The sequence below is a fragment of the Pteropus medius genome, unplaced genomic scaffold (genome assembly GCF_902729225.1).
Source record: "Pteropus medius unplaced genomic scaffold, Ma_sr-lr_union100, whole genome shotgun sequence".
NCBI lineage: Eukaryota > Metazoa > Chordata > Mammalia > Chiroptera > Pteropodidae > Pteropus > Pteropus medius.
The window spans coordinates 4,604,896-4,676,984 of NW_024351735.1; the positions used below are offsets into that span (position 1 = coordinate 4,604,896).

At 37.3% G+C, this 72,089-nt stretch overlaps 2 protein-coding genes and 1 pseudogene across 9 annotated transcripts; 2 read left to right on the forward strand and 1 right to left on the reverse strand.

The window, feature by feature from the left end:
* The first annotated feature begins 3,684 nt into the window (after nucleotides 1–3,684).
* Nucleotides 3,685–3,802, forward strand: LOC120589113 (uncharacterized; annotated as a pseudogene).
* A 17,438-nt stretch (nucleotides 3,803–21,240) lies between these two features.
* LOC120589081 (zinc finger protein 705A-like) lies at nucleotides 21,241–40,909 on the reverse strand. Of its 5 annotated transcripts, XM_039846509.1 has the most exons (9): nucleotides 40,685–40,906; nucleotides 38,406–38,564; nucleotides 33,069–33,137; nucleotides 32,094–32,164; nucleotides 26,525–26,611; nucleotides 24,744–24,870; nucleotides 23,923–24,006; nucleotides 23,339–23,421; nucleotides 21,241–22,868 (listed from the first exon to the last, which is right to left on the reverse strand). In XM_039846509.1, the coding sequence occupies exons 3-9, from the start codon at nucleotides 33,109–33,111 to the stop codon at nucleotides 22,221–22,223; spliced, it is 1,143 nt and encodes a 380-aa protein (XP_039702443.1). In that variant the 5' UTR covers nucleotides 33,112–33,137; nucleotides 38,406–38,564; nucleotides 40,685–40,906; the 3' UTR covers nucleotides 21,241–22,220. The 5 variants fall into 5 exon arrangements, with proteins under 5 accessions (XP_039702443.1, XP_039702445.1, XP_039702446.1 ...); XM_039846511.1 differs by lacking the exon at nucleotides 33,069–33,137; XM_039846512.1 differs by lacking the exons at nucleotides 33,069–33,137; nucleotides 38,406–38,564 and having other exon boundaries at nucleotides 40,685–40,909.
* DEFB108B (defensin beta 108B) lies at nucleotides 40,892–56,351 on the forward strand. Of its 4 annotated transcripts, none has more exons than XR_005649381.1 (3): nucleotides 40,892–41,228; nucleotides 41,335–41,468; nucleotides 56,053–56,351. XR_005649381.1 is itself a non-coding variant. In XM_039846515.1 (2 exons), the coding sequence occupies exons 1-2, from the start codon at nucleotides 51,390–51,392 to the stop codon at nucleotides 56,214–56,216; spliced, it is 252 nt and encodes an 83-aa protein (XP_039702449.1). In that variant the 5' UTR covers nucleotides 50,416–51,389; the 3' UTR covers nucleotides 56,217–56,351. The 4 variants fall into 4 exon arrangements, 1 of the variants encoding a protein (XP_039702449.1); XR_005649380.1 differs by having other exon boundaries at nucleotides 40,892–41,187; XR_005649382.1 differs by lacking the exon at nucleotides 56,053–56,351 and adding an exon at nucleotides 42,311–44,106 and having other exon boundaries at nucleotides 40,892–41,187.
* The last annotated feature ends 15,738 nt before the right edge of the window (nucleotides 56,352–72,089 follow it).

The following is a 72,089-nucleotide window of genomic DNA, read 5'->3' on the forward strand; positions in this document are numbered from 1 at the left end:
AAGTTTGTCTTAAAGCGTCATGGTTGCTATGGAACCAAATGGCAATTTGGTGTCTGTGTTTCTTTTCCTTCCTTAGGAATTTTGGTTCACTTCATTAATTGATAAAAAGTGGCAGCTCTTCATTTCAACATATTTCCCTTTTCAATTCCTAGTCTTGTGAATTACAGTCACAGACTCTCAAATCTTATGCTTAAAAATTGACTAACATAGTAAGTAGATCTTAAGATTTTCTGTTCCACACAAATGACAGCTATAGGAGATAATGCGATAGGACGGATATGTCGCAGACCTTGATCGTGGTGACCTTTTCCCAGTGGATATGGAGAGCGGGTCACCACATGGTGCATCTTAACCACGTACAGGTTTACTGGTCCATTGTAGTCTCAGTGAAGCTAGAGAACAGTTTCTCTCATGCAGGGACAATATTAAATGAGGCACTAAGGAAATCGATCAAGTGTTCTTTGATTCCTTAGAAATCGTATATATGAGTTTGAAATCCACCTTTGTTTTCAATCAGATGGATGATTTCATGACTTTGTTCCTACTTTCATTAATAAGTTTGGATGATCCATTTTCCTTGAGCTGCACCCAACGCTGCCAGACTTATTTTGGAGTTTCATCCCTCCTTTCCCAGAGAGGTAGTCCCGTGACAGAGGTGCATCCCCTGGGTAAAGGGTCTCAACTGTGGGAGTACTGTAATCTACACTTCCTTTTGAAACTCATATGTTTCAGTGACTTTTGGAAGGATGATGCTTTCTAAAGGAGGATATGGAAACTGGGTGTATTTTCTTGCAGTCGGATGAGCCTCTGTGATCCTCTTTCTGGAGCCCCAGGAGAGTCCTCAGTCTTAGGTCTCCCTGGAGGAAGGAGCAGGCAGCTGGGAAGCTTTGGAAGTCTGACTGGTTAGGGACTGCTCCCACGAAAGGCATGACTGAGGGGCCACAGGTTGGGGGCATTGAGGCCCTGCTGAAGGATCAGAAAGGAGGATGTGTATGGAAATTGAAGAGCCAAAGGCTGCCAGGGCAAGGTGGAATGGGGGAGTCACTGACTGAGATGAAGGGAATATACAGGTACCTGAGCTTGGGGCCAAAGCTTTGGCAAGGCAAAGCCATGGTCTGTGACCAGAAGCAGGGCGAGTGGGGTGAGCAAAGCGAGCAGGGCTCTGTGGCAGGGGATTGGGGACTTTGACCAGGGCTGACAAGGACAAGAGAAGACGGTCAGGGAAGGAAGGGGCAGTGTTGGGCTTTCAAGGAGAATTGGAGCCGGACCTGATGTGAAGGGTGGGGAGAGAAGTGGGAAGGTCACAGGGGACCTGAGCCCGGGTGTGGAAGAGGGAACCTGGCGGTTACCGTTGGGCAGGTGCCCATCCCAACTGACCAGGTGAGGTCACAGTTCAGCACTGGGCTGTGAGGATGGTTGTACAGAAGTGGGCTGAAGAAAAAGCACTGCAGTGGAAACAAGGAACCTGGTGGTGAAGAGGCCAAGAAAAAAGAGGGGATGAGAAGCTGAGCCTAAGAAGAGTGACCCACGGAATATGAGTGAAGTAAATCAGGGCCCCTGGAGACGGGCTCCCACTCTTCCAACCTACCAGACAGCACAGAAATAGCACGGATTCAGCCATGTGTGCATCTGATTGTAGGGACACCTTCACGTCCCTGTCAGAAAATCAGACACGTCTCTCCCAGAAGAAACCTGTTTTCAGTTTTATAACAGTCACAAAAATGATCCCTCACGACATTGTCATCTAAATAGTGACTAGGTACCAAAAGAATGATACGGTGTATGAAAGAAATCACTTTACTAGTGATATCATAAGTTAACAAAGTAGACAGATATCAGATGAAAACGCCCCCTGAATAGATTGCAATGACCCGGTAAGGTGCCTCCTGAGTGAGTTGGAAGCAGTTTCCTAGGATTGTATCAAACCCTGTGTTCTGTGATGGCAAAGAGAAGCAGCAGATGGCAGGAATCCAGGCCCTGGAGAACCTGGCTGCTGAGGGCCAGTCCTGTGCCAATTACTTCGACAGAAATCTAGTATGCGGAGGTGTGGTGTTCATCTTGTGCGGCCTTCCACAGGACCCTCTGCAGTCTCAGCATTCTATCCCAATGGATTTTTGTGGCGTGTTCCATATAGGAGGCAGGATCCTTCAGTCACATTGTGCCTCCCCCTTCTGGGGCCCCGGAGCTGTGATTGCTTGGTTCATGGTGCTCCAGCTCTTCATCAGCGCTCACAGCAGGGAGTGCTTTTTTCTTGGTCTCTTAGCTCATAATCTGAGGAAATGTTTGTTGACCTAAGTAATGCCTATCTTACTATCTAACAACTCATTCATCCATAGATACAGATATAGATATATTTCTGTAAGAAATAATCCTCATTTGTATTAAGGCTTAATAGTTTATGTCGATTTCTCCAAATCTAAGCTATTACCCCGTGAATCTTTCTAGCTGTGCCCCCTCACTTCCCTCTTCCCTCCACTCAGACTGTTAGAGGGCCTGTCCACCTGCCCACCAGGAAAGAGTGTGCTCTTAGTATCATGAATGGCACTCACATCACCAGCATAGGTCACCCCAACCTGCATCTTCCCACCAGGCACCGCAGACCCACGTGGAGCACATGTGTGTCCAGCCCTGGCCTCGAATACTCGTCTACAGTGAGGATAAGAACCTCATTTCCTCAGGATGGACCATGGAGTTCCTGTGCCTTGGGGACAACAGGGCCACATCTACGGTGAGTAAATACTTGTTGTGGCCAGATTGCTGAGGAGGGAGACTTGCCTGACTTCTTCCAGATATTTTTCTTAACTAGAGAGAAAGAAATTCTTTTTCTGGACTGTCTCCATATGTTTTATTCTTTACTATCTCGTGCAGTATTTTAACCAGACTTATTTTACAGAAGTAACCATTTATTGGGAGTCATTTTGGGTAGAATCATAGCACGTTGTAGTATTTTTTACGGATTCAAGATTGTTTCTAGGGAGATGTCCCAATGCAAACTCAGAGGAGGGGAATCAACAGTTATGAAAAGAATGCACAAAATGCCAGGCACAGTTCTATGCAAAGAACTGGGGACACAGGTACGACGTGGTCGGATGTATCCAATCTCCAGGCCAAGGGAGAATGTTTGCAACTCTATATGTGCTTTTTAAGGTTAAAGGGGAATTTTTCTGAGAAATTGAAAGTAGCTGCAAAAAATATTGAAAAGTCGAAGGGTAGGTGTATTAAAACTCACAACAATATTTTAAATGTCAATATTTTATTTAAATCCAAATTAGAATCTATTTTCATTTCACTTAGCTTTAAAGGAAGTTGCCTTATCTATAATACATTTGAAATAATGCTCCTCAGTTTATCTCATTTTCACATTGAAGCATTATCATGATTAATATTTTTCTCATGACCCAATGACAGTCTTAATTAATTTTAATTTTAAATTTCACCTTCTTGAAACTTCTTTTGCATGTCCTTGCTGTGAAAGGTATTATTAAAATAAATAAATCTAGGACACTTCCAAATATATAAAAATTGTTATAAAAAGATGAGGGAAAATGCTGATTTTGAAACAAAAGCTTATACTCAAAATGAAAATATATTAACATTTCTTCAGAATCATTTATTTTTCTTTATTGCAGAGATATCTTAAGGCATCTAAATTCTAAATTTTATTTTTTTAAAAATAGTTAAAAAGTCTACGGCCATGCCACCTGAACAAGCCCCATCCCACTTGATCTTGGAAGCTAAGCAGGGTCGAGCCTGGTTAGTACTTGGATGGGAGACCACCTAGGAAGACCAGGTGCTATAGGCATAAAAAATAAAAAATAAAAAATAAGGGATTGTAATCTGACAAGGTCCTTGCAATCTGTGAGGTCAACCAAGGGTTGCCTCACCAAAAATTAATAAATTAATTAAAATAAATAAAAAATAAATAGTTAAATAAATAGTTAAAACACATTCTACTTATACTCAAATCACTTGTAAATTGTAGTTCAATTATTCTGAGAGGTCCTAATATATTTAAACTTTGTAATAGTGATTTACAGTTCTTAGGACATAGCTAAATATCCTTCGACACAAGCTGAGTTGGCTTTCTCTTCCTTGGTATTAAAATATGCACACTCCAGAACCCTCAAAATGTTTTGCTTCTTGACTTCATCATGTATATGAGAATACACATCATATATACATATGTATAATCTATTTAATTTCAGAAGTGTCACCAAGATTTTTCTATCTAGTATATTTTTAAACATATTATTTTAAACAAATCCAAACCAGGCAACAAGAGACCAGCCAAAGGCTCAGGGGTGCTATGTAACCTCATGTGGTATGACACTCAGTGGGGGATTAAGGTAGGACGGTATTAGTCAAGGGAAGCTTATCGAATTAGCTTAGTTCTAACAATAGTATATATATCACCTATGCGCCCTCAAGAGCATAGAATATGGGGATGCCAGTGGCCAATGACAGTCAAGAAAGGTCTGCAGTATTGATTTTGAGGTGAAAAGGGGGCTTTTTGGTTTGCAAAAACAATGACCTGCTCTGACCTATAAGAGGAAAACCAGGATTCACTCTGGGTTTAAGAATTTAACTGATGCCCAAAGAACTCGTTAGAGATGAGTGAAAACTAGAACTCATTTTTTGCCTCCCTCTCAGACTTTCTTTTTTTGAAAAATTAATATAATAGATTAATTTTTATTGAGGTATAATTGACATATAACATTATATTAGTTTCAGGTATGCAACATAATGATTTGATATTTGTATATATTGCAAAATGATCCCCACAATAAGTGTAGTTAACATCCATCACCACACAGCTGCAAGTTGTTTCTTGTGAGAACTTTTAAGATCTATTCTCTTAGCAACTTTCAAATATATAATATTTATATCATTAGTATCATAGTCACCACACTGTCTGTATATTATATCCCCATGACTTATTTATTTTGTAACCGGAAATTTGTACCTTTTGACCATCTTGACACAATTCTCCGATCCCCCTTATTTCCCTTAAGATCTAGCCACGTTGTTGTAAATGGCAGAATTTCATTTTTTTTTTTTACAGCTAAATAATATTCTTTTATGGGTGTGTGTCCTCCACATTTTATTTATCCATTCATCCATCCATATTTTACATAGCCAAGATAAGGATTGTTTCCTTATCTTGGCTATGTAAAATATGCTGCAGTGAATATGGGGTACAGACAGCTCTTCTAGATAGTGATTTCATTTTTGGTGGTAGGGGAGAATAAATACCCCAAAGTGGAATTGCCACACTGAAGCCCACAGCCTGAGAATAGTTTGGTAGCATAAACCCAATTAAAAGTGAAGACTGATCATCTTGCTGCAAGTCCCCTGCTGTGCTTTCCAAAACGGGCTAATCTCCACAAAGTAATGAGGCATCTGGATGCTTTTCAGAACACTAGTGAGATTTAAGGAATCACTATTTTCCATAATTGTATCTAAATGATTTACCTAGAGGGAAAATTTTTTGTTAAACTAGTTTTTCCTTGACTAGATTTATCTTGATTGACATCCAAAGTAAACAGGGCCCATTGCATTTAAATTAATGAAGTTATCAACTATAACAAAGTGAGTCCAAAACCAAATGTATATCTATTCCTAGAGAAAATGAAGCTCTAAGCTTATGTGTGTGGTGACTGCACACGCAATAACATACAGTATCATGGGGTTTTAGCCTATTTAGTTTCTGGTGAGTAATAGAGAATTTCCCCAGTCAGATCCAACATCCAGATCCTTTAGGTAGTATTTTATCAGTAAACTTTAATTATAAAGATGATTGTTTAATCTAACTGTGGCCACTTGTAGTATATTATGTGAGGGCAGGTTAGGTAATTGTGCACATGGAATTTCTGTTTATTTATAATTCATAAATCATCATCAAATAGAAACTTATGATTCTGCTGGTGATTTTTCTGCAATTAGTCTTGCAATGAAGAAGGGAACAAACAAATGCATAGTGAGAAATTAGATGAGTAACCTGAAGGAAAAGTAGGGTTCTACTCAAGGCAACTAGGTGAAAAGGAAAGGCTTACACTTAGGGAGTAGTTTAAAGAAGGATCATTGAAGAAATGGCATTTAATCTCAGTCTGCAATCTAATGTGTTTAGAATGGTCATATGTGGAGTAGATATTGGGGTGAAAATAAAGGGTGATAATAGTACTCTGTGTAGAGATAAAAACAATCCTTTACTGTATACTTCTGAAAAGTTGTTTCAAAGGTTAATCCTTGGATATCTATTAATCCAGTGGAACCATTATCTGATTTTGAAGACTAGAAGAGAAGGAATTTTTATTTACAGAAGAGTTAATGGGTTCATTTTGAAATATATTTCATTTTACATACTTGTAATACATGCAGATGGAGAAAATAGCTCAGAAATTGAATCTAAATATGTGTTTTCAGATATGAATTTAGAGATAACACTGGAAGAAATTGAAGTAAGAGAAGGAATGTTTGAGAATTTCAAGATAGTAATTGTAAGAGGAGAGGAAAGGAGTAGGATTGATCCTTGAAATTGTCAACACTCTTGTTTGAAGAGGACCGTGCAAAAGACTCCTGAAAGGAGTGACTAGAATATTTTTAAAACAGTTAAGGATCTGAGCTGTCAGAGAAGCCTAGGTAAAATAAAATTCCCAAGAAGAAATTATGCACCCATACTGCTTTGGTTCCAAATAAAAAGCTCCATAGAAATGCTCACTGGATTTATATGGAGGAATAACTGGGATTTTATCAATATTTATTAGCATGGGGATCATTAGTGATTTTGTAAGTTGAAGAGTGAAGGAGTGTGAGGAAATTGTCATTAAATATGTACTGTTTTTTTCAGGTTCGTTTTGAAGGAAAAAAGGTCATGCAATAGGAATTAGATATAAATGGGTTTAGAGGGGAGTTTTGTTTCACAAATGAAGAGATGAAGAGGGTGTAAGTAGATAAATACAGAAGTGATGAAGAGGTTGCTGGTAAAGGAAATTTTATTATACTAATTATTATTGAATAGTTGAGGGAGTAAGAGAGAAATGGATGCAATTGGAGAAGCGGGATTTAGTTAGGAATAGAAATGACTTTTCAATTTTTATAAGAGAGGATACACTAATGGATTGGAATGCAGGATTAGTTGTAGATTTCATGCCAGTGAGCTGAAGTCGTTCTTAAAATTAACTAATTCATGGCTACAGTAGGAAGGGAAGCCATTTTTGAAAAGTGAGGAAAAAGAGAATTTGTGAGATTCAATTGGCATGGGGAATGTTGAAATATTTATGACAATGACAGAGTGATTCTATTATTAAGCCATTGTAGAACACCAGATATTTATAAAAAGTCTTTGGGGGATTTGTAACACCATAATTAGGTCAGATGCAGCTATAGATAGGGGGAATATCTGGAGTGGGTCTCTCCATCAACAGATGTGGGGAAAATCTAAGAGGCATGAGAATTGTTTATCTTGGTGTGTATTTATTTAAAAGAGTAAGTGTATGTTACTGATCAATACACAAAGGATAAGAAGTGGGGGCTGATTTCGGAAATTGGGATCAATTAACTGGAAGTTCCCATGTATGGTAGTAGGAGAACCTGGGCATAAAGAATAATTTTGCGAAGAGGCTGAAAGAAGGAGGCTTGTAGAGAAGGAGTCTCTGGTCATTGATTTGAGAGATGACATATATGTGTAAAATCTAGTTCAGGTGTCTACCTCTCAAGATGAGAATGTTTAGTTATTTGACATTCAGAGCTAGGCAGAGCTAAGTTTCAATTCTAGCTCTGTCAAATTCTAACCTTGAAATTTTGTCATATAAATAAAGCTGTCTGAACCTAGTGCCTATTACTTGTTAAATGTGTGACGATCCATAAAGGCAGGGTTATTTTGAGTATTAAATGCAATATATGTATGTAAGCATATATGTGTAAATTTTACTCACAGAGTCTCAATTAATACTAGTAGAATGAATTTTTCTCTTTCTATGTCCTCAGGGTCAAAGGGCTTTAATCACATTCTGCTCTAGACACATTTAAGAGTTTTTTGATGCCATACATGTGGTTATAAACATTGTTTTAGGTTATATTTTAGAGTTGACAAATTATTTCATATACTTAAATTATGAAATGCAGATATAATCGTGTTGATAAAAATAACTAAAACTCCAAACATTATTTCCCTGAGATAGCCTGAGTCAATGAATTTCCTCTAAAATCAAGCCCCTTTATTCTGTATTTTATGAGCCTGTCTGCCCTGCATGGATTTTGTAACACAACTGTAGCACTATGACATGCATCTTTCCCATGTAAGGGTTTGTGTGATGAGTCACTGAACACTTGAGCAAGGGATAGGTCTTTGAATTGCTCCAGCCCAACATTGAAGAGATTCCAAAGTTGCTCGGCCATATCTAAGGCCATGAGGTTTACAGGTAGGGTTGAGGCACTGATGTTGCCTGAATTTCACATGTGGAGGAGCCTAGATGACTCAGAGCAAGTGTATCTTGAGGGAGAGTATGGGGCACTAATTAGCAGAAGTGGGCATTGGAAAACAATGCTAGTGGACCTCACCAAGAATTATAAAACCAGAAATTCCAAAATGGTACCCAGGGCTATGGAAACAGGAATCTCCTTGTGAAAGGAGCTGGGTTCTCCTAGGGTTTGGAGCCTCTGAATACCAGATCTAATTAAACTAGAAAGCCCCATACATTTTTTAATCTTTGTAATGGGGATTGTAATATCTTCTTTACAAGCATCAGTAGCCAAAGACTTATTGTTAACCCTCGGAAAGGAGATCCCCTCCCCCAGAGGAAAGTCTGCCCCCTGCCATTTGTCTTTGTTTACTCTGAAGGTTAATGTGGGTTGGACTATGGGAAGGAGTCACTACCATGTGAAGGTTTGCAAAGTCAAGGTGGGCATTTCTAGGAATGTTGGAGTAGACTGGAATCTCACAGGTTCTTTCTGTTTCCTCCGCTTTGTCTGCTTACTGTGCTGTGACTCTGTTACTGTGCTGTCCCTTGGTGAGAATACACAGGAAGACAGTGGGCAACTGAGTACTAGACAATGCAACCACAGGTAAGTAGGCCTTGCTCTTTCTCATGAGTCGATACCTGTTTTTGCAGATGAACAGGTTTCTCTTCTTGGCCTGGGTCTTCTGTGTGCTGCCATGAAATATTAGTCTGAGTCATGTTTCATCAGAACTCTGGGAAACTTTTGGCAGGTCAGGGGCTGGTCAAGAAATAATCCTCTACCAACTATTTACACGATTTCATTCTGTTTCCCATACCTTAAGGATGTTCCTGAAGAAAAGGTGGAAAATTGTTTCTTCTCACTCATCTTGTGGCTTCGGTTGAGAAATAACTCACTCATTAACCATGTCAGTGTCTGCAGTAGGCTAGGAAGGGGGAGAGAGAAATGAGGAATCATTTATTTATTTACCCCAATTTTAAACTTATTAAAGTTTTTATGGAATACACTTGAACATTTTGATATTTTAAAAAACATTCTTTTTACCACTCTTATCCCCAGCAACCACTTTTTCTCTTTGTAATTAAACTTTATTTAAATTCAAAAACGGAAAGAAATGTCTGGTGAGTGTTGTTTTCTTAATTTGGGGTGTGCATTGAGAAGGATTGTAATGGAATAAAACCTAGGGTCCTATAGCAATTTTTGAAGGACTGGACAGATCAGGTTTAATCAAGAGGCTTCTTTTACCCATTAGCAAATAGATGGCATATTGATTATAGGAGGAATAATGATAACCAATGCTCAGAAGTGCCAGAGAAAATTTAAATGTGAAGCTTACCACAGGAGGTTCAGGTTAGGACATGCTTTATGTACAGCACTCTTAGGATCCCCTTGTTTTTGCTTCTGAATTGTATGTCTTATGCCTTATCATGAGCATGTGAGTCATAGAGACGAGAGGCTATACCTGCTTACCCAAGTTCTGGTGGAGGCCCATTCAGTCCTGCAGAATGAGGTGTATTGCTATATCCAGGTTATTTTCACCGCACCTCATGAGATGATTGTTTAAAATAGAGTTATGTTTTCAAAGTGTGTGTATATTTCAGTGAGTATGTGTGAACGGCTAGTGACATGTCAGCATAGAGAAACATTTGACTGTAACCTCAGACAGGGTTTGAGCTATCTGTGTATACAGCAGCCTGTCCTCACTACTGTCATGACCAGTACATTCCTATGGCCCTTGGTGGGGAAGGCCCTGTATGGATCAAAATGTCCATGATGTTTTAGGAATCAGTAACCTTCAAGAATATAGCTCTAGACTTCATCCAGGAAGAATGGGCCCTCCTGGCCATATCCCAGAGATGCAATGCTGGAGAACATCAGTCACTTGGTCTCTGTGGGTAAGTCTATCGACCTGGATATTATTTATTATACACATATCCAGAACAACTTGTACATATATCCCTCCACTCACAGTTCTCATTCAAATTCTTTCATGGTTCTTAAACTACTTAAAGGTTGATTGGTTATTTATTTATTTATTTATTTATTTATTTATTTATACCTATTGTGTCACCCCCCAAAGAATACAGTTTTCCTAACCACTTTTTCATGTCTCCCTTCTTGATCAGTAACAACCAACACTGTGCTGGGGATTCAGTGAATATTTTTAAATAAATGAAAGTATTAAATATTTATTAAATAACTATTCTGCTGTATAGACATACCTGGTAGTTAAAAATTTATTCATGAAAATTATACTAATTATCTATGTCCAAATAGATATTAGGTTATTCTGGTGGAGCTTCTGTGTATTATTTTATTTTATTTTTTTAAATAAAGTTCAGCCTACTGTGGGAACATTTAATTTCTCCTTTGTTGAAAACACTGAGGATTCTTCACTTTGATCTTGGACCTGCATATCAGCAACAAGAAAATCTCCTTGTGTTGGCACAGTGTCAAGATGTTCTTCCTGCCCTGGTGAAGGACCTTCAGTATTTTCAATGTTCAAGGTGCCTTTTCCTGGGCTCTGCTTCAGTGTTCACATTTTTCTTCCTTCTGTCCTGCCCTGACATTAAAGAATAGGCATGCTTCTCAATGCAGAATCAAAAATCCATGTACCGTTTTCCCCCCACAAATAGGGTATCAACTGTGCAAATCAGAAGTGGAGCTGTGGAGGGAAGGAAGAAGATTTCCTGAAAGCCTGAGTCCAGATGAGTTCCAGGCCCATGTGGGCTCAGTACCAAGAAGATCCTGAAACTAGGAGAGCAGGACCTCGGAAATGGCAACTGCAGATTTGCTTGAGTAAATTATGTTTTCAGAAAAATGCTAGTGGCCACTGGGGCCTGTGTCCTCTTTTGAATTTTCTTTTGGTCTCAGAAAAGGGATGTTCATCTCCTCTTGGAAATAGAGTTTTGCATAATGTCCTTGGTCTTGTGTCCTTCCCTTTGAGAATTTTCTTTCTCTTGACCTTACCATCATCCATTCTTGATTTTATTTTTTCTCTTATTTCAATCCCAAAAATACTTACTAATTTTTAATTTTCTGAAATGCATTTCAACTCACTGATGTATTTTTCCTTTTCACATTTTTACTCTGTGTAAGAGTATTTAAAGCAGTCACACAGGCCTTGCATGAGTTCAACATTTTCTTCCTCTAAAACCACACTAGCAATTTATTTTATTTTACATATTTTAGACAGAAAAAGTGGCCTTATAAGAAATAATATCCATGCAAGATATATGAAGAAAGGACCCATCTAATTGCATGTCAATGGTTTCAAGAAGGGGTACGAACACTTTCCTCTACATTAAAGATATGAGACTGAAAGATTTTATAAGGCAATACATGACTGTTATTGAGTTAGGCATAAATTCTGCCCAAGGAGAAAGTTTTGGGTAATTTGAATTTAGGGAAAAAACTAATGTGTGTTCAAAACCATACCTAAATTCTTATTAAAAGACAGTTACATAAACATGGCTCATATACCTGATCTTTGAAAGTAATGCCATTTTAAAAGTAAATCTGATAGCTCTGCAGTTGAGATGTTATAAAAGAAGACATCTCTTTGCATTGTAGAAAATAGCACACATTGCACATGTAAATAACACAGAGAATATTTTAACAGGAGATATTCACTACATGGTCAAACTAGAAGACATGTGTAAAGAAAAGAAATAATGAATGTGCAATATTTGAGAAATTCCTTAAGAACCTCTCATCTACAAATAGCAGAGACCTTATACTGGAGAGGATGCCTGTGAATATAATGAGTATGGGAAAGTTTTCACATACTAATCCACAGTGACTCAACATTTGTTAAATCACATGAGGAAAAAAAACCCTATAAGTGTAATGAATATGGGAAAGAGTTCTACCATCACACTCAGCTTTCTATACACAAAAAGGACACATACTGGAGCAAAACCCTATAAATGTAATGAGTGTGGAAAATTCTTCAGCCAAAGGACTAATTTTACTCACACCAAAGAATTCACATGAGAGAGAAACTTTATAAATGTAATAAATGTAGGAAAGAGTTCAGTTGAAGCACTCGGCTTTATACACACCAAAGAACTCACACTGGAGAGAAACCCTATAAATGTAATAAATGTGGGAAACACTTCAGCCAAAGCACTAACTTACTTACATTCACACCAAAGAACTTACACAGGAGAGAAACCGTTTAAATTTAAAGAATATGGGAAAGCTTTCTGTTATCCTTTATTCTTTAATCAACATAAGAGAATTCACACTGAAGAGAAACCATAGAAATCCTTTCGTCAAAACTCTGGCCTTATCATTAAAGAATTTACATGAAAGAGGAAACCTATACAGTTTACACTTGAACAATGCAGGAGTTAGGGGTGTCAACACCTCACACATTTAAAAATCTGTGTATAACTTTTGACTCCCCAAAATTTGGGCATCCCTCAGTGACTGCAGGGGGTTTGGTTTCCCCTGTGAACACCAAAATCCAAGGATGCTTAAGTCTCTTATATAAGATGGTGTAGAACAATGCATCCAGTTGGCCTTCTGCATCCACAGATTCCTAAATTTAGATCAAAAAGTGTTTTTTTGTTTGTTTGTTTGTTTGCTTGAATCCACAGATGCAAAACCTAGGCATATTTATTGAAAAAAAAAATTCACATAAAAAGTGGACTCATGCATTTCAAACTCATGTTGCTCAAGGGCCAGCTGTATATGAAATGGATATGGCCAAAATTCCAGGCATATGTCTTACCCTTTACTTAAAGAAAATAATCACATGGAATGGAAATCTTCAATGAGTCTTTGACCTTAGTTGATGTGAAGTAACACACATTGTAAACATAAAGAACTGTCTCCATACTCAGTTCTAACATATACACCAGAGCATTCACACAAGGTAGAAATTATATGTATATAATCAATATGACTTCACTGTGTGCCTTCATTTATCATTTATCTTTTAAACAACATGAGCAAACTCTACAGAAGAAACTGCAAAAAAAAAAAAATTCTATTGAGAATCTTTTAACCCACACTTCATCCAAGAAGTATTCAGAATTTTGTCAAATGACTTATTATAAACAATGTAAGATGAACATGTAGATTTGTGCTGTAATCCAGCAAAAGATTTCTTAGGCAGGAATGTTTAATGGAGAATTTTTAAGAAGTAATAAAAATTAGATTAAAAATTTTTAGTAGATTAGTACTTGTAATTATATATACAGTAAAAGTTGTTCCTCAAAATATCTAATATGTTGTTCAATGTATATGTATATTTTTGTGCATCTTTAAAAATAATTTTAGAGACCTGAATCAATCAAAATAACCTAAATAAACTGAAGAATTATAAATATAAAATAGTATAATTTAACTATTATGTCCATATTTTCAAAGGTATATACATAGTAAATATTAACACAAACATGGAAGAATAAACATATAGTTTGAATAAAGTTCAGTATTAAAATAATATTCCTCTTTTCAGAATGTCAAGCCTGTCCACATTTTTCTGTCTTCACTCCCACAATCATTCCTGTCTTGAACAGGTCACAGGGGAAGAGAGAGAAGGAATGAGAGACCAGGAGACCAAGTTGAAGTAAAAAAAAAACTAGCAGAGGGAGAAGGGAGTACAAGTGGGTGATGGGGCAGCTGTGCCTAGGTACATGGCTGGCATCTGAGGAACAAGACATTGCTAGAGAAGGGATAGATTGAAGGAAGCATTTGGTGACCTTAGGAGTTGACAAGAGGCATAAGGAGGCAAGTCAGTTAACAAGGGTGCAGAAGGGGGCATCTGAAGTAGGCTCAGGGTCATGGAGAGGCTAAGCCGCTGGAAGTGACATGAGCAAGGAAAGAGCAGGGCTTTGGGACAGGTACTGGTGATCCAGAATATGCACAGACCTTGGGAAAAAGGTCCAGTTAGGGAAGGCTAATATGGGTTAAAGGATCGGGGAAGACAGTGTACACTAAGGGGACCTAGGAGTCTGAGATGAAGGGTTGGGACAAGTACAGAGAGTCTGAGTTGAGTCTAAATCGCCTTCTCTCTCTGCTTTCTGTTAAATCCCAAGCAGTTCTTCTATATAAATTAGAGCCTCAGACTCTGAGTTGGAAAGGAACTGACATAATTTTGCTCAACAGTATTCTAAATTTTCCCCCCAAGATTCTTCCCCTGTGGTTAAGCCCTGTATAATCTCCCTTTATTTCTGTTCTGGCCTTCGAATGTGACAGAATATCATTCTCCTAATTAGGTTACATTATATGGAAATGGTAAAGGTGTTTTGCAAATGTCATTAAGATCCCTAATCATTGATTATGAAATATTACAAGGGAGTTTTTCCTGAATGAGCATAACCCAATCAGGTGATACCTTTCAAAAAGGTACTGCAAGTCAGAAACAGAGGATGTCAGAGAGATGTGACCCAGAGACAGTCTACTGCTGGCCTTGAAAAAACAAAAGATAACCAGTAACTAATAGAAAAAGTAACATATAGGATAGGGTAGAAGGGAATACTGAAGAAGTAGTATAAGGAGGAGTGACACTTCTGAGAATACCTGTCTGTATAGTTTTGGTCTTGGAACTTCTTATGTACTCAAAAATGCAATTTTATCAACAAGGAAGGGCAAAAAAGAAAAAAAGAAAAAAGAAAAAAAATGAGCTGAATTTTATATTAGGTTACTACCATAATCCCACAAAATAAACCAAGAAAAATTCAAGTAAATTTTGAACCCAGTGTTTTTATTGTATAATCTCAAGTGAAGTACAAAAATACCTACAAATTATTCTTACAGCTACTTGATTTTTTTCCCCCAATAGAGTGGATGTAGCAATTTTAGAAGGGTACTGTATGACTGAGTACATGATTGAACATATTTAGGTTTTTCAGCCTAGGTTACCGGGTAGTGGAAAACGGAGATAAAAATACTTAAGGAAGAAAATAGGTCTCAGGGTACTGTATTAGAATTAGAAATTAGGTTTATTAGCATGAATTCATAATGTGTGTTGTTTTGTGTATGGGTGTGCACACATGTGTGTATGTATAGGTATGTGTGTTTCCTTCCTAACCATGTGCACTGAAAGAGCCTAGAAGCCATGATACCTCAGCCATGATGGCAAATATCACACAAATCTTGGTTTCTAAATTTTATTCCTCAATAATAGTGACAAGGCTTCCATGAGGAAAGAGTTGATTGAGGCAAGCAAATATAAGATTAGTGCTGGGGGAGGGAAAGTACAAAGTGAGCCTAAGTTGTCTTTTGCTAAAAAGTAAGGAAGTACTCACACCAAAAAAGGGAATAGGTGAAAAGGAAACAAAAGGTGGTTTGAAGGAGCCCCCATGGCCGCATTTGGGACAAATTTATCTTCAGAATGAAGAATGACAATGAATTTTAACACATTGAGTAATAAAAAACAAGAAATCACACTGTGAGTAAAGTAACATAGTCATAAACACACGCGCTCATGCCTTTTTATGTGGAGGGAAATGAAACACAGTCCCTTCCATTACTATACCAACTAAAAAATTGTGGAAGGAATAGTAGGAAAAAAATCATTATTTGAAATTGCCAAAGTAGAAAAAATCAGCAGTGGAGACATTCATTCGGTAAACACTCCTTATGTAAATCTCTAAGAAAGACGAAACATGACTTGTGCAGTGTTCCAGAATAAATAAAACAAAATGAACACTACCATATAAATTAAATCTCACCACAAGAAAACAGAAAGAAAACATCATTTAGGGGGATTACAGTAAAAGGCTGGCTCATACTCTACAAAAATGGCAATTTCATGAAAAACAATGACTGAAAACTGTTCTAGGATACAGGAACCAGCAAAAGATGACAACTAAAAGCAATGTGTAATTCAGGATTGGATCCTGGAGAGTGACTAATTAAACAATTGCATTTACATTAGTACCAAAAAGAAAGAAATACTTCAGAATATATTTAACATAAATATTAAATTGTACACTAAAAACTACAAAACATTTTTTAGTTGAAAAAAATTTTTAATTATGTTTATTGGGGTGTAACTCGTTAAAAAAGTTATATAGATTTCAAGTGTACAATTAATCATAAGTCATATGTATATTGCTTGGTGTCCACCCAAAGTTAAATTTCCTTCTGTCACCATATATTTGACCCCCTTTACTCTTATCTACCTCCCCCCTCCCACCTTTCCCTCTGCTAACCACTGAATGGATGTCTATGTCTAGAGTTTTGTTTGTTTTGTTCATTTGTTGCTTTCAGTTTTACATCCCACATGAACGAAATCATATGGTTCTCAACTTTTTATGTCTGACTTATTTTGCTTAGAATTATAATCTCAAGATCCATCCATGTTGTCACAATGGCAGCATTTCACCTTTTCTTATTACTGAGTAATATTCCATTGTATATGTGTACTACATCTTCTTTATCCAATCATCCATTGAAGGACGCTTCAGTTGTTTCCATGCCTTGGCTACCATGAATAATACTGCGAGGAACATCGGGGTGAATGTATCTTTAAGGATAAATGTTTTCCATTTTGAGAGATAGATATCCAGAAGAGGGATTGCTGGGTCATGTAGTAATTCTGTTCTTAATTTTTTGAGGACGCTTCATACTGTTTTCCACAGTGACTGTACTAATTTATATTCTCACCAGCAGTGTATGAAGATTCCTTTTTCCTCAGAAACTCTTCAACAGTTGTTATTACTTGTCCTGTTAATATAGCCATTCTTACAGGTGTGAGGTGGTATCTCATTGTGATTTTGATTTGTATTTATCTATAGCTAGTGAAGATGAGCATCTTTTCATATGTCTGTTGGCCATTTGTATGTGGAAAATGAAAGATGTCCTAAGAAAAGGAAATAACTAAATTTTCTACCTAAAAGTGAAATGAATTGAAAGACTTAATAGTAAGATAACAATACTTCCAAATTGATCTATGGATTCAATGCAGTCTTTTAACAAAATCCCAGGTGGCATTATGGGAGAGCTTGACAAGCTGACCATAAATTTCACATGGAAATGCAAGGAATAAACAAAACAACCTTGAAAGAAAAAATAAATTGAGTACTCACACTTCCCAGTTTCAGATCTTACTACAAAGCTACCTTAATCAAGACTCTGTGGTACTGGCATAGGAATAGACTTATAGATCAATAGAAATAAAATTGAGAGTTTAGAAATAAATCCTCATATTTACAGTTTATGTTTGACAAGGGTTTTAATAACATTCAATGAGAAATATAATGTCTTTTTAACAAATGGTACTGTAGCAATGGGGCATCCACATGCAAAAGGGAGAAGTTGTACCCCTACCTAACATCATATACAAAAAAAAAATTTTAATGAATAAAATACCTAAGTATAAAAACTAATATTCCAAAACTCTTAGGAGAAAAAGATGTAAATATTTGTGTCCTTGAATTAAGCAATGGTTTCTCAGATATGGCTCCAAAAGCATATGAAACCAAAGAAAAAATTAATAAATCAGACTTTATCAAAATTAAAATATTTGGACACTAACAAAAAAGCTGAAAGGCAGCCCACATGATGGGAAGAAGTAACTGTAAATCATATATCTGAAGAAAGTCTAGTATGTAGAATATGTAAAGAATTTTTACAACTCAAAAATTAAAGAAAATAATAATCCAAATTAAAAACAGGCAAAAATTTGAATAGCTACTTCTCCAAAAAAGATATAACAATGAGAACACAAAAAGATGCTCAAAATCATTAGTCATTAGGGAAACGCAAATGAAAACTGCAGTGTGGTACCACTTCACTGCCACTAGGATAACTAGAATAAAGACAGATAGTAAGTGTTTGAGAGGATGTGGAAAAATTGGGACTATCATACATTGCAAGTAGGAATGTAAAATGGTGCACTATTTTGAAAAGCAGCTTGACAGTCCTTCAAAATGATAGACATAGAGATATCATATACTCAGCAATTCTATTTCTACTGATCTGATCATAACCAAAAGTGCACGTTCGTACAAAAATATATACATAATTGTTCTTATCAGCACTTTTAGCCAAAAAGTGGAGACAACCCAAATGTCCATAAATGAATGAAAGAATAAACAAAATGTGCTATGTCCATACAATGGAATATTATTTGGCTGTTAAAAAGTATGAAGTGATACATGTTCGTACACTGATGAACCTTGAAAACATTAAGTGAAAGAAGCTAGACAAGATACATATTATTTGATTCAATTTATATGATATTCCCATACTCCTGGGTTTTAATGTGATAGCCCATGATCATTATTAATAACTAAATGTTTTTTATTACATTTATGTTTACAGTACATTTAAAAAATTCTATGGGAAGAAAACAAAAACATATACTCCAATTTGTCTCTTCTTATTTTTAACCTTCTTTAGGTTAATTCTTCCTTTCTCCTCCAAATCATCCAAACCTTCAAAAAATTGTTATTATTTGAAAACGAGGGAATTTTAAAAATAAAAGCAGAGTATAAAATGGGTTGCTGTATTTCAAATAACATTCTAAATTAGGTGTAACCTTTAGAGATACCACAGGTCACTCTGTACCTTGAAAATGATACCTACTATTTCATTTTCACAGAGGCAAGAACTCACAACACAGGCTCAGCATGAAGGGTATCTCAGTTATCTGAACAATTACTGACAGCAAACTAGAACCAAGAATATAGAATCAAGCAATTAGAATACAGAATATTTAAAAAAAAAAAAAAGGCTGGATAATTTCCCTCCAACTTTGCAGGCATGCTTCTGATTGTATTAGGTATGAGGCCTGTGTGTTTACTTCTTCCCAGCAGACTAGGCATATTAGCTCAAAAGCCCACCAGAACAAAACTCAAACTTTTACACACTGAATTGTTTTAAACATAGCTTGAATTAGCATTATTTTAACCATTTAGAGCTTGCCTGCTCTGCATACCCTGTGAAAAAGCACCTGCCATCTGCTAGGACTATACGTCTCTAAGCTGCTGCTAGCTCTTTGTAGTTCTCTGACTCAGATGCCCATTTTGTGGCTGAATTCATCAGGACAGTGAAGCATCCTTCGCTAGACGTTCCCTTGCTCTACTTTCCTTCTGAATGGTGGCCCCACACTATTGCCTCTAGGAGGAGTCATCCTGTGAGGGACTTCCCTTCACAGGCAAGTTGTCAATGTGCTGCTCAAATCAAGCTAGTTGTGTGGTTCTGTCACCTTGTAGTCATGTAACTATCCTTTATCCACCCCGAAGTCCAATGATCTGACTACAATTGCTCAACATACTTACATACATACGTCAGTGGAGATAAATCCTATTGGCACGTGAGCTTCTCTGGGAAAGCAATGTGTATGTCCTGGGGAGTCCCAGCACCAGGACAGGAATGGCCCACAGTGGGCAGCAGGACCTGCTTTCTCTCCTGGAGACACATTAGGAAGAGGGTGTGACTCCTCAGGATCACAGCTAACATCAACTACAGCTTGGCGTAAGTTATATATTGTCTTAAGCAGATTAAATGTAATAACAATATGACCAGATTTTTAGAAAGTGATTAGAAAATATTTAAATATAAAAGTTAGATGAAGAGTGGTGTACCCGTATCAATTTAATTTGTAAAATATTCTTTATCTGCAAACACGAGGTACCTACTAGCTATAATAATTTGATGTATACAGTATCAACAAATAAGTACTCATAACTCTAAGATAAAGGAATTAAGCTACTTTGACCTTAGAATTTAGGAAACTGAGTCACAGAAAGTTCTGTGACAAGGTCTCATGGGCTGTGACAGTAGAAATGAGAACCCATGGGGTCTGTCTCCAAGGTCTGAACTTCTAATCACTAATTTGTTCTCTAATCTTTGTTCACACTTCCACATGTCCCTGCCTGATCACAACCCCTGCCTGTACAATGAGGGTGCCAAGATGCTGAATTTTGGTTGCTCATCATCCTCACACAACTTGACTGTTTCCATCTTGCCTGCACAGTAAATCACTTGTGGATTTTTTTTTTTAAAATGACATTTCAGTTTCACCCAGAGATGTGTTCATTCAATTAGTCTCAATCTAATTTGGAGATTGTACCAGTTTAAGAGCACAAATCAGCTGAGTTATCTCTTGAGAGCATTTCCCCTTGAGATTTAGGTTCAGTATTGGGGTTTGAAGGGTAATATACTTCCAAGCCCTGGGGTAAAGCAAGGGAAGTCTCCTTTGTGAGAACTTGCATTTTACTTGGGAAAGAGTACATTGTTAATAAGGGCTTATGTAGTGTCTGATAGGTTAGGGGATTTTATCTTATTAGTTTTTTCAGGGCTGCTGTGAAGGAAGCATAGCAGTGGCTTAGTCTGGGAAACAAGCAGGTGCGTAATTCAAGCCTCACCTGAATAAGATGTGAGATGGGGTCATGGGATGAACTCGTGCCCCAACTTAGTTCAGGTCAAAATTATTATGGAAAACATCCAAGGAGCGTTCTTGGCCTGGAAAAACAAAGCTGCCTGTCTCTGGCCCCACAGAGATTCCCAGGGGCAGAGGCAAAGCTAAAGACTATCCAACGGTTTACACTAGATGTCCATGATACTGCCCCTATGACCCGGGGTCATAGCACACTAAGACACTGGTCAAGTGAGGTGAAGGTCTCTATTGTGTCACCACCAGAGCACAGATGGAAACGGGTGCTACTGATGGGAACGAGTGGGGCTAAGCAGTGTGGAAGGAGCTGTTGGAGAAAGGGAAGACTCAGAGAGGCTAAATTTAACATACATGCCAAAGAATGGAACTCAAATGTGTGTGTTTACAACCGCACAGAGAAAACGAAAACTTCACCAACACAATAGATTTTTAAGGAACAGGGTTTATTGTTTAAATATTTACAATAATCTATAAAAAAGTAATCTATTTTCCTATAAAATTCTGCATTCAGTATTTCCGGATCACTCTATTTTGCATTTATATGCCACATTTTTCTGGTGAATAGTTATTTTCTCAAAATTCTGAATTATTTGCTAAAAGTATGTTAAAGGCTCTCTTAGAGGGTTCTTTCTCTCTAGACTCTTTCCTGATGTGAAATCTGAAGGTTTCTCCACTTTGATTTTAGGACTGCTAGCTTCTCACTGTGAGAACTGTAATGCTGACTATAAAATGAATAAGCACTGAAGACTTTCCTTCTTTCATGACACCTAAGAGTATTTTGTACCATCTGAATCAGCACACGTGCCACAAGTATTCTCTATGAATAAAAGATTTCTCATAATTTTTAATTGAATTACTTCTCGAGAATGAATTATTTGATAGTCTTCAAAAGGTTTTATTCTCTTACATCCTGTTTTAATGGTTATTTCTTCACTGAGTTTTCTCATGCACACCATGCCTTGTGCTTGGCTGAATACTTGTTCACAGTGATTACAAACCTAAAGGTTCTCCTAAGTGGAGTTTGCTCATGTTGTTTAGCCATGAATTATAAATGAAAGCATTCCCACACTGATTACAGATCAAGGAGTTATCCCCATGCGATTTCTCTTGTGTACTTAAAGTTCAAAGCTGTTGCTGAAGACTGCTGCATTCCTTATATTTCCAGTGTGAGTTCTATATGTCATCTATGGCCAGACCTCTGACTGAAGGTTTTGCCACATGGATGTCATACGTAACAATTCTCTTCTATATAAACCTGCATATGTCAGATGAGTATGGATGACTGCAGGATCTTCCACACTGATTACAGACAGTGTTTCTTCAATGTGTGAGTCCTCTTTCTGTGTTTAAATGTTAAAGCTATGATTGATGTTTTTTCCACATTCGTTGCATGTATACCTTGTCATCTAAGGTCAGAATATTTACTAAAGGAATTCATGATTTTCTTTCCATTGTGGGTTCCTTCATGTCGTCTAAGGGCAGAACACTGACTGAAGGCTTTTCCACATAGCTGACATCGATACGGTTTTTCTCCAGTGTGAGTTATCTCATGTCGTCTAAGAGCAGAACATTTATTGAAGGCTTTCCCACATAGAAGACATTCATATGGTTGTTCTCCAGTGTGTGTTCTCTCATGCTGTCTGAGGTTAGAGGACTGAGTGAAGGCTTTCCCACATAGATGACATTCATACGGTTTTTCTCCAGTGTGAGTTAGACTGTGTTTTCTAAGGTCGGAGCTTTGAATAAAGGCATTCCCACAGATACGGCATTCATACGGTCTCTCTCCAGTGTGAGTCATCTCATGTCGTCTAAGGGTAGAGCTATTCATAAAGGCTTTCCCACAGAGATGGCACTCATATGATTTACCTCTAGTGTAAGTCTGCTTATGTTGTTTAAGGTATGACAGGTCACTAAGGGAATTCTGACACTGTTTGCTGATAAAAGGTTTCTTTTCCATGTGAGTTAACAAATTTTGAGTTATTGTGGAGCTATGAGTGAAATCTCCTCCCAAATCATTATATTCATAGGGATCCTCTGGAATGTGAGATTTCTGTTTTGGAGAAAGAGATGAAAGTCTGTTAACGGTTTGGCCACATTAGTTCATACATTCGTTCTCTACATATGAGTCTTATATTAATCTTTCAGTGATAGTCTCCAATTAAAATTTTTCCAATGTTATCTGTATACACATGGTGTTACTTCCCTCCATATATAAAGGTTTTCTCTTTTGTAGCTTCCCAACTGCAAAGCTTATAGATTAATTTTGAAGAATTCAATATGTTTCAAAGACTAGGCATACGAACAATGTTCATGCAATTAAATACTGCATCTTTTTATTAAGATCTCAAGATATAGTTTTGACCTCAGGCTAATTCCTTCACTTAATTCAAACTACCCAAAACTTTTTGCTCAGAGAAAGAATAAGAGTTTAACATAAATCAGGCTGCTGTGCTCAATTACTAACATCCCATTGCCAGGTATTCAATTTGGATGACCAGGGTCAACACCCATGAAACTTACCATTGGCATGATTATAAATGTGTCCTTCGGGCTGATTTGTTGTGTGGCTATTATTTCTTGTTTTTTAATGGCACTTTCTCTGCCTAAAATAATCGGAAAAAAAAAAAATTAAACAGCATTAGGGGAATAAAATGCTGAAAAGCACCAAGACCTATCTGTGTATGTCTCAAAAATTAGCATTTTGATGGGGAATACTCTAAAAAGTAGAAACAACATTATAGGGCACTGACAATTAATAAGATTTTCAGGACTGAAATGTGAACAAAGTAAAATGGAGATGAGATAATGGGTAGGTAAAGAGAGGGAAAATCTTCCAAGGGGAGGATTAGGACAAGAGTTATTATGTGAAAGTTTAACTTCAGTAAGTATATGAATATCCTTCTCCCTAAAGCCAATGGCAAAGGGACACATGAATTATGATTGACATATGGAAGGAATAATGACATCTAAAGAATTATGCTTCAATGTCCTTCATCTATAATTTAGAAAATATCACTTACTTAACAAAATCTTCACTTGGAATTCTTAAGGATATAGTTGTTCACTGACCAGGCACCTCCTCATATTGAAGCACTCATCCTCACCTGAACTCTGGCTTTGGAGAAATCCAATTCCTTCACTCCACAGTTCTTCTCCTTGCTCCAACTGGAAAATCGCATGATGATACCCTATTCATGGAAAAAAGGTACATGGATTTTGAGATGTCCTAATATGTGCATTATAATCAAGTCCAGAACAGGCTACTGAAGAAGAATAAGAACACTGATGGTCAGTCCAGGCAACAACACTTTGAACAAAGAAAACACTGAAGATCCTTCACCAGAATGAAAAGAAATCCAGATCATGTGTCTAAAATAGTGAGGACCTCTGGATCCTGATGTCCATGCCCATGTTCAAAGTCAGAATGAGGAATCCTCAGTCTTTTCAAAGATGGAGAAATTAAATGTCGCCACAGTGGGTTGAATATTATTTTCAAACAGATGCCAATAATCATTAGTTCCATAAGAATAATCAAGTTTTGTTAGTTTAACTCTGGTCTCAAGCTTTAGCATAGTGATTAGAACAGAATAATTATTTAGAAAATATTTTATCAATTTACTTATGCATGCAAAAAATATTTACTGAATTTCCAGTTCTGTTCTGAGTATTAGAGACATGAAATTGTGATCAAGATTACATTCTAGTGGGGGTAACAAACTAAGTGTAAATAAATGAAAAGAGCAACTCTCTTTCATGTAGTTATAAGATCTATGAAAGAATCAGGGTAGAGAGTAGAGTGGGTGTGTGTAAGAATCAGGGTAGAAAACAGTGGGTGTATTCCAGATACTTGTTGATTTAATAAATAAATGAAGACCTACATACCCACCAATTATCTATACACATACATAAAAGCGGACAGACTCACCCAGGGAGACCAGATGACTAATAGTTTCCAGCATCACATCTCTGAACAGTTTTCTCTGGGATGTGTCCAGCAGGGCCCACTCTTCCTGAGTGAAGTCTATAGCTACATCTTCAAACATCACTGATTCCTAAAACATCATGAATATTCTGGTTTAGACAGAGAAATTCCTGCCAATGTCCACAGTGAGAGGGTTGAGATGACAACATTGAAAAAAGAAGTGGAGAAGCTGGGTATATAGAAAGATCAAACTGAGTCTGGGGTTCCCATCAGTTCATTCTCAGAGCTAAGCTGGAATGTGCCTTTCAGATACATCACAGAGATATACACGGTCTGAATTAATAAACTTTTACTCTAAATAAATATTATATGAAATATGGTATAATATAACCTGGAAATTTTCCAACAAACTGGTAATTATTACTTCTAGACACATGAGTATAAAAATTGCCTTTAAAGACTCATAACTAAAACTCTCTTCCTAATTAATGTCAAGTAACTTTCCAGACTTATCATTAAGGCACACAATAACCATGATTTGCCACTTTTAAACCATGACTATGGTTATATCATTGACCTAGATGAATTTCAGATTTTTTGTCTATGAAATGGTTTAATGACGTTTTATTATTTGAAAGATCAAATGAACTAATATATAAAGTTTATCCTATCTAGGTAAACATGTATTAAATACAAGCCATTAGCTTATTACTCACTAAAGTGTCCAAGACCTTTGAAACAATTTCCAGCATTCATCGAAACTGAAGATCTACTAGTAGGTACTGTCTGTCTTAATGCTACAGGACACAGGTGTTCATAACACTATAAGGTCAGATGGTTCAGCAGCACAAGCCAGGGCCCTCTGAAAGGGCTGTACTGATGAAGGACAGTCCTAGCCTGACCATTCCTGTGAGATAAGGCCTCCCATTCTGTTTTTCTCTGGGACCTCAAACACCAGTTATTGCCATCTCTCTTGTAGCTTTATCTTGTCTCCATGGTAACAGCTTAAAAAACAATCTTGATTGGTTTTGGTCTATCTAGTTCTTCAAAAATTTCCACAGGTCTTAAATTTTACTCTACTATATCCCTCTCCTTCATGTGCAAACAAAATTAAGGAAAAAATACTCCCTATTCATTAACTCCAGTTACCAAATATGAAATAAAAGATGAATTACAAAAAGGTAAAATGTGTGGTTGGGACAAGAACAACAATTTTAATGATCTCTTTAAGAAGTTTCCAAAAGTACAAATATACTCTATCAAAACTTTAAATTTAAAAATGGAAAAAAATAAATGAATGATTCCTCATGTTTCCTCTAGTTTAAACCTCCTATGCTCCCTTCAACATGTCACAGCCCTCACCCAGGACCTGTAACACTGAATTAACTGCCTTTACCTGATAAAACCATTGCCTCCCTAATGGACTGTAATGTTCTGCTCCTTGCTCATTTCTATTCACCACAACCCTCACACCATTATAGCCAATAACATGATTAATGAATGAATTATTTCCTAGTGAGGTCACAGACTGAATTAGAGAGAAAGAAAACTTATCTCTTCTGTAAATGCACACCTGCTGGAATAAATTAGTATGATGTTAGGAAGAATATTAGCTATTGAGGAGACCTACTATATCCATCTCATAATACTGGAGGTATTTCACTGGAGCTCAGATCCTTGAATACTTCCTGACTGAACTTAGAACACTGATGCCAGTAGGAGAAACCTGCCCAACACTGTCAATAGTGATGTAATTTCAGTAGAAAGAGGCATTCCCTACTCACCAATGGCTGCATTGTCAATAATTCAGTTGCCAGCTGTCTTTCTCTGGGTTTTCTCTCACAGACAGTCCAAACATTAAGCAGGCAAAGCTGGGGATAGAGAAAGAAGTCATGAGACCCCGGTCTCGTGCAAAATTTCCAGACCCTGCTATTATGAGTCCCCAATGTACACCTGGCTGAGACTCCCAGTATAATCAACAAACATGCAATATACTCTACGGGAAATGCACAGAGGACTCTCCTCTTTCTCCAGAGTCAAAAGAAAGATTATGACTATAGTTGATAATAAAAAACATAGAAATACAGATATGTGATAAGAACATTGAAAGTATTGAGTTTTGTATGTTAAACAGGCCATGGCATCCAGTTATTTGATTCCTTTCCTGATTCCAAAGCATAGTGATCCCTAACTCATGCCACGTGGAGATTTTGGTTTCTACTTATAGATAAATACTGTGGGAATTTCTCAGATTTCATTATTCTTGCCTTATGCACTAGCACTGGTTCTCCATCATCCATAGAGCCATCTAGACCTTCACATTTTTTCTGCTCACAAGTCTCCTTGGGCATCAAGAAACCAAGGATCTATTTTATGATGAGAGCTAATTAATCACTCCTTTTGGAGAGGTCATTGGCACCCAGTCTAGTCTCTAAAAATCCCCTGCATCAGAAAGTAGCAGGAGCACGTACATGAGTCATAATGTTAATGTCATGTACTGCCTCAATCCTCTAAGTCAAGGATGTCCAGAAAACATAGAATGGCTGGGGTTTAGGAGGAATTCTAGGTGATCCATCTCATATTTTCACAAGGTGGTAGCTAAAATTCTTGATATCCTATTTTATATTAATCTTCATTAGGCACAGTATCCTTGAATTTCATTAGACACAAACACACATGTATTATGAATGTGCATATATATGTAATACACACAAAGATGTATGTGAGAGACACATAGAGAAAACATTTATAAACTGTAAATTCTCCTCTGAAATACCAATAATAATCAAAAGTATTTCATGGAAAGATGAAAATGTCATAAAAGTTGAATTAACTCATCCATTTGTAACTGAGGACCAGAAAACAACAAAAATAAATAAATTTGTATCAAATGTGACTCTGTGTTTGGATATTTACATATATTCATCTATTTAATCCTCACAGAAAACCTACTGATTATAGTTTATTTACCAATTTAACAAATGACATAACCAGAAGAGGTTCAAAAAACTAATAATATAAGTCATACAGCTAAAAAAAGATACATCTGTAATTTTAATTTTGCTCTGTCTCCTATGCTCAAATTCCTTAAGAATTACATACTACCAGTAGGTTTTACCTGAGCATCACCTCTATAACCAGTTCCTCTCCCATGCCCTCTGCAAAGAACTCCTCAATACTACTGTAATGTCTCAAGACTCCCTTTAAAAAAAAAAAAAAATTATATATATATATATATATAGTATCCTGGCAGTCTCACACATTTATGCAACTGCTTCCATTTCTTTTATTGCTATCTCTAAAATGAAAGTGACCGATTTCTTGTCTGGATTCCATTTTTGAGCTATAATCTCTGCTTGCAGACTTACACTTAAAATGTAATATTTCTCAGGACAACACCCCCATCCCTCCAAATATAAAAATCACTCTTCTTCTATTCTCCAACTTTAGTTAATGGCTCCATGAGACATCTGAGTATTTTACATCAGGGGTCCCCAACCCCCCAACTGTGGACCAGTACCAGTCCGTGGCCTGTTAGGAACTGGGCTGCACAGCAAGAGGTGAGCAGCGGGGGAGCAAGGAAAGCTTGATCTGTATTTGCAGCTGCTCCCCAGTACTAGCTAGTCACCGTCTCAGCTCCACCTGAGATCATCAGGCATTATGTTCTCATAGAAGCACGGGTCCCGGTGTCAAAAAGGTTGGAGACCACTGTGACCTTACTGAACCAACAAACACATTGCTATTACCTCTCTACACTGGGCACTATTATTAACCTTCATTTCCACCTATACAAACTTAATCCCCATATACAAACTTCCCACCCCACACACATTTTACTTCCATTTTAGTTGAAATCTCAATTATAGAGAGATACGTTCACTGAACTCCAATCAAAGTTAGCCTTTTCCTTCCCCTCTGCTTTGACATAAATGAACTCTACTATTCTTTCAGGCTGCTAACCTAATTTGTATATATGTATGTATACATCTATGTATCTATCTCTATCTATCTATCTATCTATCTATCTATCTATCTATCTATCTATCTATCATCTATCTATCTTATACTGATGATCTAAATGCAGGAAAATCAACCTTTGAATGGTAAAATCAGGCAAGTTTCCCTCTGACCACAATATATATGATAAATACAGAGAAATTCTATGTTCACAGTAAGGGAATCTACCCTCAGGCTGCCTGCTCCCTAATGCCTGCAGTCAAACAATTATTTTCTGGTTGTAAACCTTTCTGAAATAAAAGTGTCTATCCTTCCTAGTAAAAATTCTCTCCAGTACTTACAAAACCCAAATAGATGGAAAAGCCAATGAAGTCACTCTTCATTGATGCAGTCACCATACAAAAGATCTGAGCTTCTTCTCTCTAGATAAATCACGCTCTTGATGGAGATCTATCTTTATAAGCAATTGATAGCCTCATCAATCATATAAATCAAAACATATACTCTGATTAATCTGGATGCCAGTCAATATAAAATTAATCAAGGCAGGCCTTTTTTAACAAAATACTAACTAGGTTATTCATACAGATGTAATGAAGAAAAACAGATAATGTCCTTTCTTTTTCTAAAAACACTTTATTTTTGAGTCATTTTAGGTTCAAAGCAAAATTGGGGGGAAAGTACAGTTCCTAAATATCACCTGTCCACACAAATAAACAGCCTTCCTCACTGTAACATCCGCCACCAGAGTGGTACTTTTGTAACAGTTAATGAACCTACATTGACACAGCATTATTACCCGAAGTTCATAGTTTACATTAGTGTTCACTCTTGGTGTTGTACATTCTATGAGTTTTGGAAAATGTATAATGTCAAAAGTATTGTACAGAATAGACTCACCGCCCTAAAGAACCTCTGTGCTATGCCTATTCATCTCTCCTCTGACTCAAACCCTGACAACCACTGATCTTTTTACTGTCTTCATAGGTTTGATTTTTCCAGAATGTCATATAGTTGGAATCAAACAATATGCAATCTTTTCAGATTGGCTTCTTTTACTTAGTCATATGCATTTAAAGTTCCTCTATGTGTCTTCAAGGCTTGATAGCTCATTTCTTTTTACTGCTGAATAAAATTCCATTGTTTGGATATACCACAATTTATTTACCCATTATATTACTTAAGAACACCTTAGTTGCTTCCAAGTTTTGACAATTATGAGTAAAGCTACTAATAAAACATTCATGTTCAGGTTTTTGTGTGGGCATATATTTTCCAACTCAGCTGGATAAATAGCAAGAAGCACGATTGATGGATCATATGATAAGAATGTTTAATTTTGTAAAAAACTTCTAAACTGTCTTTCAGAGTGGCTGCAACAGTTTGCAATCCTACCAAAAAGGAATGAGGGTTCCTGCTGCTCCTCACCATTATCTGGTGTTCTCAGTATTTTTGATTTTCTAATAGACAAGGAGTGATATCTCATTTTTGTTTTAATTTGCAAATCTCTAATGACATATGTTGAGCATCTTTTCATATGCTTATTTCCTATCTGTGTATCTTCTTTGGTGAGGTGCCTGTTCAGATCTTTTGTCATTTTTCATGGGGTTGTTCAGTTTCTTGTTGTTGAGTTTTAAGAGTATTTTATAAATTGTAGATAATAGTCCTTTATCAAATGTGTTTTGCAAATATTTTCTTTCAGCTTCTGGCTTGTATTCTTATTTTCTTAACAGTGTTTTTAACAGAGCAGAAGCTTTTCATTTTAATCAAGCCCAGGTTATCGATTACTTCTTTCATGGACCATATCTTTGGTATTGATCTAAAAAGTTACTACCAAACCCAAAGTCATCTAAATTTTTCTCCTATGTTTTCTTCTAAAAGTTTTATAGTTTTGTGTTTTACAATTAAGTCTACTGTATTTTTTCAGGTAACTTTTGAAAAGGGTGTATGGTCTATGTCTAGATTCTTTTTTTTTTTTTTAATGTGGATTTCCAGTTGTTACCTTCCCCTTTTGAAGACTTTTTTTCTCCACTGTATTGTTTTGCTTCTTTGCAAAATATCAAATATATCCACACAAAGACTGTATTTGTGTGGGTGTATTTCTGGGCTACCCACTGTGTTTCAATAATCTGTTTGTCTCTTATTTCACCAAAAGATTATGCTCTTTAATTCTTCATCCTTCTAAAAGTCTCAAAAGCAACCCTCATCTCTTTTCTGAAAAGTCTCACTATTTTGTGGATGTTGGTTGTTATGGGCAATACTGTAGAAAGCAAAAGCAAGAGATCTGCTCTTTGAGAGAATCTGTAATCTATTTAAATCTTTCAGGCTGTGTGCATCAAGGTGACTCTAAGTAGAAACATTTGTGCTTAAAATATACATACAAAGGACATATTTTCCAGGTATCTCAATTGTGCATATTTTACCACCAAGGAATAAAAACAGAGTTCACTGTAGTTCTCTTCAAGTCAGATTTAGTTAATGATTAAGGAGAGTAAAACCCTATGAGTTTCAAAATATTAGGGCTTCATAGAATAAATGGTTTAGCTTCACGATTGATTTTACTGTAAATAAGATATGCTTTAACTGTTTTTGAAAATATTAAACGTTTGAAAGACTAAGAACATATCTTAAGATATATGGAGATAAAAAGATATAAAAGATCAAACTGTTTTTGAAAAAAAATATTGCAATATACCATTAATTTTAAGTACAAGCATCTGATTTTTTTTAGTAATTGTCATCATCATCATCGTCACCGTCACCATCATCATTATCATCACGGAGTATGAGTGCCTTAAGGACAAAAGAATGCTAAACTAGTTTCTCCTGAAGTTGAATGCCCAGAGGTTAAGGGCCCAGGCTACGGACACAGCCTGCCAGGGCCCCAGCTTCCCCACATGCTGGTGATGCACGAATGGAGAAATGGCCCATACTCCTTCGTAGGATCGTTGAGAGGTAAAAATGGGTTAATGAGTGTAAAGTGCTCACATTTGGAACACTATGAGTCACTGCAATAAATACATCTTCTTGCAAACTTCCATAATTAAAGTAGGAATTTTGAAATATTTATGCCTCAGATCAGGTAGCCTCCCACACTGGAACCCTGATCCCATGTATCTCCAAGAGAGATGCCTTATAACAGGGGTCTCTCCCTGCAAGAGCCAAACAGTCTGATAATCAAGGGACTAAAATCAACTGCCTTCAATTGAATCAGGAAGTGCAATATGATGTTCAGGGCCCTTGGATGATGTTCAGGCCCTTGGATAATATCAGAACTTGACTGAACCATCATCTATAAACCCTCGAGGAGCCCAGGGTGGCTTCTGTGTGAGAACTGCCATCCTAGGTATACCACAAAGTCTCTCAAGCATTTTCCCAAATAGAGTCCATACATACCCTGTAAGGTATCAGGTACATATCACCATAGTGCAGAATATTCAGCGAGCACCTTCCAAAGCTTACAAACTCTGCAAAGGGAGAAAATTGACACAGTCATCTCCAAAACTGAGGGGAGTCCAAGATTCCTCCTCTGAGCCCTTGCTGTCCTCCTCCATGGCCACAAGGCCAGAAACTGGTTGGATGGCCTGCTCCAATTGTGCCCCGAGCTCTTATACCAGTGTTTTCCATTTCAGGGTGCTTGGACTAGGCCCTACACTCTATACCCTGCGAACCCCTGCCTCTACCCTGAGCTTTGAGGTGCCTGCTCTTCTCAGAATAGTAGAATAGCCCTCCCCTTGGCCAGTAGTCCATATCTAGAAATTTGAATCTTTCTGTAATGCATAGGAAAGAAAATGCCTTCAGCATCACAAAAACAAGCAGTGTCAAGATAGTTACCAAGCTCTGCTCTCTGCCTGTTGTATACATGTACTATAATGAAGAATTTGAATCTTTTGCCTTCTAGGATGAGTGAAGGAGTCTGAGGAACTGGAAGGTTGTTTAAATATCTGGGTGTGGGGGGTGAAAACTGGATTTTGGGCACTGTTTCCTCTTATTTTCCTCTGTAAGTCACCCAACAGGGAGGACAGAGCTTTCAATCAGATCTGGAAGAGAATCCCCAGATTAATGCAAGGATCTGATAACTAGGGAAAGGCAGCCAATACCCAGGACAGTTCACAATGCTTAAAAGATACTCCATAAATATGGTTTACCAATTTGAGTTATTCAGAAAATATAGGAGAAAGAAGGAAGATCTAGGCAAACTAATAAGGCTTTAACCATGGGATTATGTTGGATTTTGACTTCAAGGCAAATTTAGATTGAAATGAAAAATAATATTTTAACTTTAGAATTTTTCTTCTAATGAAATATAGGGATATCCAGGGAACCCTATGCGTATGAAACAAGACAGCCCTATGAACGGGAAGAATGTACCAGATAGCACTGTGCTCTGTCCATGCTTCCAAGTTGTAGGCATCCAAGAAGATCATGAGTGGATGAGAACTAGTAAATAAAAAGCAGCTGATCAGGAGCTGATCTTTCTTAGATTATGGAAAACCCCAACAAGGTCCCACAAATTTTTCAAATGTCCTGTGCTAAACAGTCATTATTTTGACCTAGGGAAGAGTTCCTGCTACAGTACAATCCTGACATATGTCTCTCTAAACTACTACCATGAATTCATGTGGTTTACTGACAATTCAACTCAATGAAAATTACTTGGGGGAAAAAAAAAAAAAAACCAATGCAGTAACTATTAAAAAAGATAAAGTATAAAGGAGGTAGAAGTAAAAAGGTAACTGAATATTAATATTCAAGAAATCCTTTGCCCTGGAGGAAAGCATCATTTAAAAACTATCCAATAATTTTAGTAATGGAAGAATTACAATTTATTAGATACTTTAATTAATAGAACTTCAAAACGGAATTACAAGAATGCAAGTCAAAGATTTACAAGACAAGAGAAGAAGAAGTGATTTGGCAGAGCTCCAAAATTTCCAAAAGTAAAACGAAAATCACGTGAGAAGAGACCATGTTGGGAAATAAAAGAAAGGAAAAGAGACAATGCTAAAAAATCACTTATGTGGATGACATGCTTTAAAATGACCGAAAGGAAAAGGATTAAGTAAAAACTATTGAAAGGATTGGAAAGAAATTGAAAGCTGTGAAAGACAAGCCCACAACTATAAAATCCATGTTACTGGTAAAGACAACAAAGGAAATGATATGACATAAATAATTTTATGATTTAATTCAATAAAGGAGACCAGAACATAATAACCACAGAAGACACAATATGCCAACTTAAAATCTTTTAAATAACCTTGCCATAATTTCTTCAAAATAGACATTATGAAAAATAATACTTGAACATATTATATAAAAGTACCATTGGAACAAAGCTAGAACATCATTCATAGAAAATTGTCTTAATTTTTTTTATTAATTTAAAAAGGGTTACAATAATATAAGTACCTACCTCAAAAAGAAATAAAATGGAAAAATTCACTTGAGGAAACTCTTAAGAGCAATTAACTTGAAGAATTAGAAAATAAATTATTCATAAGCCAAAATGGTAGAGTAAAAACTTAAGATGTAGATCAATATGCTCAGTGGAACTTTCTGTGATGGAGAAAACGTTCTATATCTGCATTGTACAATACCACAGCTACCAGGCATATGTGGTTACAAAACATCTGAAATCTGGCTAGCATTACTATGGATATGACATAGTTATTTAATTTTAATCAATTGAAGTTGAATAGCCACATGCGACCAGTAGTTACTATATTAGATATCACAGATCTAGAATCTTGGGGAGGCGGTTAAAATAATAAAATAGATTCAAGACAAAAATGGGAAAGGAACACAAACAGTCAAAAACAGGACATGAAATTGGTGGAGTAAATGTTGACAGAATAAAATTTAAAGACTGTAAGATGTTGCTTTGATATAACAAATGTCTAAAAACAGATATGCAGAGAACCAGACACACTGGGATTCTATGGACATAAAGTTCAAAATCCCTGGAGGAAATCTGAACTTAAAAATAAAATGGAAGATGAATGAATACAAAAATTTACAATACACATTTTGATGTGACAAAAATAAACTATATGACTAATAAGGAGAAGGGGAGTGTTGCACAGTAACACTGGCCACATAGTACTTTCAAGAACATGCTAAGACTTTATTAGCTATTCAATAAAAATGAGAAGCCAACCTAACTTTTTGGCTAATAGGAAATTTTTTTTTTAAAAAATGTTAATTCATAGCACAATGTAGTTATAGTTTTATCACCATCATTCACAATTTAATTATACATTTAAGTGGAATTCCTATGCCTGCAGAGATAAAATCTTCTGGCTTAAGATTTCTGGCTCCCATAGCAAAGTAATTCTACCAGGAGACACCATAAATATGCCATTGTATCTCCGGTCATTTTGTTTATTTCTCAAAAATGTCTGGCAATCCCATTAGGTTTTGCATGTCAATTCCAACTCCCATGCAAAATAAATAGTATTTCAAACCTTTGGTATGAATGATGGATTTCCAGACTCATTTTTCCTCTTTCATTCATCAGATGGTTTATAATTTATTTCACAAATGAAGTAGATAATTTTGGAGGTAGGCACTTCTAACCATTAAATTTTAAAGTAGTCTTGCACTCACATCCATTGTTTATGCCATCTCTCCCATAACAGGTGAGGAATTACTTATAATTCCACCTAGGATCTTTATGTTTGGGTCCTATAATTTCCTGCCATATCATGAATTTTGTTATTACTTATAAAATATACACTTTATCTTACAACTCTCTCTCAATATGATCCATCCTCTTAACATTTATCTCCCAATCTGAAATCTGAATTTAAAAAAATAAATAAAACACTTCTGGATTACTTCTATTTTCAGCTGCTGCTCCCTCATTACCTTTTTAATTCAAGAGTGAGGGTAGAGTCCATTCATCAGCAGTTCTCCCAATCCTACCCATAATCCCACTTCATTTTTGTTTGTTTGTTTGTTTGTTTGGTCCCTGTTAATTCATGGGCATCATTACCATTGATATTAGTTCACAGACAAAACTCCTGAAACACCTCTGGAGGTACTGCCAGGTCCATGCTGATGGGGAAACCTAGGAGAAGAGGTCCTAGGGCTGCTTGATACTCTAGAAAAAAAAGTATGTCTGTTTAAGAAGATTTCTTTGACAAAATGATGTCTTTCAGTGGAGGTGGACTTAAATGATCCTTCTCTCACCAATTCGTCCAGGCTAACAAGTAGTCATGTACAGAAGTAGAGAGACCCGGTTACTACTCATTTTTTAAAACTTCCACACCTTAAAACACTTCAGTGAATATGTTTCTCAGTAAGTGAAATAAGCCAGTCACAAAGACAAATATGTTATGATTCCGCTTATATGATCAGTCATATTCATAGATACAGAAAGTAGGATGGTGGCTGCCAGGGGATGGGGAAGAGGGAATGGGGAGTTATTGTTTAATGGATATAGCTTCAGTTTTGCAAATGAAAGAGTTCTGGAAATGAATGGTAGTTACAGTTTAGACAACAATGTGAATATACTTAATGTACTTACCTGTACATTCTAAAACGGTTAAGATGGCAAATGTTATATGTGTATTTTACCACAACAACAAACAAAAACAAAAAACAAAAACAAAACACAGCCTGGAATGCTCTGAGTATTCTGCCAGAGACATAAATTATACCTTAAATTTCTCTATTGTTCCAAAACAAAAGTGAACCTCAAATTAACCATTTGCTCAATGCTTGATTTTTAGTTTGTTTCTCCTGCCTCAAAGTGGTATCAACATGAATGTCTTTGACATACTTAATTAATAATGAGTTTATTACTTTGAGGGACATTCACAGAAGGTGCATTCATTGCTAGTCATGGGCTCATGTGTGTTTCAAAGTGAACAGATATTGCCTGGTTGCTAAACTCCAAATGTAGCACACTTAATGGCTCTATATGCAATGTATGAAGATACTTTTTTTTCATTATCATATAAAGCAGGATTTTTCACTCTGGTTAATGTTAGCAGTCAGAGGAGATTAAGCAAGGCATGTTTACATTATTACATCCTTGTTTAAATGCTTTGCCTTTCTATGCATATAGAAAATTATTTTCTCATATACATTCTATATATCTATATGCCTACATATATCTATAAAGATATATCCATTATTTTGAGCACCTCTGTATGATGCCTATTTTGGAGGAACTTTTATAATACTCCTGCTCTATGCAGTTATCCAACACATCATGGCATTTTTAAGAGTTTCCTACTTGACTATATTTTCTTGCCAGTGGATCACCATGTGTTACTGCATCATTCTTTAAATAAACAATCCTTCTCTCACAGAGGATCTCATGGAATTCTTTATAAAGTCTATTCTAGGTAGAATGGGATCTAACTGGCTCTGAATTGTTATTTTTGAGGGACCATAGTTTACAATTATTAAAAATCTTTCCCATTCTCTCCTTTGTTCATAATTATTATCCCCTTTTTCCTTTGGTGTTTTATTTCCAGCATTCCACACAGAGAATTGTCTAAGTTCTCCAGGATCTGTTCCTGCTGCCTGTTTTCTCCACCTGACAGCCAGAGGAACAGGGATGACACCTTCCAGCAGCCCCAGACAGAAATATAGTAACAGACATGTGCAGATGTTGAAGGACCTGGGAAAAGCAGATGGCAGAAAGGCAGCTGGCACTGAGGGCTGCGACAATTCTGGGGGCTTAATGTTCCTTGTAGAGGGGCAGGAAGTGGATCAGCAATCCAGTCTGCATTCCAAAGAGGTCCCTCACTCCTGCCAGATGTCCAGGCTCCAAGACAGGGATGGGTGTGGGGGCAGCAGGCAGGCTGTGGACCTGGGCTCTTGTCCTCCCAGCAAGCCTCACCTACAGGCAATCTCTGAGAAGTCCTTGTTATCACCTATGACCCACTTCCGGTGTTTCTATTTCTCTCCTTCTGCTTGTTCTTCACCTTTAGGGAACACATTTCAGGGAGCAGATCTAAGATTCTGAGGGACACGACACCGAGTCCTGCTCTGGGTATCTGGTCATTCACTCACAGAAGTCTGGATTCTATTTGCCCATCTCCTTTGGTTTCTTATTATGATTGTTTTCACCATAAAGACCATTATTATTGTTGTTGTTAATCATCATGATTGTAATTATTACAATTATGATTTATATCTGTTGTTAGGCAACACTAAATCAATGTTCACTTTCTACTCAGGGTGTCAAACTTACTGAAAGGAACTACAGAGGATTTCCCCAAAATACATATAAACACACAGATGCTTCCAGGTCAGTCCCGGTGCCCTTTCCAGATATGAGTGCCCACAAATTTTCCAAGAGTCCTGAGTGGCCATTCTGACAGGAAAGACTGGACAAGGACATCATGGCCTGCCTGAGCCTCTGGAAAATATTATAAATCACCTTGGGGATGAGCAACCACTCATGCCTGTGTGCAAGGCCCAGAGAGTACATCTGTGGCCCACCAGGCTCAATGAAAAATTTCCTAAGACTCCTCGGGGCCCAGGAATAGAAAGAACAAGCATGGAAGGATAGAGAGGTGGTCCCTTTCCTCTGGAGCCTGTGAAGTATTTTGTAAGTACTATGCCCCAGAATCAAGGAACTGTTCAAGCCACTCTACAGATCTACAAACACAGAGGAGGGCACAGAGGGACCAACCCAGTCTCCCACAACATCTCCAGGTTCAGAAGCAAGATGCCAGAAGTACATACCTGAAGGTGGTAGGGTGGAACAGAAGTCAGAAAGTGCAGCAAGACAGTCAGGGTCAAGAAAGTGCTGTAGCCTTAATGTTCAGGATAGGTGGAGCTTTTGAGCGCTGGGGGGCAGGGCATGGTCCCTGAGTCAGCCACCTCCCAGGGAGACTAGATTCTCTAGAAGGCACATACACAGAAACATTTAAATAAAGCAATATAAAAGTTGTCTCTGAACGACAGATTATTTTCCAGATGTATTTTTATAGCTTATAATATTTTTGCTCATTTGTATTTCAGCATTTTGGAATAATGAACACATCTAAATAAAAATCCATTTAATATTTTTAAAAGAAAAAAGATGACAGCTGTTATGACATGAGTGTGGATTACACAGAAAATCAAAATAACAGCTTATTTGCAACAAGGAAAACTTATAGTCAACAAATAATAAGCCACTTTGAAAATCATATAGCAATTAAACAAATCCAAGCAAGAGGAGTTATTTTTTACATTAAATCTGATGTTTTCATATATCACTCAGCCTTCTGATGGAAACTGGTTCAGTGAGAATTCTGCTGTCCTGAAATATATTTGTTTCTAATATATGCTATTAAAAAATATTAATACTGTCTAATAAAGTTTCTATGATTCATTAAACGTTATGAACTTAAAAAAAAACTCTTCCCCGCTACTCTTAATCTTTTGAGTACCTCAGATAAGACATTAAGCATTTCATAGATATCATCGCTAGAAATGAAGCTCTACAAAATTTATATTTTTACATCCATTCAATATGTACCAAATTTTTTTCTGCTCCTGAGCTTCTCAGACTCCCTCCTATTCTGCGGATCTTTAACCCCCAAATAGCTTCATATTCCTTCTCCAAGCTGCCTTTACAAAGTCAGTGCCCCTTCCCTCCTCCTCACTGGAGAGATACTTTTGAATGTACACTTAGTTTAAAAAGTCTGGGCTCTCCCCTATTAAGCTGCCTTGTGACTGTGGGGCAGGCAAGGAGGAACATTAGGTGGCCAAAATAGAGGAACCAGCATTGTTCTCACAGGAATGACATGGCCCAGATGGGATAGTGGCAGTTCTCATCCTTGTCCTTAAAAATTATAGATCATGTTTCAAACTACTGAGCAAGAGCCACTTCTCTTTCATGGTTTTAATCACAATGATCTAAAATATCTAACTCCTCTTTTCCAGAACATCTGACAAAATTCCATAACAATCCAGTTCATCCTTGATCATTTTCAGAGACAGGGCAAAGAGAACATGTATTTAATTGGAAACTTTAGCTCACAGCCCACTTAGTTAAAAGATAACATGGGGAGAAAGACGTTGAATATTAGACTAATTGGTTAAAGTAGGTTTTGATTGTCAAAGTAAAAAAATCACCAATATCCTTACCAAGAACACATTGAAATAGTGTAAAATTATTTGCTAAGCACCATAGGATGTCATTAACATATAAAAAAGGTTGGAAAACCATTGAGACCGCATAATCTGAATTGGACACAATACATTTGAAAGGGAATACAGATTGGAAATTAAGAACAAAACTCTAATGAATTTGAGATCTACCCTTCCTTTGCCCCCATTTCTACTGTTGGTCAAAACTCCCTCCTCCTAGTCTGTTCTCTTTCATCTCTCTGCTGATCCTCTTTTTGTCTATTTTCATTTCTCTCACTGCTTTTTGCCTAGGTCACTCTCTTTCATTCTTACTGTGTCTTTCCAAATCCACCGGACTCACCCTCCCTCCTCAGTTTTACCCTCCTCCTGTTCCTCCTTCACTCTCCCTAACTCACTCTGTCTCTCTGGTTCTCCCTTGGTCTCCATTTCCTCATCACCCGCCTCGCCCCTGCATTCACAGGACTAGAATAAACATAATCCTGCCCAGGAAGAGCACATTTTTCCAGTGGACACCAGAAATGTAAACACACCTTGACAAGCACAGCCAGTGGGATGGGTCTGGAAACAGAACAAGGAGTGTCATAGTACAGGGGCAGGTGAGTGCCCCAGCACGGGGTTCTGGGGCCTCCCTGAGGCGGGGACTGTGAAGGGGAGGCCTGAGGAGCAGCAGAGCTGGGCCCCAGAACTACGCCAGAATGGGGAGGTTGACTCAGGAGAGGGCTGGGGTCTCTAGAACCCCAAGGTAGGAGGAGGGCGGGGCTACTGGCAGCTACCCCCAGGCACCGCAAAACCGCCTCCAGACACTGCGCGGGTGGAAAGAAGAGACGGTGAAAACAAACAAGACAGAAAGGTCGAGGCAGGGTCTGGTCGCGGAGCTATTTTACCTGAAACTGACGCGGATCCAGATCTGGCAGCAAAGCGGTTCTTGACTAGGCGGAGCTCCCCCCGACTGGAGATAGCGAATGCGGGTTCTGTAATGTCCCCAGGATCCTGGACTCCGGGTGTGGAGGACGCGGCGCTGAGAACATCAACGTGCAAGTTTGAACTAAATACTAAAACTCGCTCCAGGAAACTGGACCCTTGACCTGGGAAATCTGCTTCCGGGTCGGCAAGCAACTGCGAACTGGGGGGCGGAGCCTTGGAGGCGGGGCTTGTGGTGGGCTGGCCTGGCGTTCCTCCGCTTGGTCCCCAGGCGTTTCCGAGTGTGTGCTGCTGACCACAGAACTTGAGTCTCCGAATTTGCGTCTGCAGGGGTGTGTTGCAGGTCCAGTGGGCCCCGCTGATCCCACCCTATTTCAAGTTCAATGTTGCTTTAAAGTCAAAGTTTTGAGTGTGGAGCCACTTATATGAATGCGGAGGTGTTTCCCGGTCAACAACTTCAAAACAGGTTAAATCAAAAACTCTTTTTTGTGAGCATGTCCTGTCTGGGTAAGTCGCTGTAGGCGGTGATTGGATTAGGAACGTCCGCAGCTTCACTAATTTAACCGTTTTTTTGTTGTTTTTCTTTGTTTGTTTGTTTTCTAATGAGAACTAGAATGTGGACACCGAACTCGCCGTTGTGAAATGTGAAATTTCACACTGACAAACACAAAAGGTGGTTTCCATTTCTATTCTCTATCACTGGGAAGCAGAGACTCAACCGCAGGCTCAGTTCCAGAAACTTGACGGGTGAGGATGGAGGGCTGAGTAATTGCTTAAAAAAAATAAATAAATAAAATAATGCTTGTGTGTACGTGTATGTAAATATTTCTCCTTTACATTTAATTTATTTCACGTTTCTTGAGACTTATACATTCAAATACCTTTGAGACAAATTCGAATGACATCCTACAACTTGCATGTCATTATTTTCCAGATATATTGTAATTTAACATTTTTCTTTTTCTTTATGTTCAGAATGACCTGTATTTTTATTTGAAAAATGAGGTATTTTAACCTATGTTCTGTTTTCTGTTTCTGGATATTTCATGTCAAGTATGGATAATGAGGCTTGTAAAAAGTGTGCACCTGAGGAGATATGTAGATTATGTTTCTAACCACTGAAAAGTCGATTTTTCATTATTTCCAGATACGTTTGATTGGAATATCTATTTTCTCACATGAATATTTAAAAGCACAGTAAAACTGAATTTTCAAATTTCAGTTGTCTCATTTACACCTTTAATAAATTTTAATGCGAAATATGAGTTAAAATTTCCTTTGTAAATTCTGAAGTTCATGCTAGAGGAAATTTGACATGACTAAATCCCAACTATTCATGCTGCAGAAATTTCTCAAAGATTATGTCCAAAGAAGAACTCTTCTGGTTTCCTCATGACTAATATAAGTTTCTCCAACTTTTAAGTTCTTTTTTTTTAACTGTTAAATATTTGGACTCAAATGAATTTAAATTCTGGAAGATAACATTCTCTTAGGCAGGGGAACAGTAAAAACTATGGGCTTCATGCCACTGCTTCTCTGAGTCTCTAGGATTGAGATCAATTAACTTGAACTCACTTCACTCCTCTCAGATCTGTAGGGGAAACGACACAGATTCAAGAGCCGGGACTGCACATGATTTGCAGTCAGGGAATCCAGATATCAGAACGCCTCCCCAGTTTAGTTTTTTCATCGCTCTCTGTCTTTACATAGAAGTCAAGTGACATAGATCTGCCTGTGTAAACTATCCAGCCTCCAATCCACCTCCCCATCAAATTTTCTGTGTTATTTTTACATGGTGTGTGCTTGGGGAGGCTAAAAGTCAACTGAAGTAATTCCTCTTGGGTGCACATGGGATGCATCCTGTTTGGAAGTTCCCTCACTAGAGAATTAGAATTATCTAGAGAGTGTTTAACATCCCAACACTCAGGACTCTCGCAATACCCACTAAACTTGTATCTCTGGGAGAAGAACCCAGACATCTGTATTTTTAAAATCTCATTATATGATTCCAATACGACCCAAAGAGAATCAGTCTAAACGCAGTGCTTATCACACTTCAATATGTGTACAAATCACTTGAGGGACATTTTTTCATATGTATATATTGATGCAGTGGAGCTTGGTTGGGCCTGAGATTCTGTATTTCTAATAAGCTGCAGGTCCAACCAAACTCCTCTTTATTTTCCAGTAAATAAACTTGGGTAATAAAAGTAATTTTTCAAGATCAGCAATATTTAGAAATCAAAGTACCTGTAGAATATATCATATCTGGGAGAATTTTGTTAACGTTGAAAAAATTTTATCTGCAACAAGCTCAACTACTGTATCTACAGGCCCCAATTACCTTGGGCTAAAATTGGTCTATTTCCACTGGAAGAGTCATCTGAGATTCATATTTTAGAGGATGAACCACTGACATGTCCTGTGGTATGTGATAAATCACTCTTGGACATCTTTTTATTGTGGTACTTATTGTATTCTACTGTGATGTTGTTTTCCCACCTGACCTCACTTCTGGATGATGAATTCTTTGAGGGTAGAAATCACATCTTATTCTTCTCTGTACATGTATCCCAGAATCTGGCTCAACTCTTGGCATGTAGTAGATATTCAGTAAATGATTGTGGAATAATTGGTTAAAATAGAGCTATTTTTCATCCTGTAAGTGTAACATGTTGGTCTAGAAATTTATTGTTACTTTCATTACGCATGTCATGTAGTTATGTATGTAATTTTGTTGCAGTTGACTACTGAGCATTTCCTTTTCAAATCCCAAAGGAGCTTTATAAATATATAACACATTGTTACTCATGTGTAAGAGTCCAAGTCACATTAAGGGTATTTTTCTTTATTGTTTTTATTCTTTGCCAGTAAATCTGGTATTACCTTGATATATTTTTTCCATAAAATTGGAAAACTATAAAACTATAAAAGTTCTTGATATTGTCTTCTTAATTTATTTGAAGCAAGTTCTTTCATACACTCTTCTAGGAAATGTACATGGTTAGTGTTATTTTGAAAGCAGTTTGATGGCTAATGTATTTTGATGAAGAATTTGGGAATATCATGATTTATAAGATATTCTTACATGTAGGATTCTACCTTTTGGAGGCATCTGATTAACTCAGTCCCACTAATCTAATTACTACTTGATCCAATCACATTTGATCTAATTATCTCTTGGAATAATATTCACTAATTATTTACCATTCCTAGCATTTAAAAATATTAATACATGTGTAAAATTTTAAGTATATATTTTATACAAGTAAAAACATTTGTATATTTGTCAATACACTTTCTGTTTTCATTCTGCATCTTGCCTTTTGACTCAAATAATTGTTCCTGAAAAATCTATCAACACATGTAGCTCTTTTTCATTCAAGTTCATGGAGATTTACTATTTATTTATGCACTAGAGTTTTCTTTTTTAATCCTTTCTCCTGTTGGTTGACATTTGTATAGTTCCAACACTTCCCTTCCAATAGAAGTGTAGCCATGGGTATTTCTGGGCAAATATCCTTGTTAATATGAACAGAAATAAGAAATGGGATTAATGGATCATCATGTTTTCAGGCATTTCCTCACATAGTCCCAGTCCCCTTGATATGATTCAGAAATCTGTGACTATGGTTGCTAAGACCACAAGGATGCTCTTAAAATTTTTACTAGGCTAAAAAGAGACAGGATCCCCTCCCCCAAAACTCCCCTGCAAGCCTGAGAGGGTTCCGTCCTCCAGGGGCTTTAATATTTCAGAGAACTTGACTTTCCAAAGGACACCAAGTGGTATGGGGACTTCCAGGATTGGCTGTGTGTTATGTATTTGGTGAACCCTCCTAAACATCTTCATTAAGTCACACCTCAGTCATGACCAGAGAAACTAGTAAATGTTGTATAACAAATACAAAAATTGGTCATAAGAATAATAATGAATAACAGCAATAATGATAATGATGACATAAGTAGGTATAATTTTAATAATGAAAATATTAATTGAAGGAGATGGAAATTAGGATACAGATTCTCCTAAGTGTACAACGATGTACAAATACAGGTCCTCAACAGGAAATTTAGAGTCAGTCTTAGAATTGCACCCCAAAATGAGTTCTATGAAGGCAAACACGAGCAGCAGTAGAGAAAGGGAAAACAAGTCACAGGTGAGCATGGTTTACCATGGGGACCTGTGTGTGAACCCTTCCAGGAGGGGAAAACTGGACAGTGGTAGAAAACTCTGGCTTGTGCCCTTCCACAAGACACTCAATAGCTCCCAGTAGTTCAGCCAGAAGGCGGGTCTCTCAAGCCACTCTGGCTCCTCCATCTTCTGACTCAGAAGCCCTGTCTACTAAAAACTCTAAGGCCCCAATACTCCATCAGCCTCCACCAATTGGCTGCTTTTCTGCCATCTTGTCCTCCAAGGCCCCTAATGGTCTGGGTATCTCAGTTCCCATACTTCCACCTAACGGTATTGTAGAGTATCATTCACTGTGCTCCTGGGCTATCAGGGTTGAAACAGGTCAGGAGGTGAGGGCTGAGATAATGCTGAGGGCTTAATCTACATGGTACACTTGGCTTCTTCGTGGTGGCTGTAGCTCTGGCTTCTGCCTTCCTTGCATGACACCAGCCCCATCAGCCAGTCGATAGACTTCTGAAATTTGTTGAGTATATGCTGCGGCCTGGCTCTCATGTAGGGTCCTCCTATTACAGCTCCTTAAGTGTGTTGTCCCAGGGTTTGCACATTACTTCTCTGTCCACCAATATCCTTCTCATAATTGGTTTTCTTTTACATCCTGTTGGTTGATTTTCCTTATGGTACTATTTTCTTCATACAGATCTAGGACTCTGACTCTAAACTACACCTAGTCCTGACATTGGTATCTTGTTTACTTTTATCATTAGTAGTAGTGTTAGTGTTAATGGCACTATGATCATCATCTCTATTGTTATTGTAATTTATTGTATCTTTAGTATTACATTTATTATTATGGATTTTCTTTTTTGTTTGTTGTTACACAACATTGAATAGAGTTTCCCTCTTTACAAACAGTATCCAATTTACTGGAAACTGTTACAGAGGTTTTCCCAAAAGAACTGCACACATAATTATGCTCTCTGATTCCAGCTGTATTACTTGGTTCCCTCTTGTAAGATAAGTCTAGTTTATCATTCCAAGGCCCCTCTGGAGGAATGTATCTGCCTTTGCTGTCAGGGGAGACCATTACAGGGTGCCCTTAGCCTACCTAAGCCTCTAGAAAAATTCACTAGTCCCCTTGAGCACAACAAACCCTTGTGTTGTCCTGGAAGACACAAGGAGATTGTCCTTGGCCCTACAGGGCCATGAAATTTTTTTTCTAAGTGTACTCAGGGGCCAATATTGCTCTCAGCTTTCTAAAAAACCTGGTTGAAGCATCACCACCTGCCCTAACATCCTCAGTATTTTCTACTTCAGCTCAGAGCCAGGGAGCCAATATAATTGAAAACCGAGGTGCAAGGGTAGCAGCCTAGGAATGCCTGACTCTCTGAAAATATTCTAAGTCCCCTCATTGGCTCAAGAAATTCTACTACTGCACTGGAAGGCACAAAAATGTCAACCTGCCTGCCTAGGCAACCACAGATTTTTCTAAGTCCTACAGGAAGCCCTCAATGTGTAAAAACTGACCACAAAAATAATCCATAATGAGAAATGAAGATGAATAATTATTGATAATATACTAATAAAATATTGATAAATACTAATAAAAATTCTAATAATAATAATATATAATAACAAAAATGATGATCATCTTAATGATAAAATTACCACCAGTATTAATGATAATAAAAATAAACCTAAGGTAATAGAGTACAGACTTCCTTATGAATGACAAAGTACCGCTATCTGGTCTCCTGGGATGATTTGGAATCAGAGTCTGAGTTCTACACAAAGAAAAAATAAAATAAGGCAGAAAGTAGCAACAGAGAGGAATAGAAAACAAGGAAGGAGGAGGACATTCGTGAATTTGGCAACTCTTGCACAAACCATGGAGGGGTGTCCTAAAGGGCAGAGACGGACTTTGGTCCTGAGCCTTCCCATCACTCCACACCCACCAGATTCAGAAGTCGCCCCACTATCTTGGGCTCCATACAAGGAGTGCAAGACTCCAGATCCACACCAAGGAGTGCACAGAAGCCCCGACTATACCTATATTAAGCCCCAGCATTACCTCAGCCTTCACTGCCTCGATGGCCTTCTGCCAGCTATTTCTCCCGAAACCCTGGAGGTCCAGACGTATTGCTTCTGGATAACTCAGCAGGGGACTATAGATAGATATCATCAACAGTTGTTCCCTGACCAGCAGGGGGCAACACAGGCCAGCAGGAGTGGGTCATGGACTTCTGACCAACACAGAACATTCAAGACTTGCTCAGGCTGGAAGGTCACCATCTCCATGTCTTCCAGTGCCAGCATTGGACACCTGAAGGTACTTAGAATATTTCCAGAGGCTCAGGTGGGCCTTGGACACACTCGTGCCTCAAGTATTAACAATGACAGTTTCTGGGCTCTGAGCTGATGTGGAAAATTCTAAGGGGGCACATACTTATGTAGACACCCTGCCCAACTTTCCCAAAAGAGTAAGGGCAGTTCTTACCACCCTGAGGAGAATTAGAAAAACTTGAGATGGCTCTGGCAGTCCAAAGACTCCCACCATGGGTCACCAAGGCCAGAACAAGAGGTTGCTGGAACCTCAAGGGGACTTGCAAAGTTTGAGAGGCTCAGGCAGACCAAGGGCATCCTCCCTCTGGACTTCCTGACATCAAAAGCCATTCCCTGCTTACAGAGGGGTCCCAGGGATACCTTGAATGTCATTCATGACTTGTCTGTGCCTTCAGGAGCAGATCCTGTGCCTCCAAGTTGACTTAGAAAATTTTGTGGTAACTCCGATGGGCCAATGATACCCTCACTGGAACTTATAGGCCAGCAAAGGTGGTTTCTGACTCCTCCAAGGTACTGCTACATTTTTCCAGAGTCTCTGGAAATATAAGGACCCCAGGCAGTAAAGGGAAACATGGGAACAGCTGTGTATATATTCATGTCTGTCATCATATTCAGTATATCAAACTGCCTCTATTCAATGTGTTTAATCACCACAAAAATAATCCAAGATAAAAATGGTAATAAAAATTAATGATGAATAACAACCAAGACTATTGTGAAGATGCACAAAATGATATAAATACTAGTAATTTTAATAAATATTAAACTAAGGAGACAGAGATTATAGTACAGATTTCCCTAAGTGAATAACTAGGCATTGATATGGGGTTAGTTTGGAGTCAGAGTCATAGGATTGCATTATGAAACATATTTCATAATTGCAAATGTGAGCAACAGGAGGGAAAAGATAGTTCTCAAGAAAGCATAGTGAGTGCTGGGATCTGAGCATAAATTGCTAGAGGAGAGGAGTATTGGACAGAGGTTGAAAGACTCTGGTCTTGACTGCCACAGGACACTCAGCAGCTTTCAGTAATTCAGCCAGGTAGCTGGTTGGGCAGTGTTCTCTGCAAGGAAGACAGAACTCCAGAGCCATATCCACCTCACACTGCAGGCAGAAGCACTGTCTTCAAGGAACTTTAAGCCCCAGTACTACCTCAGCCCTCATCACCTGACTGCCCTTCTGCCACCTGATCTACCCAAGCCCCTCGAGTTCAGGGCACCTAGGTTCCATATCTCTGCCTGTTTGTTGGAAGGTACGATCTTATGTGCTCCCTGGCCAGCAGGGGGCAACATAGGCCAGCAGCAGGAGTTCACTGTCCTTGGAAGACAGAATTCTGCTTTTGCTCAGGTGGGCTACCACCCTCCCTGTGCCTTTAGTACAGCTAAATAAAGCCTTCCCTGAAAGTTCAAAAAGACTTAAACCATTTCCAGCACCTCAGGCATCACAAGATGCCTTCTGTGTGCCTCCTATGTCAATAATGGCAGCTCCTGGGGTGTAAAACTTAAAACTGACTAGAAAAATTTGAGGAAGCTCTGGAGGGCCTGAGACACCCTCTCCTGCCATTACAAGTAGAAACCAGTGGTTCTGCCCTCCCTCCCCAGGTGATTTAGAAAAGTTACCTGAGTCTCAGGAGGGCCCCAGATGTTATTCACAGCCATCTAAGCCATCAGAAGTGGTTCCTGGGCCCCAGAGATGACTTAAAAAGTTTTGTGGTGGCTCTGGCAGGGCTGAGATGCCCTCACTTTGACCCGCAGGCTGAGACAAGTGGTTGCTGGGCCCTCAAGGATACTTCCAAGTGTTTGCAGAGGTTGTGCCTGAACAGAGATGCTCTCCCCAAATCTCCCCTGCTGGCCTTAGCTGGTCTCTGCCTCAGGAAGGGACTTGAACATTTAAAGAAACTTGTCAGTTTCTAGTTCAGCTCAAGGGCCCAGGAAGGACTCTTGCCTTCCTGAAAAGGCTGGAGAGAGGTTCTCGCTCACCTGATTCTTTGCATAATTTTCTATCTTTTGGACCCCAGGACTTGATGTTTTCTGAAATAGATGTGTAGGGATAGCTTACAAAGCCCACCTGACCTCTGGAAATGTTCTCTGTTTCTGTGGGTGACACAGAAATGCTGATGCTGTACTGGAAGGCAAGGAGACTGGGGCCTACCAGCCCTGGCTTGACTTGGTCTGAAAGATCTTTCGAGATGGCTCACTCATGTGGCTGTTAACAAGAGGCCTTAGTTGGACATTTCTATAGTCTTGCTTGGGTATCTTCGTGAAATGTATGCTGGTTTCACCCAGAGTGAGGATTCCAATAACACAGGATTGAAGCTGTAACATCTCTTATGACCTAGTCTCAGAACTTATACTCCATCATTTCTGCAATATCCCATTGGTTACACAGGTCAGCCCCCTTCCGTACAGAAGGGAACTGCACTAGCGTATGAGTACTAGGATAGAAGATCATTAAGAGCTATTTTGGAGACTAGCTACTAGTTGAACTTCGCTTACTAGTCCAGAGCTTAATAAATATTGTTACTGAATACTTAGGCACTCAGATGAAATATATTGGATTACTCATAAATGCCCACTTTATACATGTTGTTATGCCCCTGTAATTCGTAGTCTCAAAATTTTCCCTCTGTATTGCTGCAGATTCTGGGTTCCGAGGTAAGGCAGTTGAAAGAAAATGCAGGGAGCTGTAGGCAGCTGTGACATAGCTCTATTCCAGCAAGGGCATAGCCCACCTAGCATGGCAATGGTGCCTTTTATACACAGGTTAAACAATAGTGACACACTGCCAGGTAATGGGAGCCCATGCATGTGTACTGGGCACATGGTTACAAAAGGGGAGAAGTGCTGAGTCACTTCCAGTAGGAAGTTAGCTGCTAAGGGTGTTGGGAGGAGAACTGACTATAGCCATCTTTCTCTGCCACACCCTCCCTTCTCTATACACAGTTTGGAGCCTCATCTAGCCTCTATTGCTACAATTGCTTTCTTCCACATAGATCGTTCTGTCAATTTAGTTATCACAGGCCAATTCCTGAGTATTCTTTATAAAACTAGGACCTAATTTTGCATGGATTATGGTGTGTGCTTCACACCTCTGTGCTGTGAATACACACACACACACACACACACACATACACACAATGTTATCACCCATAAAAGCCAAACATGAGATCTATTCTAAGACAGAGAACTTAGAATACTCTAATGTTAGAGCTAGAAAGAAGCTTAGCGATGATCTAGGTTGATGTTTTCCAATGAGTACTCTAGAATAAATTTTGAAATAACTACCTAGGAAACTCATTTAAAATGCAGATTTCTAGTCTCCACTGCACTTCACCAAACTAATATTTCCTGGAGTGGATCTTAGTGCCTACATTTTTAAGCAACTTTCCCAGTTGGTTTTATGCACAATAATGAGTGAGAGCCCCCAATCTACCTTCAACAGGTTTAGATCTACATAGATGCTACTGAGGTTCAAGGAAGATAGTCTCCTGTTTGCGTCCATGTCTCTGGTTAGTAGCAGGTTTAGAGATTTAGAACTTAAATCCAGACCTGCTGCCTCCAAGTTTAGTGGCATTTCACTGCCCTGCATTTTTATAGTCGATGAGAAGGATTTGAAAATATAGGACAACACAATTCAACTTGCTCCTTAGTTCTAAGGAGCAAAGCAAGGTCCTAGCAAGTAAGAAGCTCACACATTGATGGGGAAGGTAAATGTATGTTTAGCAGACTACCAACCATATGGTAAGCACCATACCATGAGTAGAGCATTGTGGGCGTTCAGACCAGGAGTGAGGGGATGATTAATTATTAGCAAAGCTAGTAAAGCCTGGTAAGTATTAACTAACAAAACGTTTAGTCATTAAACTGGCTGGTTTCTCAACATAGTCTGACTCATTGTAACTTAATATAGATAGTTCTTTGTTCATAGACTTTAATCTGTTGCCAAAGTGTTTGTAGCTTATGTTCCCATTTAACAAGGTTTTGTGGTCAAAACTGTGTGCCCACGTCCTCCTAATGAACTGAGTGTCCAACAAAACAAAGATTTGCAGTCTCCTTAAGAAGGCCACTGTGTATACATAGACCTCCTCTGTCCACGAACATCCCTAATGAGGTACAGAAGGGCACTTATTACCCAGACAAAGACATTCCGCTGGTGCTAGAGAGCCGCAGACGGAAGTTTTCTCTGCGTCTTGGAAATGAAGCCAAGCTTTCTCCTTTCTTCAACCATGAGGATTGCTGTCCTCCTCTTTACCATTCTCTTCTTTATGAACCAAGTTATACCAGGTAACAACAACAAAAACTTTATGAAAACCTTGGTAAGAGTAGAGTGCCTGAGACCTTATGGGGATCCAGTACTCAGACCTAAATCCCATCACCAATGCCATAAGAAGAGGTCTCATAGCAAATCTGGAAGACCCGTTGGCTGACAGCCCTGTAGCCACCTATCTCAGTTCTCCATAGCTATCTCAGACTAAATGAAATGGTCTTGAAACCCTTTTTGTTTCATCTCTAAAAATTAATTTAATTGAGCAAGTTTACTAGCAGTTTCTAGATGTAGATAAAAAAAAAAAAGGCACATTATCCTACTAAATCTTGGTCTCCAAAACTCTTCTACTTACTTTCAGCAAAAGGTAATTATCCTAGGATACTGGCATAAGAGTTATGCTAAAGCTAGAGGGGCTCAGGCAGAAGCAATTGGTAAGGAGGGTTCTCTTGGAAATGTTTACATTAAATCTAAGAAATCTCTAACCCATTGTACCTCAATTCTGTTGGCCCCCCAGTCTTGACTCTGCCCCTTGATGCTTCATCTCAACCCCTGATTTTTCCTCTTCCTTTTCAACATCTAATCATCTACAGTAGGACTTAAACACAGGAATCATAGATGATACTGTAAGAGAGTGTATCTTCCTGCATTCAGCATGCACACATGGATCACAGGTATAAGATACCTCGTACAAACAGGTATCTGTGCATGTATCTCCTTGCTTTTACCCAAGAAAGTGACCAGACACCCAAAATAGAAATTTCCTAGAACTCTTGGAAGTGTAGATCCAATAAGAGGAATAAGCAACTTATTGCTCTATATCAAGTGGAATATCTTCTTATCTTTTCCTGAGAAATCAGGGCCTCAAGTGTTGGGAAGGAGTAAAGTAGTCATAGATATGTAAATGTGGGTGATCCTCTTATGTTTTAAGAAACTGTTGATTGCTATGCTTTATGTTGAAAAAAGGCACCTCCCACAATTTTCAACCAAAAATAAAATAGGAGGAATGCCTATTCCTGGTAAAATCAAACTGTCCTATCTGTGTTTTAAAGGACTATTTACTGCTAATGGGTAGACAGTACTTCAGGTTTGGAGAGTTGGAGTCAGGAAGATGCAGCTTGTGAGAGAAATTCCAACTTTGTTTTAGGAGAACTAATCTGGAAGAAGTAGAGGGGAGAAATTGAAGTGGGGAGAGACAGTAGCGGGGAGAACAGTTTTATTTATTGGATATCTGTTATGCATCACTGTGTGCCCTTATTAGGAAGCAGGCATACAAAGAAAGAAAAGATGATATGGCCCTTGACTTCCACGAAGACATAGGCCAGTCACCTTCATTGCTATATAGTCCAGAGAGGAGTCAGTAAGCCCCACCACCCCACCACCAAATAGAATATTAGTATAGGATGAAATGAGAACCATGAGAGAAATAAATCATGACCAAAGGAAAAGCAAAAGCCAAAAACAACATAAGGTTTAAGAGCTTAAGGCACTAAGGCTTAGAGGGACCTGATTGTAGGAGATGGCTTTGGAAGAAAAATCATGACATCAATTTAGTACCAAGAGTGTTTGAGACTATCTATCCAAGGTTTTCATCTGCCTCTTTTCTTAGTAATAGTCTCTCTGTGTGTACATGTGCATGCATGTATGACTTTGTATATGTGTGAGGTATATCTACTACCCCACCCTCTATAAGGGTTTGGAGATGAATGGCTGGTTGATCTAGAACTACTGCCCCAGGGCTGGAGTTAAGCTATCCCATCCCACTGTGAAGAAATGATATGTTAGAAACTCATTGAACACATTATGAATTAACTTGAATGTGCTTTCTCTTTTTTGAAAAAGGAAGAATAAGTATTTTTTAAACAAATGCAAAAATGTTTTTTAACAAAAGGATAGTTACCCTCGTTACATTTAGCAGGAAAGATTCAATAGCTACAGATATCGTAAAATCATTCATTGACAAGATTCAAAGAGGTATTGATGATTAAGTCTATTTTTCTTATTTTATAAATGAAAAAATCAAGGCCCTGAAAAGTGAAATCCCTCCAGCAAGGTTAAAGAGTGAGCTAACTGTCAGTCAAGTCTTTGTCTTCAGTCCTGACTTTCACTATACAACCCACCCTAGGGTTCCATTAGGCTATTTCCTTTGAATGACTCTCTGATGACTGCTTAAAGGTGAGGCCATATCTGATTATAGTAACTCAGGAGCACACAAAGCTGGTGACTTCAGAGCCCATCTGATTAGTATTTACTAAGTAATCATCCTTGAGAAACATATGAGTTATATGGAAGAAAGTAACTTAAAATATGTGTCCGACATCCGTATCTCTAAGAAATGAATACTTTTAACCAGCTTTCAAAACTTTCAAATTTTGAAAACTAATTTATTTTTTTCTGTTTGTCTTCATTGCCACTCAACCCAAATAAAAAGAAAGCAGTGTAATAGTTAGAAGAGCAGAGGCAAAAGCATTACTTACAGCCACAATGGAATGCACCAAGATTAGAAAGGAGAGGAGGTAAGATGAGGCCGGTGGGGCAAAAGAAATGGGGCTGAGGACACAAACTTTAGCTTTGGCCTTCTTCACTCCCTTACTAAATCACTATATGATTTTGGGCAAGTTGCTTTTTTTCCCTGTCTTATTTCCTAATCTGTAAAATAACTAATTGGACAAGATCATCTACTATGCTCATAGTAACTATAATTGTTTCAAAAGCAAATAGGTAGGCATGACAGGGTACCCATAGTATGCAAAATATGAGATGTACCAGAGAGAACTAATAAAAACAATAAAGTAAGAAAAATACCCTTAACATGACTTGGATTCTTACACACGAGTAACAGTGTGTTATATATTTACAAAGCTCCTTTGGGATTTGAAAAGGAAATGCTCAGTAGTCAACTACAACAGAATTATGCACATAACTACATGACGTGTATAATGAAAGTAACAATAAATTCCAGACCAACATGTTACACTTACAGGATGAAAAATAGCTCTATTTTAACCAATTATTCCACAATCATTTACTGAATATCTACTATAAGCCAAGACTTGAGCCAGGTTCTGGGATACATGTTCAGAGAAGAAAAAGATGTGATTTCTGCCCTCAAAGAATTCATCATCCAGAAGTGAAGTCAGATGGAGAAACAACATCATAGTAGAATACAATAAGTACCACAATAAAGGAATGTCCAAGAGTGATTTATCACATACCACAGGACATGCCAGTGGTTCATCCTCTAAAATATGAATCTCAGATGACCCTTCCAGTGGAAATAGGCCAGTTTTAGCTCAAGGTAGTTGGGGCCTGTAGATACAGTAGTTGAGCTTGTTACAGATAAAAGGAAGAGATGTACAGCCCTGGGAATAAAAAACTCAAGGTTCCAGGTGATTTCTACATAGTGCTCAACACTTAGAATGATAATTTATTTAAAAAAAAATACCCTTTAATTATTTCCCAATTCACATTTTAGGTAAAAACATCATGTTGCATATTTAATTTTCATATCCTTTAGCTAATTGCTTTGTGAACTTGATGAATTAAATTAAATTTAACACATTTGATTTTCAGGTCAATTCAAAAGGCGTTTATCGAATATATATAAATGCCCTATACTGATTTGAAACTATTCAAGAAATGGTTTTTGTGTTCCAGAATAAAAAATCTAGATGTGCTGGTTTCTATACCTCTCTTACTGTTATCAAAGAGCTTAAGAAGCTGTCATGGAAAAGGAACAGTTTGTTACATATGGAGACTACTCTAATTCTATTAAACCACTTTTGAAACTGAGAATCTCAGTGTGTGTGGCCTACCCCCAGCACAGCAATATATTAGGATATAAATCAAATTCTACTCAACGTTTTTAACAGTATATTTGTTTAGTTCTCAAGAAGAACTTTTAATGTATGCAGTGGTTTCTGGAGCAGGGTTACAACCTCAAAGACTAGTACCAGAGAGATAAGGAGTGAGTGCAGCATCAGGATGGAAGAAATACTCTCATGGACACACACTATCTGTATATTAAATACATAGGAATAGTGTTCCTTTCTCCCAGAAAAATATCCTCTCTAACAATTTCCATGAAGTATATTATCTTTTAGATCTGTATTTCAGTTCTACTTTTGAAAGACACAAGGAGAGAGGGATAGAGAGAGAGAGAAAGAGACGAAAGAGGGAGATTGAGATTTCTCTAAAAAGTTTTTCTACTGCCTTAGGAAAATCAGCAATACAAGACTGATATTAAATAAAAATGATCTGTACTATCAGTATTAGGAGATAATAAGGAGTAAGAAGAACTAGGATAAGCTAGAGTGTGTTTGCCCTAGAACTTCTAAAGGGACAAGGCTACCCAGGTCTGGCCTTTTGTTACTTCGATGCACCCAATATTGCCAGATTTTTCAAGAATGCCAAAAATCCAACTTTTGTGTGAAAGCAGATTTTTAAGCATTGGCTTAAGAAATCAAATAACAACAAAAACAAAAACCCATCCAAGATTGTTTCCAGACACTCTCCCCTCTCCGTGTAATTCAATAAAAATTCAATAAAAATTCAGAGACTAATAAGTAATTACAATAACCCTCTTCTCTGTGCAGCCAGGGGCAGATTCAAGGAGGTATGTGAGCGTCCAAATGGCTTCTGCCAAGAATTTTGTATCGAAACAGAAATCCAGGCCGGGAGATGTTTAAATGGACGACCGTGCTGCCTGCCCATGGGGAATCACCCACAAATCGATCTTACTACACCCAAGAAGGATTGAAATCTTTTCAAAGTGTTTTGTTTGGATATTTTATTCTCTTGCTCTCTCCTGCTCTCTCATCACTCTGTTTTTTCTCTCACAGTGATTCTCATTGAGCACTCAATAAATAATAAAGCAAAACTAGCAAACACAAAACCTATTTTGCAAATTCATATGCTATAGTTTCACTCTATTGCCATTTGGTCGCCATCTTTCTGTCTGGTCCGAGTGAGCTCCTGGTTGAGCGGGGGCACTTTTATCATACCTCTCGTTTATGCCTGGCACAGCCATCTTCCACTCTTCGTCCTGGGAGACTACTGCCCTTTCCCACTGGGAAAATGCACCACTTCATTCCATGCAGCCTTGTGGGGGCTCCCTTCCTGCCAAAAGCAGCACGCAGGAAACCTGAACAAGCAGATTTCCTCATATCAGTCAGACTTCACCAGCAATCTGCATCATTCAGAGTAACACCTGGATGAAAGACAATTTCTTCTATATTCTTTTCAAAGGCAGTGTGCTGGGCCTGCCCACACACTTCTGGCTGAGATGCACAGAGTATCTCTGGTTCCCATCTCTCATTGGATATGGCCATTCAACTTTTCCTCTCACCCTGGAAGCCATGGTGTTTGCTACCAATGCCTACTATAACAAATTACCACAGATTTAGTGGCTCAAAGCAAAACAAATATTTTAGAGGATAGTTCTGTAGGGCAGAAGTCTGCCATAAATCTCAATGAATTAAAATCAAGGCATGGACAGGGCCATGCTCCTTTATGGAGGCTGTTCCCTTCCTCCAAGATCATGACAGCAATGGTGGGCTGCTCCTATTCATCATGAGTGACCAGGGTTAGTCCATCTTTAAAGCCAGCAATGGACTTGACTCTTTCTCACATCTTAACACTCAGAACTCATATCCTGTCTCCTTCTTCCCCTTTTTCGTGTCCTTGTGATTGCATTGGGCCTATCTGATAAACCAGGATAATCTCCCTATTTTAAGGTGAGACGATTAGCAACTTTAATTCAACCTTCAAGTTCAATTCCCCTTTGCCATGTAAGGTGACATATTCACAGGTTTCGGAGATTAAATAAGAATGTCTGTGGCAGGAGGAGGAGTGACATTATTTCACCTATAACAGCCACTGAATGTTTTTCTCACACATCATTATTTTGTTCAACTTAGAGATGGTTTTAGTTGCTTCATGTAAAGAAACTATCGCTGTTAGAGTTTTGCGTGAAAAGTTGTAGAGGTCTCCCCTTAGTCACGAGAAGAGTATATAATCAAGGAATTTTTTTTTTTTTCTGTCTCTGGAACTTATTCATCTTCTAACTGAAAGTTTGTGCCTTTTGACCAACATCTTCTCAATTCCTGCGCCACACCCCTAGTAACCATTGTTCTACTCTCTAACTATGAGTTCCACTTCTTTTAGATTCTGCATGTAAATAAGATCATACAGTATTTGTCTTTTGGTATCTGACTTATTTCATTTAGCGTAATGTCCTCAAGGTTTATTCATGTTGTTGGAAAGGACAATATTTCCTTTTTTTTTAAAGCTGAATAATATCTATATATTGCATTATGTATCATATATATTTATATGTAATATGTTTATACATAAGGGATGTATAGTTCTAGTTTTAACTTTTTGAGGAAACTTCCATATTGTTTTCCATAATGGTTATCAATTTATATTTTTACCAATAGTGTATGAGGGTTCCCTTTTCTCCACATCCTCACCAACACTTGTTATTTCTTGTCTTTTTGGTAATAGCCATTCTAATGAGTGCGAGGTCATACCTTGGTGTGGTTTTAATTTGCATTTCCCTGATGAATAGTGATGTTGAGCACCTTTTCATATACCTATTGGCCATTTGTACATCTTTTTTGCAAAAATATCTACTCAGGTTCTTTGCCCAATTTTCTTTTCAGATACGTATTTATTGCAAAATGACTACCCCAGGAAGGTTATCTAACACACCTAGTTCACACAGTTACCATTTTGTGTGTGTGTGTGTTACAAATTTTTAAGATTTACTCTCAGCAACTTTCAAGCATACAATACAGTATTATCAACTATAGACACCATGCTACAAATTAGAACCCCAGAACTTATTTATCTTATAACTGGAAGTTTCTACCCTTTGACTACCTTCACCTATTCACCCACACCCTGTAGCAACCACCAATCTACTAGTTGTTTCTATGAGTTTGATTTTTTTTAGATTCCATAAATAAGTAAGATCATATGGTATTTGTCTTTTTCTGTCTGACTTATTTCACTTAGCATAATGCTCTCAAGTTTCATCCATGTTGCTATAAATGGCAGAATTTCCTTCTCTTTCATGGCTAAATAATATTCCACTATATGTATATGTGTATGTGCACACATAACATATGTATATATTTTCTTTATCCATTTTTTGAGGAATCTCTATACTATTTTACCATAGTGGCTGTACAAATTTACAGTCCCACCATCAGTGCACAGGGTTCCTTTTCTTTTACTTTTTTTTTTGTGGAAAAATGTCTGTTTAGGTTCTTTGCCCATTTTTAAAATTATTTATTTTTTATTATTGCATCGAATGAGTTTCTTATATATTTTGGATGTTAACCCCTTATTAGGTATATCATTTGCAAATATTTTCTCCCATTCCATAGGTTGCCTTTTCATTTTGTTGATTGTTTCTTTTGCTGTTCAGAGTTTTTTAGTTGGATGTAGTTTTACTTGTTGATTTTTGCTTTTGTGTTTTGTGCCTTTGATGTCACATCCAAAAAACTGTTGTGAAGATCAATGTCAAGGAACTTTCCCCTATGTTTTCTTCTAGGAGTTTTATAGTGTCAGGTCTTACATTTAAGTCTAATCAGTTTTGAGTTGTTTTTTTTGTGTAGGATGTAAAAGGGTCCATTTTCATTCTTTTACATGTGGATATCAAGTTTCTCAACACCATTTATTGGAGAAACTGTCCTTTTCTCATTGAGTGTTCTTGTCTTCCTTGCTAAATATTAGTTGACTGTATATGTTTGGGTTTATCCTGGCTCTTGATTCTGTTCTATCAGTCTATGCGTCCGTTTTCATGCCAGTAACATACTATTTTGATTATTATAGCTTTGTAATATAGTTTGAAATTAGGACATGTGATGCACCAGTTTTGTTCCTGTTCAAGATTGCTTTGGCTATTTGGGATCTGTTGTGGTTCCATGAAAGTTTTAGGATTTTTTTTTTTTTCTATAAAAAAAATCTCACTGGAATTTTGATAGGAATTGCATTAAATTTGTAATAAGGATTGCTTTGTGTAGGATGGATCTTTTAACATTAATTCTTTTGACCCAGGAACATTGGATTTCTTTCCATTTATTTGTGTCTTCTTCAATTTATTTCATCATTATCTTATAGTTTTCAACATATAAATCTTTAGTTAAATCTATTCCTAAGTATTTTATTTTTATGCTATTGTAAATAATGTTGTTTTATTAATTTTTCAGATAGTTTGTTTTTAGTATATAGAAGTGCAACTAAATTTTGTATGTTTATTTTGTATCCTGAAATTTTATTGTATTTATTAGTTCAACAGTTATTTATGGAGTCTTTAGGCTTTTCTGTGTATAAGATCATTTCATCTGCAAACAGACAATTTTTAAAATAGAATTACCATATTATCCAGAAATTCTACTTCTGAGTATTTCTTCAAAAGAAATAAAACCACTAACTAGAAAATATATTTGCATCCTATGTTCATTACAGCATTATTCTCAATAGCCAAGACATGGAAACAACCTAAGTGCTCATCAATGAATGAGTGTCCAGAGCAGTATTATTCAGCCATTAAAAGAAAAAAGAAGTCCTGCTATTTGCAACAACATGGATGGACTTTGATAGCATTGTGCTATATGAAATAAGTTAAACAGAGAAAGACAAATACTGTATGATCTCACCTACATATGGAATCCAAAAACATACCTTAATTCATAGATACAGAGGACAGATTTGTGGTCACCAGAAGCAAGAGTGGGGAGTGGGCAAAATGAGTGAGGGAAGTCAAACAGCGCAAACTTCCAGTCATAAAATAAATAAGTCTTGGGGATGTAATGTACAGCATGGTGACTATCGTTAACAATACTGTATTGTAAAAGTGGAAGTTGTTAAGATAGTTAATATTAAAAGTTCTCATCACAAGGAAAAAATTTATAACTATGTATGGTGATGGATATTAATAATAACTGTGGTAATCACTTCACAATATATACGTATTTTGAATCATTATGCTATATATCTAAAACATATAATGTTATATATCAACTGTATCTCAGCAAATTTTTCTTTCTTTTCCAATTATAAAACAAGAAGACAGAAATTCAGTAAGCAAATGAAAGACTTGAACAATATTAACAACCAAGTTAATCTAATTAATATTACTTTTAAACTTCACAAAACAACAGCAAAATAAACATTTTTTTAAAGTGTGCACTTAGCAATATACACCATATTCTGGGCCACAAAACAAGTCTTGATAAACATAAAATTATCCAAATCATACAAAGTATCCTCTGTGACTTTCATAGAACTTAACTAGGAATTAACACTCAATATTTGGAAAATTCACATATATTTGGAAATTAAACATTATACTTCTGAATAAAAACTAGTAAGCATTTTCAATTAAATAAAAACGAAAACAACATATCAAAATGTGTGAAATAAAGCTAATGTAGCATCATGTAGTAAATTTATAGTGTTCAAATTTGTTAAATAAGAACAAATTAAATCTAAACAAGAAAAGGAGATTAATAAAGATAATAAACAGAAAATCAAGAGAGAACAAAAATAAAATCAAAAGCTGGTTATTTGATGATGTGAGTAAAATTTATAAATCTCTTACCACACTCATCTGGGAGGAAGTCAGAGAGAAAACACAAATTACCAATATCAGCAATGAAGAAAGGACATCAGATTCTACAGATATTAGATGGATAACCAGGCATTATTAGGCATAACTTTATGTCTATAAATTCAACAACTTTGATGAAAATGAGCAAAATCTTTTAAAGAGACAAACTATCAAAACTCACTTAAGAAAAGAAATATATAAGAAAGAAGAAAACACACTGTAGGGATTGGACTGGGGACCAGAGATGTATATAAAAAGATATGAGGGGAATTTTGGAGGTGAGAATTGTTCTAGGTATTAACTGTGGTATGGATTATACAACTATATGCATTTTTCAAAATGTATAGAAATGAACACTAAATTTTAATGAATACAGTCAATGTGTGTAAGGGATAGCTTGATAAATCTGACGTAAAACAAAACAAATATTAGCTCTGTTCCTGTCTTCTGCTTTTTCTGATCCCCTTATCTGACTCCTAATAACCTTATCTTCTTTTCATTAAACATTAATGTCATAATATAATTTATTTATAAGAATTTATTTTACACGTCCTAGAGGGTATTACGCTAAGTGAAATAAGTCAGAGAAAGACAAATACCATGATTTCACTTAAATGTGGAATCTATAAAATAAAATAAATGAACAAACAAAACACAAACATAGATACAGAGAACAAACTGATGTTTGCCAGATGGGAGAGGGGTTGAGGGACTAGGTGACAAAGGTGATGATGTTGAGAAGTACAAATTGGTGGTTACCGAATAGTCACAAGAATGTAAAGTACAGCAGGGGTCCCCAACCCTGGGGCCGCAGACCAATACTGATATGACCTGTTAGGAACCTGGCCACACAGCAGAAGGTGAGCTGTGGCGGCAAGCGAGCAAAGCTTCATCTGCAGCTACTCCTCAGCGCTAGCATCACCATCTCAGCTCCACCTCAGATCATCAGGCATTAGATTCTCATAGGAGCACCGGTCACTGGTGCCAAAAAGGTTGGGGACCACTGAAGTACAGCATAGGGAATATAGTCAATAATATTGTAATAACTATGTATGGTGCCAGGTAGGTATTAGACTTGTTGGGGGAATTACATTATAAGTTATATAAATGTCTAATCACTATGTTGTACACCTGAAACTAATATTATATTTCAACTGTAACTGAAAAATTTTAAAAATTGCAGGAAAATAATTTGCTATATTTCTCCACCCAGAACATAGACTTCCAGAGTAACCATAGCTTCCTCCCGTATAACTTTCTTGTAACTTTGAGGACTGGCACAACTATAGGGACAGATAAACCCCGGAGGAGGTCCAGTCATGCAGAAAACCTACACTGTTCTTTCTTAGCCCAAATTATAAAACAATATGCACTGATACTGAAGAGCAGAAAAGTATCCTGTATGGTTCTGCTCCTGATTCATTCATATGGCCCATACTTTTTCCTGGGTTCATTTAAAGTCAGCTGAAATCTGATGACCCTATAGTCAAATCTAAGCCCTAAGAATTGGTCCAAACAGCTAGGGAAATGAAAGAAAACAAAATAAACCCTTAGATGAGGATTTTGATACCATAAACCAGAGTTCTCAACTGGAGACACTTTTGCACCTGCACATAACTGGCAATGTCTGGAGACATTTTTGGTTGTGAAAACCAGAAAGGTCATCCTGGCATCTAGTGGGTGGGGGCCAGGGGTGCTACTAAACATCTTGCAATGGACAGGAATGACTTTCAAGACAGAATTATGTGGCACCACATGCCGATAGCGCTGAAGCTTTGACACATGAGAAGAACCAGCAAGGATATATAACTGGCCTGGAGGGCACGTTGCAGTCCTCCTCGGACACCAGTCTCACCTGTAGATCTGAAGAAAGCAGCTACCACTCCATGTCTGTTCTTTGCAATGCTGTGCCTTCAATTCGTGGACAGGCAGCATCTGAAAGTCATTTTTTGACATTCCAGCATAATTGTTAATGTTTTTATTCTTACATATTGTTTCTCTCTTCTTTTTGCTTCTCCATCTTTTTCAGTGCCTAACAAACTTTTGGCCCAATTAGCATCAGATCTGATTGCCCAAAAGAATCTGACTTAATTCATTCCCAGTTCCACAATGATTCATGAGACAGTTTCTCTAGATTACTTAAAACCTGTCAAAGAAATTACCAAAGAGTTTGCAATATATTCTCTAAAACATTTGCATGTCAAAAATAATTAAGACTATAGAATTAAGACTACATAAAACATTGCTTCACTTTTATCACCTTTTTCTGTTGTAACTTCGTTCCAATTTCCCTCTTCTATCCTCAGTGATGCTAGGACTGAGACTGTGCAAATTACATTTATTTCCCAGACTCCTTTGCAGAGTGGCTTGTAATTAGGTTACGGCAAATGATAGGCACTGGGGATGGGGGCTTGGAGTTTGAAAAACAGAAGGGACTTTCTTCCGAATTGTTCCTGTCATCATTGTCAGAGCGATGACAATGGTTACAGCAGCAACAATTGGCTCCAGTGTCCACCTTCTCATGGCCCTCTAGAAACAATTTCTTCATGTCTTCAAACAGATACCAGCAGCAATTAGTCGATGCCTCTTTCCATATGTCTGAGGACTAACTCTGAAAGGTCTCTCCTCAGAGCTTCAGAGATACCAACAGCAGCAGGGCAGCGTGCCCCTCCTCCAAAAGCCCTCTCCAGGCTCCTGGTGTCTTCCTTGTTGTCATCCCACTGAGGCATGTTTCACGCTGCCTGCAGTTATCTCTGGGTTACCTCCACGTTCCCTTTGAGACCTCAGTATCTGTTTAACGAATCCTGACTTAAATGTCCTTTGTTCAAAATATTAGTGTGTTCTAACTAACTGGATCCCGGCTGATATCACTGCTACTGTCATTGCTGCTGCTAATGTTTCTCCTGCTGCTACTGCTCTCACAACGACTATGTCATCCAATTATCTGTAAGATACGCAGGCCTAGTTAACTAATGAATAAGTGGACAAGGAGTAATGCAGACTGTAATTCATCTTTCATAGTTGATAGATCAAAGTAGGTGGAAAATACATTAAGACTGATTCTAGAAGATCTGAAACAATTTGTAAAGTAAGATCTAGAAGATTTTACTCTAAACATTATAAATGTGAGATATAATTCAATTTCTATTTTCTTCAGAACATAAAGAACTGGCTATGTATTGTCTTTCCAAGATCCTCAATCATTCTAAGCGGAATTAGCACAGACAGATATATTTGATCATAAATTCATGTAAATGGAATTTGATAACAAATGAAAAAATAAGCATAAAATAATTCAAAAACATTCTTAATAACTAGAGAGGAAAACATTATAAAATTCTAGTACCAGTTTACTAATCAGATAAGCTAATATCACTCCTACCTAATAGATAGGATTATTATATAAGACAAAGTAAAATATAAAGTTTTATTCAACTTAATTGAATAATTCTGACAATGACTGTGTTCTATTGTGTATCTTCTTAAACATAGTTTCCCCATTTTCCTCTTCTTTACTAACAAAAGATCACAACCTACCCCGCCCCCCACAAACACATATTATACAATTTTAGGAAGAAACAGCGGCAGAGAAAGGAAAGACTGAGCATTAACCTAAAAGAGACTGAAATCCAAAGAAGTTGTTTTAACAAGAAAAGACTGAGATACGAGATACAAATGATTTCCTATTAGCTACTATTATTTAAAATTGTTCTAGAAATTCTAGTCTCCAAAATTAGTCAAAAGAAGAGAACAAAAATAAATAAGAAAGTGAAAGTAAAAAACGAGAAGAATTTTTCAGTATTTGATAATGACACTTTTTTAAAAGGGAAAAATATTACTGAAAATCTGTACTACCCATAGAGTGGCTGCTTCTGACATGGCTACCAGTAATCTCTACCTCCTAGTCTTCTTGACCTATATCATCTCCATTCTTTGAGTGTCGGTGGACCTAGCGACATGCTTCTAATGAACAGAATATAACAACAGGGATGGGATATCACTGACCTGTGATTGGATTTTAAAAGACTGATTTCCATCCTACTCACTCTCATTCCCTTTTGCTGATTTGCTCTGGTAAAGCCAGCTGCCATCTTTGGAGATGCTCTATGGAGAGGCCCACCTGGTAAGGAGCCAGGTGTGTCCAACAGCCCAAGGAGAACTGAATCCTGCCCCAAACCACGAGAGTGAATTAGAAGCATCCCACCTTGTGATGACTGCAGCATTATGAGAGACCTATGTACCAGAATGCTTGACCTACAGAAATTCTAAGATAATAAAAGTTGTTTTAAGCCACCATGTTTGGGGACAATTCATTATGTAGCAATTGGTAACTAATATACAGACAGAATTAAGAAAGGTAATGAATTTTAAATTAACATTGAAATCATACCAACATCAGCCAGAACACATGATTCAAATTTGATCTAATTAAGAGATACAGCGGAGAAAGGGTGATGGTGGAGGGGATTCAGAAAAATGTTAAGTGGAAAAGTGAGACTTAATAATACATAGAAAGATACAGAAATTTTTCGTTGTCAGAATCTAGTGTTTTTAAAATACAATCGAAAGTATATTTTTAGATAATTGGATCTAATAGTTTTACGAGTTGAAAAAAATTAATGAGTTACTAGATCCTTCAAATAACTCAAACAAATTTCAGCAAATATCACTAAAATCTTTTTATATATTTATTTAAATATTCATCAAAGGAGTTTAGTACATTATCAAGCATTTAAAATATCAACATCCTAATTATTTAATACATAACACATTGGTAGGTATATATATGTAGCAGAACACAACTAAATCTTAGAGGAATTATTTCTTTATATACCACAATTAATACCTGTTGGAGTGGAAATAAAGATACAGAATGAATGAAGATAACATTTAGCAAAATAAAAAATAGAGGCAATATTTTTAATAGCCAATGACTTGGCTGCCTGGGTGAGGTTGGATGGTGCAAGGAGGGAGATGAAACAGTAGTCACCCTTGGGTTGTGGGAGGTGGAGTTGATCAAAAGTGAAATGGTAAAGTTGTGAATCAGGAAATGCATGAGATTCACCAATGTTCAAATCCAAAGAAATGGCAGACAGTCTTTTCTTTCTGGTTCTCATATCTCAGAATCAGGTGGCCACATACCATCTGAAACTTTGGATGAAGCAATGAGATAAATAAACAAACAACAACTCTATATGGATATTTGTTTGCTTTCTTCCATTATGATGATGCTCCCAATGACATGAGATAGGATTTGTAACTGAACACTGTAATTGCTTCTGCTCACTCCCTGATTATGTTTATTACCAATAGTAATAATTTTCTTCCAGCAGCATCTACAATGTCTCTTATAGCTTTATCATAGAGTATTATTCATTGTTCTCCCTTCTTCCAACAAGGAGTATAAAGTTGAAGAAACATTGGTTTATCACAAGGAGTACTCTTGAACCAATGATTGTTTCATATTTCTTTATTCTCTCTCTCTCTCTCTCCATCTCTCACTCTCCCTCCCCACATACACACACATATGTGCGCACACACACACATACACACACACACTCAGACACATAATTGTATGCAAGGTAGATAGAGTTATTTGTATGGTTATTTAAATATTTTATATATTTAACTCTTTGACATATGGCTGAAAAAGACGTGAAAAACAACCGTAATACCTTCCTCCTCCTCCCAGCTGTATTCACGCCCCCAAAGACAGAGGCATGCTGTCCATTGCTGGGTAGTGTATGACTAAAAGTTAACAGCCAAAAACAATAAACGTTTTTACTATCTAAGCAATTTACGTGGCGAGGCTTAGCTGAGGACCTTTGGCTCGAGAGCTCTTCTGAGGTGGCTATCAAGCTTTGGCCTGAACTGGAGGTTTGCCTGCAGGCTGGGCTGTGGGTGGATGGGAGGAATCTGCTGCTGGGCTCACTCTTGTGCTTATTGACAGGCCTCAGGTCTTCACTTGCTGATCGCTAGTCATCAATCATGGCCACATGAGTCTTTCCATAGGGTGTCTTTGAACATGGCAGCTAGCTCTACTCAGAGAGAGAGCATGAGAGATGGTGCCCAAGATGGAAAAATACTCTTCTTGTAACCTAATCTAGGAAGTGGCATCCCATCCCATGTGCTGTATTCTACTCATTAGTTCAGCTTACTCTCAAGAAAGGAGATTCTTCAAGAGCATGAGCACAAGGAGGCAAGGATCATTAGGGACCATCATAAAAGCTGATAATCCTAACATTCAACAGAGTAGCTTTTTATACAGATAGTTCAATTCAGGTTAAGACAAAACACAATTATTATAGCGACTATTCTGCCAATATAGCAAAAGATATCTATACTGGAAAAGATATCTATACGATTAAATTTCAGTAGTGGAATTCCAAGTAATTTATTTTTTTCTACTTTTCTGTGTTTTCTACATTTTCTATAAAATTTATAAAAAATATTAAAAATCTATTTAAAAGGCCACAAAATTTAAAAAGATGTCGAAATATGCTTTCAACATGGCAGTGTGTTATAAAGATGAAATACCAAACTCTTTTGGAGCATATTTTATATCATCTTTTTTATGAAGTCTTTCCTGACATTCTCATTATCCCCTCTCTGCTGCTAACCCCTTGGTAGAAAGAACAACTCTCTCTTTTGAGCTACTATGTCCTTTACTTATATTACCGTAATTCATCCATTTAATTTTTTATCTTTCATTATCTGATTTGATCTAGCTGAGGTACCCTAGTTTTATGACACTGCCTGACACACAGTAGGTCATAAAATATGGCCAGTGGTCACACATGCATGTGCCTAAGGAAAGCAGTAGAGAACACAGCTGACTGTGAGGATATCCTGACTCTTGGGAAATGGACAGTATTAACTTCTGCTTTCTCATCCATTAAGTTACTGCCACAGTGTGTACTTCTGTGTGTGGAGATTTCCTGTGGGAGACTGAGTTATTCTCTTTTTGTCAGGCTCTACTAACCAAGAACAAACCATAGGCCTGGGGAGCATCATAAAAAGCCAGGGGTCTGCCATGCTCAGAAATTCCAGGCTCTGACCATTCTCATGCCTCTGCTCTTCACTGGCAGGTCAGCCATGAGGCACCATGTGCTTATCTCCACTCTCCTCTTTCTGACTCTCTTACCCCCAGGTAAGGCGGTGGCTGATCATTGGGATATGCTGGTATCAGTCTTAAGGATTTTTAAATCAAATATTAATAGCTTCACTAGGAGCATAACAGGGTAAAATAGGAAAGAGATTATTCCTTTAACATTGACCAGACTGTCTGATGAAATAACGTTCTGCTTTCTCCATACTTTGTATCTGAGGATGCCTTGGTGAGACATGACAATTGATGGCAGGTTGTAGGCAGGTTGATCTGAAAGGCTTATATGGCAGCTGCGCCTATCATTATATCTACTCAGTAGTCAGAAGAAGAGATGGACAGAACCCTATCAACAGGAGCTGGTGCTAAGGGCCTGTCTTTGGGAATAAGATAATTGGCTCCTGAAGGGATTGATAGGTGAGCTCTCATTATGGGAGAGTATGTCCATGGTTGTAAAAGGAAGGTGAGCATATACCTTTTTTATCCAAAGTAGACAATTTTGGAAAGTACAGTGAGCACTGTTTCAACTATATCAGAACAACAAGCAAAAATCAGAGCTGTCTCAGCCATACTGGACAAAGGATCACCCTCTATAAATGTCACAGACTCAGAATTGGGTTTCAGAAAGAGGATTACAGTCCCTAGAGAGGTGTTACTGAGAAGATCAAGTGCTGGCCCACAGTCTATGAAAGGCTTCTTATGTTAAGTAACAGTCACAAAGAATAGGTACCAAAAGCGTAAGCTTAGTCCTATAAAATGAGGCAGTTAGGAGGAACACATACTTTGGAATACTAATGCATAAATTATGTAGGAAGAAAACAATTGGGCTGAGAAATGAAAACAACAACACAAGAGGTGATACTCTGATGTCCTAAATCCTTAGTGCTAAAATGATTACTAACAGTTATCAAGTTCAAACTCATCATTTTCAGATGAGATGACCGAGGCCCATAGAAACACTTCGCAATCCTATAATTTAAGTATTCATGCATGCATCTGGAATCAATACCTCAATGTTGCCAGAGGCCAAGAGTCAACTGTGAAGAAAGAGTTTAGATTGTAGGTCAGGCAAGTCTATCTGATATCAGTGGGACCAAAATATTAAGAAGACACATATTAGACAAAACATTTTTTGTGTTTGTCCTTGGAAATACTGAAGATAGCATATTCTTCTAGAAATAAATAAGACCTTTTGGAGGTGCCTAATAGACTATAAGACAAACATTCCAATGAAAGGAGACTGTAAGAGGATTTTCAGCATTTCCAGGTTCTTTGTCCGGAAATCACCTAAAAGGAACATAAATGAGGAAAATAATTGAGAATAGAATCACATTTTAGGAGTTTCCAGAAAAGAACACTAATAGAAGGTCAGGGACACAACCAAAGTACCAATTTGAAACCACTCCTTTGCCACATAAGAACAGAATTTATGAGCTATTATTAATGAAAGCCAGAGCCACTAGTGGACTTAAGAAACAGAGAATTCAGACTAAACCGAGAATAACGTAAACAAGTTATGTATACAACACATAATCTAGAGGTAAATCTGAAAGAGGAAGAGAGCCGTTATATTGTGAATAGCCATGTATCTGATTACATTTTGGTGTGAATAAAAGTGAGAGTTTAAATAATTAATCCAAGACATTGGTTATTAAAAATAATTCCTGGCACATATCCTACACCGAGCTTTTGGTCCACGAAAAACTCATCTCATTTAGAAATGGGAGTAATGAGAAAGTTAACAGTACTGAACCTAAATGAACTTCTTTTTAAATTATGAAAGCTGGGAATATATTCTACAGATATACCTTATATATATGCTGTGATATGTGTGTAATATTAATCATCACAGCATTATTCATAAGAGCAAAAGATTAGAGATCATCTAACTGATCTCAATCAATTAAAATACAGTGTAATAAATAATGGACTATCTATGTATAATGAAATACTGAATTATTATAAAACAGAATGACAATACAATGACAAGAAAATGAATTAAGTATAAGAACTAGAAATGAGAAGCATTTGGCTATTCTAATTTGCAATTGATATAATAGTAATTACACATTTAACTATTGCAATATTGATGGAAATTGCATTTCTTCTCTGGTTGCTGGCTATTATAATCGTGCTAAAAGTTCTTGAATATATTTCTTGGTTTCCCTGGGGTGCCATCTTAGAACTGGAATTGGATCATATAATATGAATCCTTAGCTTTATGAGGTGAAAGCAAGCTGTTTCAAAGTTGGATGAACCAATTTAGAAATCCACCAACAGTATTTGAAAGTGGTAGGGATTAAACAATATCTAGAATTAAAATACTTGACAACAAAGATAAATAATTGGGAGGAGTTAAAGAATGACTATGAAGCTCTAAAGTCATCATATCACGTAAGGGCAAATGTTTCCATTAGTTTTAGGCTTTGATATATTAAAAATGCATGTTTTAATTCTATGAGAACCACTAAAAGAACAGGAACAATGGTTTAATTTCCCCAAGAAATAAAGAAAAATAATCCAATAAAAAAGAAAAAAACAAGAGAAATAAAAGTAAAAGAGACTAGGCAAAGCAAAAACAAATTAGAATGGCAGAATTAAACTCAAATATACTAGTGACTATATTAAAGTGTGAATAGGTTAATTTTCTAGTTCAAATCAAAGATAGTGCTTATCTTAAAAATAAAACAAGTAAATCTAACTACATGGGACAAAAAACACGCCTAAACTATAAGCATTCAGAAAGGTTAGAAGAAAATGAATATTATTATGGGCTGAATTATGTCCCTCCTAAAATCCAAATGTTTGACTCTAAGCCTCAGTACCTCAGCATATGACCATATTTAGAGACTGGTTCTTAATTACAAAGGTAATTAAGTTAAAATGAAGCCATTAGGGTAAAACCCAGTCCAATATGACTGGTATCCTTAAAAGAGGAGAAAATTTAAACCTAGACACATACATGGAGAACACAATGTAAAGACAAAAAGAGAAAATGGCCATCTACGAACCAAGGAGACAGGCTTGAAACTCATCCTTCGATCAGTTCTCTCAGAAAGAATCAATGGCCTTTGTTTAATTTTAATTTTAATTACATTTTTAAAATATTTTTTATTTTAAAATTATAGTTGACATACAATATTATATTAGTTTCAGGTGTGCAACATAGTGATTAGACATTTATATAACTTACAAAGTGATCATCTCAATAAATTTGGTACCCATCTGGCACCATACATAGTTGTTACAATATTATTGTAACATATAATCCTTGTGCTATACTTTACATCTTCATGACTATTTTGTAACTGCCAGTTAATACTTTTTAATCCTTTTCCCTGTTTCACCCATCCTCCTAAACGCACCCCCATCTGGAAATCAACAATTTGTTCTTTGTATCTATGAGTTTGTTTCTGTTTTATTTGTTAATTTTGTTTTTTAGATTCCATGTATAAGTAAAATCGTATGGTATTTGTTTTACTCTGTCTAACTTCACTCCACTCCACACAATACGTTATAGGTTCATTCATGTTATTGTGATGGTAAGATTTGTTCTTTTCTATCTCAGTAATATTCCATTATATGTATGTACCACCTCTTCTTTATCCATTCATCCATTGATGAACACCCAAGGTGCCTCCATATCTTGGTTATCGTGAATAACACTGCAATGAATATATGAATGCATATGTCCCTTTGAAGTAATGTTTTGAGTTTCTTAGAATAAGTACTCAGAAGTGGGATTTCTGGGTCATTCTTTGTATCTTGTTATAGCCTTTGTTTTAAAGTCTATTTTGTCTAGTATTGCTATCACAGCTTTTCTGTTTGTTTCCACTTTCACGAAATACCTTTTTACATCCCTTCATTTTCAGTCTGTGTGTCTTTTAATCTGAAGTGAGTTTCTG

Coding starts and splice junctions, on each gene's coding strand:
- LOC120589081 (XM_039846509.1), bottom strand. CDS start 33,111: ATGCCTACAACTTGGAAGCATGGACAGAGCACAGTGCTATCTG. Junction 32,165..33,068: donor ACAGAGCACAGTGCTATCTG/GTACATTCTTCC, acceptor CTCCCTTTGCAG/AGTTTGTAAGCTTTGGAAGG. Junction 22,869..23,338: donor CATTTATAATCATGCCAATG/GTAAGTTTCATG, acceptor TCTCCAAAACAG/AAATCTCACATTCCAGAGGA.
- DEFB108B (XM_039846515.1), top strand. CDS start 51,390: ATGAAGCCAAGCTTTCTCCTTTCTTCAACCATGAGGATTGCTGTCCTC. Junction 51,478..56,052: donor TATGAACCAAGTTATACCAG/GTAACAACAACA, acceptor TTCTCTGTGCAG/CCAGGGGCAGATTCAAGGAG.